Raw genomic sequence first — 72,089 nt, 5'->3', positions numbered from 1 at the left:
GAGCTGTGCATCCATGACTTGCTCGAGCGCAATCCCCGTGTGGTTCCTGACTCCAGGAGGTTCTGTCTCCTCATCTGCTGCTCTGATCGGTCTCTGGCCCTTTATAAACAAGAGGCATGTGAACTGCATGGAAGCCACGCCCGTTTGGCCCCGCCCCACACACCAGCGGTGGGCATCGTCTTCCCGCCCTTTCCCCCCACTATGATGGACAGCTGACTCGAGGAACCCCGGGGCCCGTCGGCGCCGGTAAAGACACACATGGTCACTGTAGACAACTCTTCTGGCCCTTTACGCAGTTGTAGTGTAGGAAAAGCACTATACATTTACCCAAAGAGGTAGCACTTACTGATTAGCCAGTAGAAAGTACTCCAGTTGAGTAGAGGTATTGCACAAAACGGCGGTGGCATCTTCGTGGGTAAATATGCTGGGCAGGATTCATTCTGGCACGATGCTCCTGTCACAAAAATTAAACCTCAACAGGAAGCACTTACAGATATAAATAAAGCAGGTGCCCGAGTTGAAGCTCAAATTCAGTAACGCATTCATCAGCACAATACATTCGGGAGCTAGGTCGAGGCTGGGCAGGTGTGCTGTTCTCCCCATATCTACCGTCAACAATTAGCTGTGATCCTGGATAGAGCTGTGCATCCATGACTTGCTCGAGCGCAATCCCCGTGTGGTTCCTGACACCAGGAGGTTCTGTCTCCTCATCTGCTGCTCCGATCGGTCTCTGGCCCTTTATAAACAAGAGGCATGTGAACTGCGTGGAAGCCACGCCCGTTTGGCCCCGCCCCACACACCAGCGGTGGGCATCGTCTTCCCGCCCTTTCCCCCACTATGATGGACAGCTGACTCGAGGAACCCCGGGGCCCGTCGGCGCCGGTAAAGACACACATGGTCACTGTAGACAACTCTTCTGGCCCTTTACGCAGTTGTAGTGTAGGAAAAGCACTATACATTTACCCAACGAGGTAGCACTTACTGATTAGCCAGTAGAAAGTACTCCAGTTGAGTAGAGGTATTGCACAAAACGGCGGTGGCATCTTTGTGGGTAAATATGCAGGGCAGGATTCATTCTGGCACGATGCTCCTGTCACAAAAATAAAACCTCAACAGGAAGCACTTACAGATATAAATAAAGCAGGTGCCCGAGTTGAAGCTCAAATTCAGTAACGCATTCATCAGCACAATACATTCGGGAGCTAGGTCGAGGCTGGGCAGGTGTGCTGTTCTCCCCATATCTACCGTCAACAATTAGCTGTGATCCTGGATAGAGCTGAGCATCCATGACTTATGACTTGCTCGAGCGCAATCCCCGTGTGGTTCCTGACACCAGGAGGTTCTGTCTCCTCATCTGCTGCTCCGATCGGTCTCTGGCCCTTTATAAACAAGAGGCATGTGAACTGCATGGAAGCCACGCCCGTTTGGCCCCGCCCCACACACCAGCGGTGGGCATCGTCTTCCCGCCCTTTCCCCCACTATGATGGACAGCTGACTCGAGGAACCCCGGGGCCCGTCGGCGCCGGTAAAGACACACATGGTCACTGTAGACAACTCTTCTGGCCCTTTACGCAGTTGTAGTGTAGGAAAAGCACTATACATTTACCCAACGAGGTAGCACTTACTGATTAGCCAGTAGAAAGTACTCCAGTTGAGTAGAGGTATTGCACAAAACGGCGGTGGCATCTTCGTGGGTAAATATGCAGGGCAGGATTCATTCTGGCACGATGCTCCTGTCACAAAAATTAAACCTCAACAGGAAGCACTTACAGATATAAATAAAGCAGGTGCCCGAGTTGAAGCTCAAATTCAGTAACACATTCATCAGCACAATACATTCGGGAGCTAGGTCGAGGCTGGGCAGGTGTGCTGTTCTCCCCATATCTACCGTCAACTATTAGCTGTGATCCTGGATAGAGCTGTGCATCCATGACTTGCTCGAGCGCAATCCCCGTGTGGTTCCTGACTCCAGGAGGTTCTGTCTCCTCATCTGCTGCTCCGATCGGTCTCTGGCCCTTTATAAACAAGAGGCATGTGAACTGCATGGAAGCCACGCCCGTTTGGCCCCGCCCCACACACCAGCGGTGGGCATCGTCTTCCCGCCCTTTCCCCCACTATGATGGACAGCTGACTCGAGGAACCCCGGGGCCCGTCGGCGCCGGTAAAGACACACATGGTCACTGTAGACAACTCTTCTGGCCCTTTACGCAGTTGTAGTGTAGGAAAAGCACTATACATTTACCCAACGAGGTAGCACTTACTGATTAGCCAGTAGAAAGTACTCCAGTTGAGTAGAGGTATTGCACAAAACGGCGGTGGCATCTTCGTGGGTAAATATGCAGGGCAGGATTCATTCTGGCACGATGCTCCTGTCAAAAAAATTAAACCTCAACAGGAAGCACTTACAGATATAAATAAAGCAGGTGCCCGAGTTGAAGCTCAAATTCAGTAACGCATTCATCAGCACAATACATTCGGGAGCTAGGTCGAGGATGGGCAGGTGTGCTGTTCTCCCCATATCTACCGTCAACAATTAGCTGTGATCCTGGATAGAGCTGTGCATCCATGACTTATGACTTGCTCGAGCGCAATCCCCGTGTGGTTCCTGACACCAGGAGGTTCTGTCTCCTCATCTGCTGCTCCGATCGGTCTCTGGCCCTTTATAAACAAGAGGCATGTGAACTGCGTGGAAGCCACGCCCGTTTGGCCCCGCCCCACACACCAGCGGTGGGCATCGTCTTCCCGCCCTTTCCCCCACTATGATGGACAGCTGACTCGAGGAACCCCGGGGCCCGTCGGCGCCGGTAAAGACACACATGGTCACTGTAGACAACTCTTCTGGCCCTTTACGCAGTTGTAGTGTAGGAAAAGCACTATACATTTACCCAACGAGGTAGCACTTACTGATTAGCCAGTAGAAAGTACTCCAGTTGAGTAGAGGTATTGCACAAAACGGCGGTGGCATCTTCGTGGGTAAATATGCAGGGCAGGATTCATTCTGGCACGATGCTCCTGTCACAAAAATTAAACCTCAACAGGAAGCACTTACAGATATAAATAAAGCAGGTGCCCGAGTTGAAGCTCAAATTCAGTAACGCATTCATCAGCACAATACATTCGGGAGCTAGGTCGAGGCTGGGCAGGTGTGCTGTTCTCCCCATATCTACCGTCAACAATTAGCTGTGATCCTGGATAGAGCTGTGCATCCATGACTTGCTCGAGCGCAATCCCCGTGTGGTTCCTGACTCCAGGAGGTTCTGTCTCCTCATCTGCTGCTCCGATCGGTCTCTGGCCCTTTATAAACAAGAGGCATGTGAACTGCATGGAAGCCACGCCCGTTTGGCCCCGCCCCACACACCAGCGGTGGGCATCGTCTTCCCGCCCTTTCCCCCACTATGATGGACAGCTGACTCCAGGAACCCGGGGCCCGTCGGCGCCGGTAAAGACACACATGGTCACTGTAGACAACTCTTCTGGCCCTTTACGCAGTTGTAGTGTAGGAAAAGCACTATACATTTACCCAACGAGGTAGCACTTACTGATTAGCCAGTAGAAAGTACTCCAGTTGAGTAGAGGTATTGCACAAAACGGCGGTGGCATCTTCGTGGGTAAATATGCAGGCCAGGATTCATTCTGGCACGATGCTCCTGTCACAAAAATTAAACCTCAACAGGAAGCACTTACAGATATAAATAAAGCAGGTGCCCGAGTGGAAGCTCAAATTCAGTAACGCATTATGAGCCAAAAAATTCGTGAGCGTGGTGGTGGCTTAGCAGATGCGCCTTCTCCTCATTTCCACCCTGAAATGTTAGCTGTAATACTTGATGGTGGTCTTTGCATCCTTCATTTTTTCGAGCGCAATCCTCGTGTAGAATTCGTGAGCGTGGTTAAGCAGAGGGGCCTTCTCCCCATTTCCACCCTGAAATGTTAGCTGTAATACTTGATGGTGGTCTTTGCATCCTTCATTTTTTCGAGCGCAATCCTCGTGTAGAATTCGTGAGCGTGGTTAAGCAGATGTGCCTTCTCCCGATTTCCACCCTGAAATGATAGCTGCAATCCTTGATGGTGGTCTTTGCATCCTTCATTTTCTCGAGCGCAATCCTCGAGTAGTTCCTGTGCCAAGGCGGTTCCTTCTCCTTGTCTGCCTCAGAGACACTGCTCTGACCCTTTATAAACAAGAGGCATGTGAACTGCATGGAAGCCCCGCCCGTTTGGCCCCGCCCCACACACCAGCGGTGGGCAACGTCTTCCCGCCCTTTCCCCCACTATGATGGACAGCTGACTCGAGGGACCCCGGGGCCGTCGGCGCCGTGGCAACGTTACAGACATACATGGTCACTGTAGACGACTCTTCTGGCCCTATACACAGCTTTAGTGTTGGAAAAGAACTATACATTTACCCAACGAGGTAGCACTTACTGATTAGCCAGTAGAAAGTACTCCAGTTGAGTAGAGGTATTGCACAAAACGGTGGCATCTTCTTGGGTGAATATGCAGGGCAGGATTCATTCTGGCACGATGCTCCTGTCACAAAAATTAAACCTCAACAGGAAGCACTTACAGGTATAAATAAAGCAGGTGCCCGAGTGGAAGCTCAAATTCAGTAACGCATTATGAGCCAAAAAATTCGTGAGCGTGGTGGTGGCTTAGCAGATGCGCCTCCTCCTCATTTCCACCCTGAAATGTTAGCTGTAATACTTGATGGTGGTCTTTGCATCCTTCATTTTTTCGAGCGCAATCCTCGTGTAGAATTCGTGAGCGTGGTTAAGCAGAGGGGCCTTCTCCCCATTTCCACCCTGAAACGTGAGCGTGGTTAAGCAGATGTGCCTTCTCCCGATTTCCACCCTGAAATGATAGCTGCAATCCTTGATGGTGGTCTTTGCATCCTTCATTTTCTCGAGCGCAATCCTCGAGTAGTTCCTGTGCCAAGGCGGTTCCTTCTCCTTGTCTGCCTCAGAGACACTGCTCTGACCCTTTATAAACAAGAGGCATGTGAACTGCATGGAAGCCCCCCCCGTTTGGCCCCGCCCCACACACCAGCGGTGGGCATCGTCTTCCCGCCCTTTCCCCCACTATGATGGACAGCTGACTCGAGGAACCCCGGGGCCCGTCGGCGCCGGTAAAGACACACATGGTCACTGTAGACAACTCTTCTGGCCCTTTACGCAGTTGTAGTGTAGGAAAAGCACTATACATTTACCCAAAGAGGTAGCACTTACTGATTAGCCAGTAGAAAGTACTCCAGTTGAGTAGAGGTATTGCACAAAACGGCGGTGGCATCTTCGTGGGTAAATAAGCAGGGCAGGATTCATTCTGGCACGATGCTCCTGTCACAAAAATTAAACCTCAACAGGAAGCACTTACAGATATAAATAAAGCAGGTGCCCGAGTTGAAGCTCAAATTCAGTAACGCATTCATCAGCACAATACATTCGGGAGCTAGGTCGAGGCTGGGCAGGTGTGCTGTTCTCCCCATATCTACCGTCAACAATTAGCTGTGATCCTGGATAGAGCTGTGCATCCATGACTTGCTCGAGCGCAATCCCCGTGTGGTTCCTGACTCCAGGAGGTTCTGTCTCCTCATCTGCTGCTCTGATCGGTCTCTGGCCCTTTATAAACAAGAGGCATGTGAACTGCATGGAAGCCACGCCCGTTTGGCCCCGCCCCACACACCAGCGGTGGGCATCGTCTTCCCGCCCTTTCCCCCCACTATGATGGACAGCTGACTCGAGGAACCCCGGGGCCCGTCGGCGCCGGTAAAGACACACATGGTCACTGTAGACATCTCTTCTGGCCCTTCACGCAGTTGTAGTGTAGGAAAAGCACTATACATTTACCCAACGAGGTAGCATTTACTGATTAGCCAGTAGAAAGTACTCCAGTTGAGTAGAGGTATTGCACAAAACGGCGGTGGCATCTTCGTGGGTAAATATGCAGGGCAGGATTCATTCTGGCACGATGCTCCTGTCACAAAAATTAAACCTCAACAGGAAGCACTTACAGATATAAATAAAGCAGGTGCCCGAGTTGAAGCTCAAATTCAGTAACGCATTCATCAGCACAATACATTCGGGAGCTAGGTCGAGGCTGGGCAGGTGTGCTGTTCTCCCCATATCTACCGTCAACAATTAGCTGTGATCCTGGATAGAGCTGTGCATCCATGACTTGCTCGAGCGCAATCCCCGTGTGGTTCCTGACTCCAGGAGGTTCTGTCTCCTCATCTGCTGCTCTGATCGGTCTCTGGCCCTTTATAAACAAGAGGCATGTGAACTGCATGGAAGCCACGCCCGTTTGGCCCCGCCCCACACACCAGCGGTGGGCATCGTCTTCCCGCCCTTTCCCCCACTATGATGGAAAGCTGACTCGAGGAACCCCGGGGCCCGTCGGCGCCGGTAAACACACACATGGTCACTGTAGACAACTCTCCGCCACTATGATGGACAGCTGACTCGAGGAACCCCGGGGCCCGTCGGCGCCGGTAAAGACACACATGGTCACTGTAGACATCTCTTCTGGCCCTTCACGCAGTTGTAGTGTAGGAAAAGCACTATACATTTACCCAACGAGGTAGCACTTACTGATTAGCCAGTAGAAAGTACTCCAGTTGAGTAGAGGTATTGCACAAAACGGCGGTGGCATCTTCGTGGGTAAATATGCTGGGCAGGATTCATTCTGGCACGATGCTCCTGTCACAAAAATTAAACCTCAACAGGAAGCACTTACAGATATAAATAAAGCAGGTGCCCGAGTTGAAGCTCAAATTCAGTAACGCATTCATCAGCACAATACATTCGGGAGCTAGGTCGAGGCTGGGAAGGTGTGCTGTTCTCCCCATATCTACCGTCAACAATTAGCTGTGATCCTGGATAGAGCTGTGCATCCATGACTTGCTCGAGCGCAATCCCCGTGTGGTTCCTGACTCCAGGAGGTTCTGTCTCCTCATCTGCTGCTCTGATCGGTCTCTGGCCCTTTATAAACAAGAGGCATGTGAACTGCATGGAAGCCACGCCCGTTTGGCCCCGCCCCACACACCAGCGGTGGGCATCGTCTTCCCGCCCTTTCCCCCCACTATGATGGACAGCTGACTCGAGGAACCCCGGGGCCCGTCAGCGCCGGTAAAGACACACATGGTCACTGTAGACATCTCTTCTGGCCCTTCACGCAGTTGTAGTGTAGGAAAAGCACTATACATTTACCCAACGAGGTAGCACTTACTGATTAGCCAGTAGAAAGTACTCCAGTTGAGTAGAGGTATTGCACAAAACGGCGGTGGCATCTTCGTGGGTAAATATGCAGGGCAGGATTCATTCTGGCACGATGCTCCTGTCACAAAAATTAAACCTCAACAGGAAGCACTTACAGATATAAATAAAGCAGGTGCCCGAGTTGAAGCTCAAATTCAGTAACGCATTCATCAGCACAATACATTCGGGAGCTAGGTCGAGGCTGGGCAGGTGTGCTGTTCTCCCCATATCTACCGTCAACAATTAGCTGTGATCCTGGATAGAGCTGTGCATCCATGACTTGCTCGAGCGCAATCCCCGTGTGGTTCCTGACTCCAGGAGGTTCTGTCTCCTCATCTGCTGCTCTGATCGGTCTCTGGCCCTTTATAAACAAGAGGCATGTGAACTGCATGGAAGCCACGCCCGTTTGGCCCCGCCCCACACACCAGCGGTGGGCATCGTCTTCCCGCCCTTTCCCCCCACTATGATGGACAGCTGACTCGAGGAACCCCGGGGCCCGTCGGCGCAGGTAAAGACACACATGGTCACTGTAGACATCTCTTCTGGCCCTTCACGCAGTTGTAGTGTAGGAAAAGCACTATACATTTACCCAACGAGGAAGCACTTACTGATTAGCCAGTAGAAAGTACTCCAGTTGAGTAGAGGTATTGCACAAAACGGCGGTGGCATCTTCGTGGGTAAATATGCAGGGCAGGATTCATTCTGGCACGATGCTCCTGTCACAAAAATTAAACCTCAACAGGAAGCACTTACAGATATAAATAAAGCAGGTGCCCGAGTTGAAGCTCAAATTCAGTAACGCATTCATCAGCACAATACATTCGGGAGCTAGGTCGAGGCTGGGCAGGTGTGCTGTTCTCCCCATATCTACCGTCAACAATTAGCTGTGATCCTGGATAGAGCTGTGCATCCATGACTTGCTCGAGCGCAATCCCCGTGTGGTTCCTGACTCCAGGAGGTTCTGTCTCCTCATCTGCTGCTCTGATCGGTCTCTGGCCCTTTATAAACAAGAGGCATGTGAACTGCATGGAAGCCACGCCCGTTTGGCCCCGCCCCACACACCAGCGGTGGGCATCGTCTTCCCGCCCTTTCCCCCCACTATGATGGACAGCTGACTCGAGGAACCCCGGGGCCCGTCGGCGCCGGTAAACACACACATGGTCACTGTAGACAACTCTCCGCCACTATGATGGACAGCTGACTCGAGGAACCCCGGGGCCCGTCGGCGCCGGCAAAGACACACATGGTCACTGTAGACAACTCTTCTGGCCCTTTACGCAGTTGTAGTGTAGGAAAAGCACTATACATTTACCCAACGAGGTAGCACTTACTGATTAGCCAGTAGAAAGTACTCCAGTTGAGTAGAGGTATTGCACAAAACGGCGGTGGCATCTTCGTGGGTAAATATGCAGGGCAGGATTCATTCTGGCACGATGCTCCTGTCACAAAAATTAAACCTCAACAGGAAGCACTTACAGATATAAATAAAGCAGGTGCCCGAGTTGAAGCTCAAATTCAGTAACGCATTCATCAGCACAATACATTCGGGAGCTAGGTCGAGGCTGGGCAGGTGTGCTGTTCTCCCCATATCTACCGTCAACAATTAGCTGTGATCCTGGATAGAGCTGTGCATCCATGACTTGCTCGAGCGCAATCCCCGTGTGGTTCCTGACTCCAGGAGGTTCTGTCTCCTCATCTGCTGCTCTGATCGGTCTCTGGCCCTTTATAAACAAGAGGCATGTGAACTGCATGGAAGCCACGCCCGTTTGGCCCCGCCCCACACACCAGCGGTGGGCATCGTCTTCCCGCCCTTTCCCCCCACTATGATGGACAGCTGACTCGAGGAACCCCGGGGCCCGTCGGCGCCGGTAAAGACACACATGGTCACTGTAGACATCTCTTCTGGCCCTTCACGCAGTTGTAGTGTAGGAAAAGCACTATACATTTACCCAACGAGGTAGCACTTACTGATTAGCCAGTAGAAAGTACTCCAGTTGAGTAGAGGTATTGCACAAAACGGCGGTGGCATCTTCGTGGGTAAATATGCAGGGCAGGATTCATTCTGGCACGATGCTCCTGTCACAAAAATTAAACCTCAACAGGAAGCACTTACAGATATAAATAAAGCAGGTGCCCGAGTTGAAGCTCAAATTCAGTAACGCATTCATCAGCACAATACATTCGGGAGCTAGGTCGAGGCTGGGCAGGTGTGCTGTTCTCCCCATATCTACCGTCAACAATTAGCTGTGATCCTGGATAGAGCTGTGCATCCATGACTTATGACTTGCTCGAGCGCAATCCCCGTGTGGTTCCTGACACCAGGAGGTTCTGTCTCCTCATCTGCTGCTCCGATCGGTCTCTGGCCCTTTATAAACAAGAGGCATGTGAACTGCATGGAAGCCACGCCCGTTTGGCCCCGCCCCACACACCAGCGGTGGGCATCGTCTTCCCGCCCTTTCCCCCACTATGATGGACAGCTGACTCGAGGAACCCCGGGGCCCGTCGGCGCCGGTAAAGACACACATGGTCACTGTAGACAACTCTTCTGGCCCTTTACGCAGTTGTAGTGTAGGAAAAGCACTATACATTTACCCAACGAGGTAGCACTTACTGATTAGCCAGTAGAAAGTACTCCAGTTGAGTAGAGGTATTGCACAAAACGGCGGTGGCATCTTCGTGGGTAAATATGCAGGGCAGGATTCATTCTGGCACGATGCTCCTGTCACAAAAATTAAACCTCAACAGGAAGCACTTACAGATATAAATAAAGCAGGTGCCCGAGTTGAAGCTCAAATTCAGTAACACATTCATCAGCACAATACATTCGGGAGCTAGGTCGAGGCTGGGCAGGTGTGCTGTTCTCCCCATATCTACCGTCAACAATTAGCTGTGATCCTGGATAGAGCTGTGCATCCATGACTTGCTCGAGCGCAATCCCCGTGTGGTTCCTGACTCCAGGAGGTTCTGTCTCCTCATCTGCTGCTCCGATCGGTCTCTGGCCCTTTATAAACAAGAGGCATGTGAACTGCATGGAAGCCACGCCCGTTTGGCCCCGCCCCACACACCAGCGGTGGGCATCGTCTTCCCGCCCTTTCCCCCACTATGATGGACAGCTGACTCGAGGAACCCCGGGGCCCGTCGGCGCCGGTAAAGACACACATGGTCACTGTAGACAACTCTTCTGGCCCTTTACGCAGTTGTAGTGTAGGAAAAGCACTATACATTTACCCAACGAGGTAGCACTTACTGATTAGCCAGTAGAAAGTACTCCAGTTGAGTAGAGGTATTGCACAAAACGGCGGTGGCATCTTCGTGGGTAAATATGCAGGGCAGGATTCATTCTGGCACGATGCTCCTGTCACAAAAATTAAACCTCAACAGGAAGCACTTACAGATATAAATAAAGCAGGTGCCCGAGTTGAAGCTAAAATTCAGTAACACATTCATCAGCACAATACATTCGGGAGCTAGGTCGAGGCTGGGCAGGTGTGCTGTTCTCCCCATATCTACCGTCAACAATTAGCTGTGATCCTGGATAGAGCTGTGCATCCATGACTTGCTCGAGCGCAATCCCCGTGTGGTTCCTGACTCCAGGAGGTTCTGTCTCCTCATCTGCTGCTCCGATCGGTCTCTGGCCCTTTATAAACAAGAGGCATGTGAACTGCATGGAAGCCACGCCCGTTTGGCCCCGCCCCACACACCAGCGGTGGGCATCGTCTTCCCGCCCTTTCCCCCACTATGATGGACAGCTGACTCGAGGGACCCCGGGGCCGTCGGCGCCGTGGCAACGTTACAGACATACATGGTCACTGTAGACGACTCTTCTGGCCCTATACACAGCTTTAGTGTTGGAAAAGAACTATACATTTACCCAACGAGGTAGCACTTACTGATTAGCCAGTAGAAAGTACTCCAGTTGAGTAGAGGTATTGCACAAAACGGTGGCATCTTCTTGGGTGAATATGCAGGGCAGGATTCATTCTGGCACGATGCTCCTGTCACAAAAATTAAACCTCAACAGGAAGCACTTACAGGTATAAATAAAGCAGGTGCCCGAGTGGAAGCTCAAATTCAGTAACGCATTATGAGCCAAAAAATTCGTGAGCGTGGTGGTGGCTTAGCAGATGCGCCTCCTCCTCATTTCCACCCTGAAATGTTAGCTGTAATACTTGATGGTGGTCTTTGCATCCTTCATTTTTTCGAGCGCAATCCTCGTGTAGAATTCGTGAGCGTGGTTAAGCAGAGGGGCCTTCTCCCCATTTCCACCCTGAAACGTGAGCGTGGTTAAGCAGATGTGCCTTCTCCCGATTTCCACCCTGAAATGATAGCTGCAATCCTTGATGGTGGTCTTTGCATCCTTCATTTTCTCGAGCGCAATCCTCGAGTAGTTCCTGTGCCAAGGCGGTTCCTTCTCCTTGTCTGCCTCAGAGACACTGCTCTGACCCTTTATAAACAAGAGGCATGTGAACTGCATGGAAGCCCCGCCCGTTTGGCCCCGCCCCACACACCAGCGGTGGGCATCGTCTTCCCGCCCTTTCCCCCACTATGATGGACAGCTGACTCGAGGAACCCCGGGGCCCGTCGGCGCCGGTAAAGACACACATGGTCACTGTAGACAACTCTTCTGGCCCTTTACGCAGTTGTAGTGTAGGAAAAGCACTATACATTTACCCAAAGAGGTAGCACTTACTGATTAGCCAGTAGAAAGTACTCCAGTTGAGTAGAGGTATTGCACAAAACGGCGGTGGCATCTTCGTGGGTAAATAAGCAGGGCAGGATTCATTCTGGCACGATGCTCCTGTCACAAAAATTAAACCTCAACAGGAAGCACTTACAGATATAAATAAAGCAGGTGCCCGAGTTGAAGCTCAAATTCAGTAACGCATTCATCAGCACAATACATTCGGGAGCTAGGTCGAGGCTGGGCAGGTGTGCTGTTCTCCCCATATCTACCGTCAACAATTAGCTGTGATCCTGGATAGAGCTGTGCATCCATGACTTGCTCGAGCGCAATCCCCGTGTGGTTCCTGACTCCAGGAGGTTCTGTCTCCTCATCTGCTGCTCTGATCGGTCTCTGGCCCTTTATAAACAAGAGGCATGTGAACTGCATGGAAGCCACGCCCGTTTGGCCCCGCCCCACACACCAGCGGTGGGCATCGTCTTCCCGCCCTTTCCCCCCACTATGATGGACAGCTGACTCGAGGAACCCCGGGGCCCGTCGGCGCCGGTAAAGACACACATGGTCACTGTAGACAACTCTTCTGGCCCTTTACGCAGTTGTAGTGTAGGAAAAGCACTATACATTTACCCAAAGAGGTAGCACTTACTGATTAGCCAGTAGAAAGTACTCCAGTTGAGTAGAGGTATTGCACAAAACGGCGGTGGCATCTTCGTGGGTAAATATGCTGGGCAGGATTCATTCTGGCACGATGCTCCTGTCACAAAAATTAAACCTCAACAGGAAGCACTTACAGATATAAATAAAGCAGGTGCCCGAGTTGAAGCTCAAATTCAGTAACGCATTCATCAGCACAATACATTCGGGAGCTAGGTCGAGGCTGGGCAGGTGTGCTGTTCTCCCCATATCTACCGTCAACAATTAGCTGTGATCCTGGATAGAGCTGTGCATCCATGACTTGCTCGAGCGCAATCCCCGTGTGGTTCCTGACACCAGGAGGTTCTGTCTCCTCATCTGCTGCTCCGATCGGTCTCTGGCCCTTTATAAACAAGAGGCATGTGAACTGCGTGGAAGCCACGCCCGTTTGGCCCCGCCCCACACACCAGCGGTGGGCATCGTCTTCCCGCCCTTTCCCCCACTATGATGGACAGCTGACTCGAGGAACCCCGGGGCCCGTCGGCGCCGGTAAAGACACACATGGTCACTGTAGACAACTCTTCTGGCCCTTTACGCAGTTGTAGTGTAGGAAAAGCACTATACATTTACCCAACGAGGTAGCACTTACTGATTAGCCAGTAGAAAGTACTCCAGTTGAGTAGAGGTATTGCACAAAACGGCGGTGGCATCTTTGTGGGTAAATATGCAGGGCAGGATTCATTCTGGCACGATGCTCCTGTCACAAAAATAAAACCTCAACAGGAAGCACTTACAGATATAAATAAAGCAGGTGCCCGAGTTGAAGCTCAAATTCAGTAACGCATTCATCAGCACAATACATTCGGGAGCTAGGTCGAGGCTGGGCAGGTGTGCTGTTCTCCCCATATCTACCGTCAACAATTAGCTGTGATCCTGGATAGAGCTGAGCATCCATGACTTATGACTTGCTCGAGCGCAATCCCCGTGTGGTTCCTGACACCAGGAGGTTCTGTCTCCTCATCTGCTGCTCCGATCGGTCTCTGGCCCTTTATAAACAAGAGGCATGTGAACTGCATGGAAGCCACGCCCGTTTGGCCCCGCCCCACACACCAGCGGTGGGCATCGTCTTCCCGCCCTTTCCCCCACTATGATGGACAGCTGACTCGAGGAACCCCGGGGCCCGTCGGCGCCGGTAAAGACACACATGGTCACTGTAGACAACTCTTCTGGCCCTTTACGCAGTTGTAGTGTAGGAAAAGCACTATACATTTACCCAACGAGGTAGCACTTACTGATTAGCCAGTAGAAAGTACTCCAGTTGAGTAGAGGTATTGCACAAAACGGCGGTGGCATCTTCGTGGGTAAATATGCAGGGCAGGATTCATTCTGGCACGATGCTCCTGTCACAAAAATTAAACCTCAACAGGAAGCACTTACAGATATAAATAAAGCAGGTGCCCGAGTTGAAGCTCAAATTCAGTAACACATTCATCAGCACAATACATTCGGGAGCTAGGTCGAGGCTGGGCAGGTGTGCTGTTCTCCCCATATCTACCGTCAACTATTAGCTGTGATCCTGGATAGAGCTGTGCATCCATGACTTGCTCGAGCGCAATCCCCGTGTGGTTCCTGACTCCAGGAGGTTCTGTCTCCTCATCTGCTGCTCCGATCGGTCTCTGGCCCTTTATAAACAAGAGGCATGTGAACTGCATGGAAGCCACGCCCGTTTGGCCCCGCCCCACACACCAGCGGTGGGCATCGTCTTCCCGCCCTTTCCCCCACTATGATGGACAGCTGACTCGAGGAACCCCGGGGCCCGTCGGCGCCGGTAAAGACACACATGGTCACTGTAGACAACTCTTCTGGCCCTTTACGCAGTTGTAGTGTAGGAAAAGCACTATACATTTACCCAACGAGGTAGCACTTACTGATTAGCCAGTAGAAAGTACTCCAGTTGAGTAGAGGTATTGCACAAAACGGCGGTGGCATCTTCGTGGGTAAATATGCAGGGCAGGATTCATTCTGGCACGATGCTCCTGTCAAAAAAATTAAACCTCAACAGGAAGCACTTACAGATATAAATAAAGCAGGTGCCCGAGTTGAAGCTCAAATTCAGTAACGCATTCATCAGCACAATACATTCGGGAGCTAGGTCGAGGATGGGCAGGTGTGCTGTTCTCCCCATATCTACCGTCAACAATTAGCTGTGATCCTGGATAGAGCTGTGCATCCATGACTTATGACTTGCTCGAGCGCAATCCCCGTGTGGTTCCTGACACCAGGAGGTTCTGTCTCCTCATCTGCTGCTCCGATCGGTCTCTGGCCCTTTATAAACAAGAGGCATGTGAACTGCGTGGAAGCCACGCCCGTTTGGCCCCGCCCCACACACCAGCGGTGGGCATCGTCTTCCCGCCCTTTCCCCCACTATGATGGACAGCTGACTCGAGGAACCCCGGGGCCCGTCGGCGCCGGTAAAGACACACATGGTCACTGTAGACAACTCTTCTGGCCCTTTACGCAGTTGTAGTGTAGGAAAAGCACTATACATTTACCCAACGAGGTAGCACTTACTGATTAGCCAGTAGAAAGTACTCCAGTTGAGTAGAGGTATTGCACAAAACGGCGGTGGCATCTTCGTGGGTAAATATGCAGGGCAGGATTCATTCTGGCACGATGCTCCTGTCACAAAAATTAAACCTCAACAGGAAGCACTTACAGATATAAATAAAGCAGGTGCCCGAGTTGAAGCTCAAATTCAGTAACGCATTCATCAGCACAATACATTCGGGAGCTAGGTCGAGGCTGGGCAGGTGTGCTGTTCTCCCCATATCTACCGTCAACAATTAGCTGTGATCCTGGATAGAGCTGTGCATCCATGACTTGCTCGAGCGCAATCCCCGTGTGGTTCCTGACTCCAGGAGGTTCTGTCTCCTCATCTGCTGCTCCGATCGGTCTCTGGCCCTTTATAAACAAGAGGCATGTGAACTGCATGGAAGCCACGCCCGTTTGGCCCCGCCCCACACACCAGCGGTGGGCATCGTCTTCCCGCCCTTTCCCCCACTATGATGGACAGCTGACTCCAGGAACCCGGGGCCCGTCGGCGCCGGTAAAGACACACATGGTCACTGTAGACAACTCTTCTGGCCCTTTACGCAGTTGTAGTGTAGGAAAAGCACTATACATTTACCCAACGAGGTAGCACTTACTGATTAGCCAGTAGAAAGTACTCCAGTTGAGTAGAGGTATTGCACAAAACGGCGGTGGCATCTTCGTGGGTAAATATGCAGGCCAGGATTCATTCTGGCACGATGCTCCTGTCACAAAAATTAAACCTCAACAGGAAGCACTTACAGATATAAATAAAGCAGGTGCCCGAGTGGAAGCTCAAATTCAGTAACGCATTATGAGCCAAAAAATTCGTGAGCGTGGTGGTGGCTTAGCAGATGCGCCTTCTCCTCATTTCCACCCTGAAATGTTAGCTGTAATACTTGATGGTGGTCTTTGCATCCTTCATTTTTTCGAGCGCAATCCTCGTGTAGAATTCGTGAGCGTGGTTAAGCAGAGGGGCCTTCTCCCCATTTCCACCCTGAAATGTTAGCTGTAATACTTGATGGTGGTCTTTGCATCCTTCATTTTTTCGAGCGCAATCCTCGTGTAGAATTCGTGAGCGTGGTTAAGCAGATGTGCCTTCTCCCGATTTCCACCCTGAAATGATAGCTGCAATCCTTGATGGTGGTCTTTGCATCCTTCATTTTCTCGAGCGCAATCCTCGAGTAGTTCCTGTGCCAAGGCGGTTCCTTCTCCTTGTCTGCCTCAGAGACACTGCTCTGACCCTTTATAAACAAGAGGCATGTGAACTGCATGGAAGCCCCGCCCGTTTGGCCCCGCCCCACACACCAGCGGTGGGCAACGTCTTCCCGCCCTTTCCCCCACTATGATGGACAGCTGACTCGAGGGACCCCGGGGCCGTCGGCGCCGTGGCAACGTTACAGACATACATGGTCACTGTAGACGACTCTTCTGGCCCTATACACAGCTTTAGTGTTGGAAAAGAACTATACATTTACCCAACGAGGTAGCACTTACTGATTAGCCAGTAGAAAGTACTCCAGTTGAGTAGAGGTATTGCACAAAACGGTGGCATCTTCTTGGGTGAATATGCAGGGCAGGATTCATTCTGGCACGATGCTCCTGTCACAAAAATTAAACCTCAACAGGAAGCACTTACAGGTATAAATAAAGCAGGTGCCCGAGTGGAAGCTCAAATTCAGTAACGCATTATGAGCCAAAAAATTCGTGAGCGTGGTGGTGGCTTAGCAGATGCGCCTCCTCCTCATTTCCACCCTGAAATGTTAGCTGTAATACTTGATGGTGGTCTTTGCATCCTTCATTTTTTCGAGCGCAATCCTCGTGTAGAATTCGTGAGCGTGGTTAAGCAGAGGGGCCTTCTCCCCATTTCCACCCTGAAACGTGAGCGTGGTTAAGCAGATGTGCCTTCTCCCGATTTCCACCCTGAAATGATAGCTGCAATCCTTGATGGTGGTCTTTGCATCCTTCATTTTCTCGAGCGCAATCCTCGAGTAGTTCCTGTGCCAAGGCGGTTCCTTCTCCTTGTCTGCCTCAGAGACACTGCTCTGACCCTTTATAAACAAGAGGCATGTGAACTGCATGGAAGCCCCCCCCGTTTGGCCCCGCCCCACACACCAGCGGTGGGCATCGTCTTCCCGCCCTTTCCCCCACTATGATGGACAGCTGACTCGAGGAACCCCGGGGCCCGTCGGCGCCGGTAAAGACACACATGGTCACTGTAGACAACTCTTCTGGCCCTTTACGCAGTTGTAGTGTAGGAAAAGCACTATACATTTACCCAAAGAGGTAGCACTTACTGATTAGCCAGTAGAAAGTACTCCAGTTGAGTAGAGGTATTGCACAAAACGGCGGTGGCATCTTCGTGGGTAAATAAGCAGGGCAGGATTCATTCTGGCACGATGCTCCTGTCACAAAAATTAAACCTCAACAGGAAGCACTTACAGATATAAATAAAGCAGGTGCCCGAGTTGAAGCTCAAATTCAATAACGCATTCATCAGCACAATACATTCGGGAGCTAGGTCGAGGCTGGGCAGGTGTGCTGTTCTCCCCATATCTACCGTCAACAATTAGCTGTGATCCTGGATAGAGCTGTGCATCCATGACTTGCTCGAGCGCAATCCCCGTGTGGTTCCTGACTCCAGGAGGTTCTGTCTCCTCATCTGCTGCTCTGATCGGTCTCTGGCCCTTTATAAACAAGAGGCATGTGAACTGCATGGAAGCCACGCCCGTTTGGCCCCGCCCCACACACCAGCGGTGGGCATCGTCTTCCCGCCCTTTCCCCCCACTATGATGGACAGCTGACTCGAGGAACCCCGGGGCCCGTCGGCGCCGGTAAAGACACACATGGTCACTGTAGACATCTCTTCTGGCCCTTCACGCAGTTGTAGTGTAGGAAAAGCACTATACATTTACCCAACGAGGTAGCATTTACTGATTAGCCAGTAGAAAGTACTCCAGTTGAGTAGAGGTATTGCACAAAACGGCGGTGGCATCTTCGTGGGTAAATATGCAGGGCAGGATTCATTCTGGCACGATGCTCCTGTCACAAAAATTAAACCTCAACAGGAAGCACTTACAGATATAAATAAAGCAGGTGCCCGAGTTGAAGCTCAAATTCAGTAACGCATTCATCAGCACAATACATTCGGGAGCTAGGTCGAGGCTGGGCAGGTGTGCTGTTCTCCCCATATCTACCGTCAACAATTAGCTGTGATCCTGGATAGAGCTGTGCATCCATGACTTGCTCGAGCGCAATCCCCGTGTGGTTCCTGACTCCAGGAGGTTCTGTCTCCTCATCTGCTGCTCTGATCGGTCTCTGGCCCTTTATAAACAAGAGGCATGTGAACTGCATGGAAGCCACGCCCGTTTGGCCCCGCCCCACACACCAGCGGTGGGCATCGTCTTCCCGCCCTTTCCCCCACTATGATGGAAAGCTGACTCGAGGAACCCCGGGGCCCGTCGGCGCCGGTAAACACACACATGGTCACTGTAGACAACTCTCCGCCACTATGATGGACAGCTGACTCGAGGAACCCCGGGGCCCGTCGGCGCCGGTAAAGACACACATGGTCACTGTAGACATCTCTTCTGGCCCTTCACGCAGTTGTAGTGTAGGAAAAGCACTATACATTTACCCAACGAGGTAGCACTTACTGATTAGCCAGTAGAAAGTACTCCAGTTGAGTAGAGGTATTGCACAAAACGGCGGTGGCATCTTCGTGGGTAAATATGCTGGGCAGGATTCATTCTGGCACGATGCTCCTGTCACAAAAATTAAACCTCAACAGGAAGCACTTACAGATATAAATAAAGCAGGTGCCCGAGTTGAAGCTCAAATTCAGTAACGCATTCATCAGCACAATACATTCGGGAGCTAGGTCGAGGCTGGGAAGGTGTGCTGTTCTCCCCATATCTACCGTCAACAATTAGCTGTGATCCTGGATAGAGCTGTGCATCCATGACTTGCTCGAGCGCAATCCCCGTGTGGTTCCTGACTCCAGGAGGTTCTGTCTCCTCATCTGCTGCTCTGATCGGTCTCTGGCCCTTTATAAACAAGAGGCATGTGAACTGCATGGAAGCCACGCCCGTTTGGCCCCGCCCCACACACCAGCGGTGGGCATCGTCTTCCCGCCCTTTCCCCCCACTATGATGGACAGCTGACTCGAGGAACCCCGGGGCCCGTCAGCGCCGGTAAAGACACACATGGTCACTGTAGACATCTCTTCTGGCCCTTCACGCAGTTGTAGTGTAGGAAAAGCACTATACATTTACCCAACGAGGTAGCACTTACTGATTAGCCAGTAGAAAGTACTCCAGTTGAGTAGAGGTATTGCACAAAACGGCGGTGGCATCTTCGTGGGTAAATATGCAGGGCAGGATTCATTCTGGCACGATGCTCCTGTCACAAAAATTAAACCTCAACAGGAAGCACTTACAGATATAAATAAAGCAGGTGCCCGAGTTGAAGCTCAAATTCAGTAACGCATTCATCAGCACAATACATTCGGGAGCTAGGTCGAGGCTGGGCAGGTGTGCTGTTCTCCCCATATCTACCGTCAACAATTAGCTGTGATCCTGGATAGAGCTGTGCATCCATGACTTGCTCGAGCGCAATCCCCGTGTGGTTCCTGACTCCAGGAGGTTCTGTCTCCTCATCTGCTGCTCTGATCGGTCTCTGGCCCTTTATAAACAAGAGGCATGTGAACTGCATGGAAGCCACGCCCGTTTGGCCCCGCCCCACACACCAGCGGTGGGCATCGTCTTCCCGCCCTTTCCCCCCACTATGATGGACAGCTGACTCGAGGAACCCCGGGGCCCGTCGGCGCAGGTAAAGACACACATGGTCACTGTAGACATCTCTTCTGGCCCTTCACGCAGTTGTAGTGTAGGAAAAGCACTATACATTTACCCAACGAGGAAGCACTTACTGATTAGCCAGTAGAAAGTACTCCAGTTGAGTAGAGGTATTGCACAAAACGGCGGTGGCATCTTCGTGGGTAAATATGCAGGGCAGGATTCATTCTGGCACGATGCTCCTGTCACAAAAATTAAACCTCAACAGGAAGCACTTACAGATATAAATAAAGCAGGTGCCCGAGTTGAAGCTCAAATTCAGTAACGCATTCATCAGCACAATACATTCGGGAGCTAGGTCGAGGCTGGGCAGGTGTGCTGTTCTCCCCATATCTACCGTCAACAATTAGCTGTGATCCTGGATAGAGCTGTGCATCCATGACTTGCTCGAGCGCAATCCCCGTGTGGTTCCTGACTCCAGGAGGTTCTGTCTCCTCATCTGCTGCTCTGATCGGTCTCTGGCCCTTTATAAACAAGAGGCATGTGAACTGCATGGAAGCCACGCCCGTTTGGCCCCGCCCCACACACCAGCGGTGGGCATCGTCTTCCCGCCCTTTCCCCCCACTATGATGGACAGCTGACTCGAGGAACCCCGGGGCCCGTCGGCGCCGGTAAACACACACATGGTCACTGTAGACAACTCTCCGCCACTATGATGGACAGCTGACTCGAGGAACCCCGGGGCCCGTCGGCGCCGGCAAAGACACACATGGTCACTGTAGACAACTCTTCTGGCCCTTTACGCAGTTGTAGTGTAGGAAAAGCACTATACATTTACCCAACGAGGTAGCACTTACTGATTAGCCAGTAGAAAGTACTCCAGTTGAGTAGAGGTATTGCACAAAACGGCGGTGGCATCTTCGTGGGTAAATATGCAGGGCAGGATTCATTCTGGCACGATGCTCCTGTCACAAAAATTAAACCTCAACAGGAAGCACTTACAGATATAAATAAAGCAGGTGCCCGAGTTGAAGCTCAAATTCAGTAACGCATTCATCAGCACAATACATTCGGGAGCTAGGTCGAGGCTGGGCAGGTGTGCTGTTCTCCCCATATCTACCGTCAACAATTAGCTGTGATCCTGGATAGAGCTGTGCATCCATGACTTGCTCGAGCGCAATCCCCGTGTGGTTCCTGACTCCAGGAGGTTCTGTCTCCTCATCTGCTGCTCTGATCGGTCTCTGGCCCTTTATAAACAAGAGGCATGTGAACTGCATGGAAGCCACGCCCGTTTGGCCCCGCCCCACACACCAGCGGTGGGCATCGTCTTCCCGCCCTTTCCCCCCACTATGATGGACAGCTGACTCGAGGAACCCCGGGGCCCGTCGGCGCCGGTAAAGACACACATGGTCACTGTAGACATCTCTTCTGGCCCTTCACGCAGTTGTAGTGTAGGAAAAGCACTATACATTTACCCAACGAGGTAGCACTTACTGATTAGCCAGTAGAAAGTACTCCAGTTGAGTAGAGGTATTGCACAAAACGGCGGTGGCATCTTCGTGGGTAAATATGCAGGGCAGGATTCATTCTGGCACGATGCTCCTGTCACAAAAATTAAACCTCAACAGGAAGCACTTACAGATATAAATAAAGCAGGTGCCCGAGTTGAAGCTCAAATTCAGTAACGCATTCATCAGCACAATACATTCGGGAGCTAGGTCGAGGCTGGGCAGGTGTGCTGTTCTCCCCATATCTACCGTCAACAATTAGCTGTGATCCTGGATAGAGCTGTGCATCCATGACTTGCTCGAGCGCAATCCCCGTGTGGTTCCTGACTCCAGGAGGTTCTGTCTCCTCATCTGCTGCTCTGATCGGTCTCTGGCCCTTTATAAACAAGAGGCATGTGAACTGCATGGAAGCCACGCCCGTTTGGCCCCGCCCCACACACCAGCGGTGGGCATCGTCTTCCCGCCCTTTCCCCCCACTATGATGGACAGCTGACTCGAGGAACCCCGGGGCCCGTCGGCGCCGGTAAAGACACACATGGTCACTGTAGACATCTCTTCTGGCCCTTCACGCAGTTGTAGTGTAGGAAAAGCACTATACATTTACCCAACGAGGTAGCACTTACTGATTAGCCAGTAGAAAGTACTCCAGTTGAGTAGAGGTATTGCACAAAACGGCGGTGGCATCTTCGTGGGTAAATATGCAGGGCAGGATTCATTCTGGCACGATGCTCCTGTCACAAAAATTAAACCTCAACAGGAAGCACTTACAGATATAAATAAAGCAGGTGCCTGAGTTGAAGCTCAAATTCAGTAACGCATTCATCAGCACAATACATTCGGGAGCTAGGTCGAGGCTGGGCAGGTGTGCTGTTCTCCCCATATCTACCGTCAACAATTAGCTGTGATCCTGGATAGAGCTGTGCATCCATGACTTGCTCGAGCGCAATCCCCGTGTGGTTCCTGACTCCAGGAGGTTCTGTCTCCTCATCTGCTGCTCTGATCGGTCTCTGGCCCTTTATAAACAAGAGGCATGTGAACTGCATGGAAGCCACGCCCGTTTGGCCCCGCCCCACACACCAGCGGTGGGCATCGTCTTCCCGCCCTTTCCCCCCACTATGATGGACAGCTGACTCGAGGAACCCCGGGGCCCGTCGGCGCCGGTAAAGACACACATGGTCACTGTAGACATCTCTTCTGGCCCTTCACGCAGTTGTAGTGTAGGAAAAGCACTATACATTTACCCAACGAGGTAGCACTTACTGATTAGCCAGTAGAAAGTACTCCAGTTGAGTAGAGGTATTGCACAAAACGGCAGTGGCATCTTCGTGGGTAAATATGCAGGGCAGGATTCATTCTGGCACGATGCTCCTGTCACAAAAATTAAACCTCAACAGGAAGCACTTACAGATATAAATAAAGCAGGTGCCCGAGTTGAAGCTCAAATTCAGTAACGCATTCATCAGCACAATACATTCGGGAGCTAGGTCGAGGCTGGGCAGGTGTGCTGTTCTCCCCATATCTACCGTCAACAATTAGCTGTGATCCTGGATAGAGCTGTGCATCCATGACTTGCTCGAGCGCAATCCCCGTGTGGTTCCTGACTCCAGGAGGTTCTGTCTCCTCATCTGCTGCTCTGATCGGTCTCTGGCCCTTTATAAACAAGAGGCATGTGAACTGCATGGAAGCCACGCCCGTTTGGCCCCGCCCCACACACCAGCGGTGGGCATCGTCTTCCCGCCCTTTCCCCCCACTATGATGGACAGCTGACTCGAGGAACCCCGGGGCCCGTCGGCGCCGGTAAAGACACACATGGTCACTGTAGACATCTCTTCTGGCCCTTCACGCAGTTGTAGTGTAGGAAAAGCACTATACATTTACCCAACGAGGTAGCACTTACTGATTAGCCAGTAGAAAGTACTCCAGTTGAGTAGAGGTATTGCACAAAACGGCGGTGGCATCTTCGTGGGTAAATATGCAGGGCAGGATTCATTCTGGCACGATGCTCCTGTCACAAAAATTAAACCTCAACAGGAAGCACTTACAGATATAAATAAAGCAGGTGCCCGAGTTGAAGCTCAAATTCAGTAACGCATTCATCAGCACAATACATTCGGGAGCTAGGTCGAGGCTGGGAAGGTGTGCTGTTCTCCCCATATCTACCGTCAACAATTAGCTGTGATCCTGGATAGAGCTGTGCATCCATGACTTGCTCGAGCGCAATCCCCGTGTGGTTCCTGACTCCAGGAGGTTCTGTCTCCTCATCTGCTGCTCTGATCGGTCTCTGGCCCTTTATAAACAAGAGGCATGTGAACTGCATGGAAGCCACGCCCGTTTGGCCCCGCCCCACACACCAGCGGTGGGCATCGTCTTCCCGCCCTTTCCCCCCACTATGATGGACAGCTGACTCGAGGAACCCCGGGGCCCGTCGGCGCCGGTAAAGACACACATGGTCACTGTAGACATCTCTTCTGGCCCTTCACGCAGTTGTAGTGTAGGAAAAGCACTATACATTTACCCAACGAGGTAGCACTTACTGATTAGCCAGTAGAAAGTACTCCAGTTGAGTAGAGGTATTGCACAAAACGGCGGTGGCATCTTCGTGGGTAAATATGCAGGGCAGGATTCATTCTGGCACGATGCTCCTGTCACAAAAATTAAACCTCAACAGGAAGCACTTACAGATATAAATAAAGCAGGTGCCCGAGTTGAAGCTCAAATTCAGTAACGCATTCATCAGCACAATACATTCGGGAGCTAGGTCGAGGCTGGGCAGGTGTGCTGTTCTCCCCATATCTACCGTCAACAATTAGCTGTGATCCTGGATAGAGCTGTGCATCCATGACTTGCTCGAGCGCAATCCCCGTGTGGTTCCTGACTCCAGGAGGTTCTGTCTCCTCATCTGCTGCTCTGATCGGTCTCTGGCCCTTTATAAACAAGAGGCATGTGAACTGCATGGAAGCCACGCCCGTTTGGCCCCGCCCCACACACCAGCGGTGGGCATCGTCTTCCCGCCCTTTCCCCCCACTATGATGGACAGCTGACTCGAGGAACCCCGGGGCCCGTCGGCGCAGGTAAAGACACACATGGTCACTGTAGACATCTCTTCTGGCCCTTCACGCAGTTGTAGTGTAGGAAAAGCACTATACATTTACCCAACGAGGTAGCACTTACTGATTAGCCAGTAGAAAGTACTCCAGTTGAGTAGAGGTATTGCACAAAACGGCGGTGGCATCTTCGTGGGTAAATATGCAGGGCAGGATTCATTCTGGCACGATGCTCCTGTCACAAAAATTAAACCTCAACAGGAAGCACTTACAGATATAAATAAAGCAGGTGCCCGAGTTGAAGCTCAAATTCAGTAACGCATTCATCAGCACAATACATTCGGGAGCTAGGTCGAGGCTGGGCAGGTGTGCTGTTCTCCCCATATCTACCGTCAACAATTAGCTGTGATCCTGGATAGAGCTGTGCATCCATGACTTGCTCGAGCGCAATCCCCGTGTGGTTCCTGACTCCAGGAGGTTCTGTCTCCTCATCTGCTGCTCTGATCGGTCTCTGGCCCTTTATAAACAAGAGGCATGTGAACTGCATGGAAGCCACGCCCGTTTGGCCCCGCCCCACACACCAGCGGTGGGCATCGTCTTCCCGCCCTTTCCCCCCACTATGATGGACAGCTGACTCGAGGAACCCGGGGCCCGTCGGCGCCGGTAAACACACACATGGTCACTGTAGACAACTCTCCGCCACTATGATGGACAGCTGACTCGAGGAACCCCGGGGCCCGTCGGCGCCGGTAAAGACACACATGGTCACTGTAGACAACTCTTCTGGCCCTTTACGCAGTTGTAGTGTAGGAAAAGCACTATACATTTACCCAACGAGGTAGCACTTACTGATTAGCCAGTAGAAAGTACTCCAGTTGAGTAGAGGTATTGCACAAAACGGCGGTGGCATCTTCGTGGGTAAATATGCAGGGCAGGATTCATTCTGGCACGATGCTCCTGTCACAAAAATTAAACCTCAACAGGAAGCACTTACAGATATAAATAAAGCAGGTGCCCGAGTTGAAGCTCAAATTCAGTAACGCATTCATCAGCACAATACATTCGGGAGCTAGGTCGAGGCTGGGCAGGTGTGCTGTTCTCCCCATATCTACCGTCAACAATTAGCTGTGATCCTGGATAGAGCTGTGCATCCATGACTTGCTCGAGCGCAATCCCCGTGTGGTTCCTGACTCCAGGAGGTTCTGTCTCCTCATCTGCTGCTCTGATCGGTCTCTGGCCCTTTATAAACAAGAGGCATGTGAACTGCATGGAAGCCACGCCCGTTTGGCCCCGCCCCACACACCAGCGGTGGGCATCGTCTTCCCGCCCTTTCCCCCCACTATGATGGACAGCTGACTCGAGGAACCCCGGGGCCCGTCGGCGCCGGTAAAGACACACATGGTCACTGTAGACATCTCTTCTGGCCCTTCACGCAGTTGTAGTGTAGGAAAAGCACTATACATTTACCCAACGAGGTAGCACTTACTGATTAGCCAGTAGAAAGTACTCCAGTTGAGTAGAGGTATTGCACAAAACGGCGGTGGCATCTTCGTGGGTAAATATGCAGGGCAGGATTCATTCTGGCACGATGCTCCTGTCACAAAAATTAAACCTCAACAGGAAGCACTTACAGATATAAATAAAGCAGGTGCCCGAGTTGAAGCTCAAATTCAGTAACGCATTCATCAGCACAATACATTCGGGAGCTAGGTCGAGGCTGGGCAGGTGTGCTGTTCTCCCCATATCTACCGTCAACAATTAGCTGTGATCCTGGATAGAGCTGTGCATCCATGACTTGCTCGAGCGCAATCCCCGTGTGGTTCCTGACTCCAGGAGGTTCTGTCTCCTCATCTGCTGCTCTGATCGGTCTCTGGCCCTTTATAAACAAGAGGCATGTGAACTGCATGGAAGCCACGCCCGTTTGGCCCCGCCCCACACACCAGCGGTGGGCATCGTCTTCCCGCCCTTTCCCCCCACTATGATGGACAGCTGACTCGAGGAACCCCGGGGCCCGTCGGCGCCGGTAAAGACACACATGGTCACTGTAGACATCTCTTCTGGCCCTTCACGCAGTTGTAGTGTAGGAAAAGCACTATACATTTACCCAACGAGGTAGCACTTACTGATTAGCCAGTAGAAAGTACTCCAGTTGAGTAGAGGTATTGCACAAAACGGCGGTGGCATCTTCGTGGGTAAATATGCAGGGCAGGATTCATTCTGGCACGATGCTCCTGTCACAAAAATTAAACCTCAACAGGAAGCACTTACAGATATAAATAAAGCAGGTGCCCGAGTTGAAGCTCAAATTCAGTAACGCATTCATCAGCACAATACATTCGGGAGCTAGGTCGAGGCTGGGCAGGTGTGCTGTTCTCCCCATATCTACCGTCAACAATTAGCTGTGATCCTGGATAGAGCTGTGCATCCATGACTTGCTCGAGCGCAATCCCCGTGTGGTTCCTGACTCCAGGAGGTTCTGTCTCCTCATCTGCTGCTCTGATCGGTCTCTGGCCCTTTATAAACAAGAGGCATGTGAACTGCATGGAAGCCACGCCCGTTTGGCCCCGCCCCACACACCAGCGGTGGGCATCGTCTTCCCGCCCTTTCCCCCACTATGATGGACAGCTGACTCGAGGAACCCCGGGGCCCGTCGGCGCCGGTAAACACACACATGGTCACTGTAGACAACTCTCCGCCACTATGATGGACAGCTGACTCGAGGAACCCCGGGGCCCGTCGGCGCCGGTAAAGACACACATGGTCACTGTAGACAACTCTTCTGGCCCTTTACGCAGTTGTAGTGTAGGAAAAGCACTATACATTTACCCAACGAGGTAGCACTTACTGATTAGCCAGTAGAAAGTACTCCAGTTGAGTAGAGGTATTGCACAAAACGGCGGTGGCATCTTCGTGGGTAAATATGCAGGGCAGGATTCATTCTGGCACGATGCTCCTGTCACAAAAATTAAACCTCAACAGGAAGCACTTACAGATATAAATAAAGCAGGTGCCCGAGTTGAAGCTCAAATTCAGTAACGCATTCATCAGCACAATACATTCGGGAGCTAGGTCGAGGCTGGGCAGGTGTGCTGTTCTCCCCATATCTACCGTCAACAATTAGCTGTGATCCTGGATAGAGCTGTGCATCCATGACTTGCTCGAGCGCAATCCCCGTGTGGTTCCTGACTCCAGGAGGTTCTGTCTCCTCATCTGCTGCTCTGATCGGTCTCTGGCCCTTTATAAACAAGAGGCATGTGAACTGCATGGAAGCCATGCCCGTTTGGCCCCGCCCCACACACCAGCGGTGGGCATCGTCTTCCCGCCCTTTCCCCCCACTATGATGGACAGCTGACTCGAGGAACCCCGGGGCCCGTCGGCGCCGGTAAAGACACACATGGTCACTGTAGACATCTCTTCTGGCCCTTCACGCAGTTGTAGTGTAGGAAAAGCACTATACATTTACCCAACGAGGTAGCACTTACTGATTAGCCAGTAGAAAGTACTCCAGTTGAGTAGAGGTATTGCACAAAACGGCGGTGGCATCTTCGTGGGTAAATATGCAGGGCAGGATTCATTCTGGCACGATGCTCCTGTCACAAAAATTAAACCTCAACAGGAAGCACTTACAGATATAAATAAAGCAGGTGCCCGAGTTGAAGCTCAAATTCAGTAACGCATTCATCAGCACAATACATTCGGGAGCTAGGTCGAGGCTGGGCAGGTGTGCTGTTCTCCCCATATCTACCGTCAACAATTAGCTGTGATCCTGGATAGAGCTGTGCATCCATGACTTGCTCGAGCGCAATCCCCGTGTGGTTCCTGACTCCAGGAGGTTCTGTCTCCTCATCTGCTGCTCTGATCGGTCTCTGGCCCTTTATAAACAAGAGGCATGTGAACTGCATGGAAGCCACGCCCGTTTGGCCCCGCCCCACACACCAGCGGTGGGCATCGTCTTCCCGCCCTTTCCCCCCACTATGATGGACAGCTGACTCGAGGAACCCCGGGGCCCGTCGGCGCCGGTAAAGACACACATGGTCACTGTAGACATCTCTTCTGGCCCTTCACGCAGTTGTAGTGTAGGAAAAGCACTATACATTTACCCAACGAGGTAGCACTTACTGATTAGCCAGTAGAAAGTACTCCAGTTGAGTAGAGGTATTGCACAAAACGGCGGTGGCATCTTCGTGGGTAAATATGCAGGGCAGGATTCATTCTGGCACGATGCTCCTGTCACAAAAATTAAACCTCAACAGGAAGCACTTACAGATATAAATAAAGCAGGTGCCCGAGTTGAAGCTCAAATTCAGTAACGCATTCATCAGCACAATACATTCGGGAGCTAGGTCGAGGCTGGGCAGGTGTGCTGTTCTCCCCATATCTACCGTCAACAATTAGCTGTGATCCTGGATAGAGCTGTGCATCCATGACTTGCTCGAGCGCAATCCCCGTGTGGTTCCTGACTCCAGGAGGTTCTGTCTCCTCATCTGCTGCTCTGATCGGTCTCTGGCCCTTTATAAACAAGAGGCATGTGAACTGCATGGAAGCCACGCCCGTTTGGCCCCGCCCCACACACCAGCGGTGGGCATCGTCTTCCCGCCCTTTCCCCCCACTATGATGGACAGCTGACTCGAGGAACCCCGGGGCCCGTCGGCGCCGGTAAAGACACACATGGTCACTGTAGACATCTCTTCTGGCCCTTCACGCAGTTGTAGTGTAGGAAAAGCACTATACATTTACCCAACGAGGTAGCACTTACTGATTAGCCAGTAGAAAGTACTCCAGTTGAGTAGAGGTATTGCACAAAACGGCGGTGGCATCTTCGTGGGTAAATATGCAGGGCAGGATTCATTCTGGCACGATGCTCCTGTCACAAAAATTAAACCTCAACAGGAAGCACTTACAGATATAAATAAAGCAGGTGCCCGAGTTGAAGCTCAAATTCAGTAACGCATTCATCAGCACAATACATTCGGGAGCTAGGTCGAGGCTGGGCAGGTGTGCTGTTCTCCCCATATCTACCGTCAACAATTAGCTGTGATCCTGGATAGAGCTGTGCATCCATGACTTGCTCGAGCGCAATCCCCGTGTGGTTCCTGACTCCAGGAGGTTCTGTCTCCTCATCTGCTGCTCTGATCGGTCTCTGGCCCTTTATAAACAAGAGGCATGTGAACTGCATGGAAGCCACGCCCGTTTGGCCCCGCCCCACACACCAGCGGTGGGCATCGTCTTCCCGCCCTTTCCCCCACTATGATGGACAGCTGACTCGAGGATCCCCGGGGCCCGTCGGCGCCGGTAAACACACACATGGTCACTGTAGACAACTCTCCGCCACTATGATGGACAGCTGACTCGAGGAACCCCGGGGCCCGTCGGCGCCGGTAAAGACACACATGGTCACTGTAGACATCTCTTCTGGCCCTTCACGCAGTTGTAGTGTAGGAAAAGCACTATACATTTACCCAACGAGGTAGCACTTACTGATTAGCCAGTAGAAAGTACTCCAGTTGAGTAGAGGTATTGCACAAAACGGCGGTGGCATCTTCGTGGGTAAATATGCTGGGCAGGATTCATTCTGGCACGATGCTCCTGTCACAAAAATTAAACCTCAACAGGAAGCACTTACAGATATAAATAAAGCAGGTGCCCGAGTTGAAGCTCAAATTCAGTAACGCATTCATCAGCACAATACATTCGGGAGCTAGGTCGAGGCTGGGCAGGTGTGCTGTTCTCCCCATATCTACCGTCAACAATTAGCTGTGATCCTGGATAGAGCTGTGCATCCATGACTTGCTCGAGCGCAATCCCCGTGTGGTTCCTGACTCCAGGAGGTTCTGTCTCCTCATCTGCTGCTCTGATCGGTCTCTGGCCCTTTATAAACAAGAGGCATGTGAACTGCATGGAAGCCACGCCCGTTTGGCCCCGCCCCACACACCAGCGGTGGGCATCGTCTTCCCGCCCTTTCCCCCCACTATGATGGACAGCTGACTCGAGGAACCCCGGGGCCCGTCGGCGCCGGTAAAGACACACATGGTCACTGTAGACATCTCTTCTGGCCCTTCACGCAGTTGTAGTGTAGGAAAAGCACTATACATTTACCCAACGAGGTAGCACTTACTGATTAGCCAGTAGAAAGTACTCCAGTTGAGTAGAGGTATTGCACAAAACGGCGGTGGCATCTTCGTGGGTAAATATGCAGGGCAGGATTCATTCTGGCACGATGCTCCTGTCACAAAAATTAATCCTCAACAGGAAGCACTTACAGATATAAATAAAGCAGGTGCCCGAGTTGAAGCTCAAATTCAGTAACGCATTCATCAGCACAATACATTCGGGAGCTAGGTCGAGGCTGGGCAGGTGTGCTGTTCTCCCCATATCTACCGTCAACAATTAGCTGTGATCCTGGATAGAGCTGTGCATCCATGACTTGCTCGAGCGCAATCCCCGTGTGGTTCCTGACTCCAGGAGGTTCTGTCTCCTCATCTGCTGCTCTGATCGGTCTCTGGCCCTTTATAAACAAGAGGCATGTGAACTGCATGGAAGCCACGCCCGTTTGGCCCCGCCCCACACACCAGCGGTGGGCATCGTCTTCCCGCCCTTTCCCCCCACTATGATGGACAGCTGACTCGAGGAACCCCGGGGCCCGTCGGCGCCGGTAAAGACACACATGGTCACTGTAGACATCTCTTCTGGCCCTTCACGCAGTTGTAGTGTAGGAAAAGCACTATACATTTACCCAACGAGGTAGCACTTACTGATTAGCCAGTAGAAAGTACTCCAGTTGAGTAGAGGTATTGCACAAAACGGCGGTGGCATCTTCGTGGGTAAATATGCAGGGCAGGATTCATTCTGGCACGATGCTCCTGTCACAAAAATTAAACCTCAACAGGAAGCACTTACAGATATAAATAAAGCAGGTGCCCGAGTTGAAGCTCAAATTCAGTAACGCATTCATCAGCACAATACATTCGGGAGCTAGGTCGAGGCTGGGCAGGTGTGCTGTTCTCCCCATATCTACCGTCAACAATTAGCTGTGATCCTGGATAGAGCTGTGCATCCATGACTTGCTCGAGCGCAATCCCCGTGTGGTTCCTGACTCCAGGAGGTTCTGTCTCCTCATCTGCTGCTCTGATCGGTCTCTGGCCCTTTATAAACAAGAGGCATGTGAACTGCATGGAAGCCACGCCCGTTTGGCCCCGTCCCACACACCAGCGGTGGGCATCGTCTTCCCGCCCTTTCCCCCCACTATGATGGACAGCTGACTCGAGGAACCCCGGGGCCCGTCGGCGCCGGTAAAGACACACATGGTCACTGTAGACATCTCTTCTGGCCCTTCACGCAGTTGTAGTGTAGGAAAAGCACTATACATTTACCCAACGAGGTAGCACTTACTGATTAGCCAGTAGAAAGTACTCCAGTTGAGTAGAGGTATTGCACAAAACGGCGGTGGCATCTTCGTGGGTAAATATGCAGGGCAGGATTCATTCTGGCACGATGCTCCTGTCACAAAAATTAAACCTCAACAGGAAGCACTTACAGATATAAATAAAGCAGGTGCCCGAGTTGAAGCTCAAATTCAGTAACGCATTCATCAGCACAATACATTCGGGAGCTAGGTCGAGGCTGGGCAGGTGTGCTGTTCTCCCCATATCTACCGTCAACAATTAGCTGTGATCCTGGATAGAGCTGTGCATCCATGACTTGCTCGAGCGCAATCCCCGTGTGGTTCCTGACTCCAGGAGGTTCTGTCTCCTCATCTGCTGCTCTGATCGGTCTCTGGCCCTTTATAAACAAGAGGCATGTGAACTGCATGGAAGCCACGCCCGTTTGGCCCCGCCCCACACACCAGCGGTGGGCATCGTCTTCCCGCCCTTTCCCTCACTATGATGGACAGCTGACTCGAGGAACCCCGGGGCCCGTCGGCGCCGGTAAACACACACATGGTCACTGTAGACAACTCTCCGCCACTATGATGGACAGCTGACTCGAGGAACCCCGGGGCCCGTCGGCGCCGGTAAAGACACACTTGGTCACTGTAGACAACTCTTCTGGCCCTTTACGCAGTTGTAGTGTAGGAAAAGCACTATACATTTACCCAACGAGGTAGCACTTACTGATTAGCCAGTAGAAAGTACTCCAGTTGAGTAGAGGTATTGCACAAAACGGCGGTGGCATCTTCGTGGGTAAATATGCTGGGCAGGATTCATTCTGGCACGATGCTCCTGTCACAAAAATTAAACCTCAACAGGAAGCACTTACAGATATAAATAAAGCAGGTGCCCGAGTTGAAGCTCAAATTCAGTAACGCATTCACCAGCACAATACATTCGGGAGCTAGGTCGAGGCTGGGCAGGTGTGCTGTTCTCCCCATATCTACCGTCAACAATTAGCTGTGATCCTGGATAGAGCTGTGCATCCATGACTTGCTCGAGCGCAATCCCCGTGTGGTTCCTGACTCCAGGAGGTTCTGTCTCCTCATCTGCTGCTCTGATCGGTCTCTGGCCCTTTATAAACAAGAGGCATGTGAACTGCATGGAAGCCACGCCCGTTTGGCCCCGCCCCACACACCAGCGGTGGGCATCGTCTTCCCGCCCTTTCCCCCCACTATGATGGACAGCTGACTCGAGGAACCCCGGGGCCCGTCGGCGCCGGTAAAGACACACATGGTCACTGTAGACATCTCTTCTGGCCCTTCACGCAGTTGTAGTGTAGGAAAAGCACTATACATTTACCCAACGAGGTAGCACTTACTGATTAGCCAGTAGAAAGTACTCCAGTTGAGTAGAGGTATTGCACAAAACGGCGGTGGCATCTTCGTGGGTAAATATGCAGGGCAGGATTCATTCTGGCACGATGCTCCTGTCACAAAAATTAAACCTCAACAGGAAGCACTTACAGATATAAATAAAGCAGGTGCCCGAGTTGAAGCTCAAATTCAGTAACGCATTCATCAGCACAATACATTCGGGAGCTAGGTCGAGGCTGGGCAGGTGTGCTGTTCTCCCCATATCTACCGTCAACAATTAGCTGTGATCCTGGATAGAGCTGTGCATCCATGACTTGCTCGAGCGCAATCCCCGTGTGGTTCCTGACTCCAGGAGGTCTGTCTCCTCATCTGCTGCTCTGATCGGTCTCTGGCCCTTTATAAACAAGAGGCATGTGAACTGCATGGAAGCCACGCCCGTTTGGCCCCGCCCCACACACCAGCGGTGGGCATCGTCTTCCCGCCCTTTCCCCCCACTATGATGGACAGCTGACTCGAGGAACCCCGGGGCCCGTCGGCGCCGGTAAAGACACACATGGTCACTGTAGACATCTCTTCTGGCCCTTCACGCAGTTGTAGTGTAGGAAAAGCACTATACATTTACCCAACGAGGTAGCACTTACTGATTAGCCAGTAGAAAGTACTCCAGTTGAGTAGAGGTATTGCACAAAACGGCGGTGGCATCTTCGTGGGTAAATATGCAGGGCAGGATTCATTCTGGCACGATGCTCCTGTCACAAAAATTAAACCTCAACAGGAAGCACTTACAGATATAAATAAAGCAGGTGCCCGAGTTGAAGCTCAAATTCAGTAACGCATTCATCAGCACAATACATTCGGGAGCTAGGTCGAGGCTGGGCAGGTGTGCTGTTCTCCCCATATCTACCGTCAACAATTAGCTGTGATCCTGGATAGAGCTGTGCATCCATGACTTGCTCGAGCGCAATCCCCGTGTGGTTCCTGACTCCAGGAGGTTCTGTCTCCTCATCTGCTGCTCTGATCGGTCTCTGGCCCTTTATAAACAAGAGGCATGTGAACTGCATGGAAGCCACGCCCGTTTGGCCCCGCCCCACACACCAGCGGTGGGCATCGTCTTCCCGCCCTTTCCCCCCACTATGATGGACAGCTGACTCGAGGAACCCCGGGGCCCGTCGGCGCAGGTAAAGACACACATGGTCACTGTAGACATCTCTTCTGGCCCTTCACGCAGTTGTAGTGTAGGAAAAGCACTATACATTTACCCAACGAGGTAGCACTTACTGATTAGCCAGTAGAAAGTACTCCAGTTGAGTAGAGGTATTGCACAAAACGGCGGTGGCATCTTCGTGGGTAAATATGCAGGGCAGGATTCATTCTGGCACGATGCTCCTGTCACAAAAATTAAACCTCAACAGGAAGCACTTACAGATATAAATAAAGCAGGTGCCCGAGTTGAAGCTCAAATTCAGTAACGCATTCATCAGCACAATACATTCGGGAGCTAGGTCGAGGCTGGGCAGGTGTGCTGTTCTCCCCATATCTACCGTCAACAATTAGCTGTGATCCTGGATAGAGCTGTGCATCCATGACTTGCTCGAGCGCAATCCCCGTGTGGTTCCTGACTCCAGGAGGTTCTGTCTCCTCATCTGCTGCTCTGATCGGTCTCTGGCCCTTTATAAACAAGAGGCATGTGAACTGCATGGAAGCCACGCCCGTTTGGCCCCGCCCCACACACCAGCGGTGGGCATCGTCTTCCCGCCCTTTCCCCCCACTATGATGGACAGCTGACTCGAGGAACCCCGGGGCCCGTCGGCGCCGGTAAACACACACATGGTCACTGTAGACAACTCTCCGCCACTATGATGGACAGCTGACTCGTGGAACCCCGGGGCCCGTCGGCGCCGGTAAAGACACACATGGTCACTGTAGACAACTCTTCTGGCCCTTTACGCAGTTGTAGTGTAGGAAAAGCACTATACATTTACCCAACGAGGTAGCACTTACTGATTAGCCAGTAGAAAGTACTCCAGTTGAGTAGAGGTATTGCACAAAACGGCGGTGGCATCTTCGTGGGTAAATATGCAGGGCAGGATTCATTCTGGCACGATGCTCCTGTCACAAAAATTAAACCTCAACAGGAAGCACTTACAGATATAAATAAAGCAGGTGCCCGAGTTGAAGCTCAAATTCAGTAACGCATTCATCAGCACAATACATTCGGGAGCTAGGTCGAGGCTGGGCAGGTGTGCTGTTCTCCCCATATCTACCGTCAACAATTAGCTGTGATCCTGGATAGAGCTGTGCATCCATGACTTGCTCGAGCGCAATCCCCGTGTGGTTCCTGACTCCAGGAGGTTCTGTCTCCTCATCTGCTGCTCTGATCGGTCTCTGGCCCTTTATAAACAAGAGGCATGTGAACTGCATGGAAGCCACGCCCGTTTGGCCCCGCCCCACACACCAGCGGTGGGCATCGTCTTCCCGCCCTTTCCCCCCACTATGATGGACAGCTGACTCGAGGAACCCCGGGGCCCGTCGGCGCCGGTAAAGACACACATGGTCACTGTAGACATCTCTTCTGGCCCTTCACGCAGTTGTAGTGTAGGAAAAGCACTATACATTTACCCAACGAGGTAGCACTTACTGATTAGCCAGTAGAAAGTACTCCAGTTGAGTAGAGGTATTGCACAAAACGGCGGTGGCATCTTCGTGGGTAAATATGCAGGGCAGGATTCATTCTGGCACGATGCTCCTGTCACAAAAATTAAACCTCAACAGGAAGCACTTACAGATATAAATAAAGCAGGTGCCCGAGTTGAAGCTCAAATTCAGTAACGCATTCATCAGCACAATACATTCGGGAGCTAGGTCGAGGCTGGGCAGGTGTGCTGTTCTCCCCATATCTACCGTCAACAATTAGCTGTGATCCTGGATAGAGCTGTGCATCCATGACTTGCTCGAGCGCAATCCCCGTGTGGTTCCTGACTCCAGGAGGTTCTGTCTCCTCATCTGCTGCTCTGATCGGTCTCTGGCCCTTTATAAACAAGAGGCATGTGAACTGCATGGAAGCCACGCCCGTTTGGCCCCGCCCCACACACCAGCGGTGGGCATCGTCTTCCCGCCCTTTCCCCCACTATGATGGACAGCTGACTCGAGGAACCCCGGGGCCCGTCGGCGCCGGTAAACACACACATGGTCACTGTAGACAACTCTCCGCCACTATGATGGACAGCTGACTCGAGGAACCCCGGGGCCCGTCGGCGCCGGTAAAGACACACATGGTCACTGTAGACAACTCTTCTGGCCCTTTACGCAGTTGTAGTGTAGGAAAAGCACTATACATTTACCCAACGAGGTAGCACTTACTGATTAGCCAGTAGAAAGTACTCCAGTTGAGTAGAGGTATTGCACAAAACGGCGGTGGCATCTTCGTGGGTAAATATGCAGGGCAGGATTCATTCTGGCACGATGCTCCTGTCACAAAAATTAAACCTCAACAGGAAGCACTTACAGATATAAATAAAGCAGGTGCCCGAGTTGAAGCTCAAATTCAGTAACGCATTCATCAGCACAATACATTCGGGAGCTAGGTCGAGGCTGGGCAGGTGTGCTGTTCTCCCCATATCTACCGTCAACAATTAGCTGTGATCCTGGATAGAGCTGTGCATCCATGACTTGCTCGAGCGCAATCCCCGTGTGGTTCCTGACTCCAGGAGGTTCTGTCTCCTCATCTGCTGCTCTGATCGGTCTCTGGCCCTTTATAAACAAGAGGCATGTGAACTGCATGGAAGCCATGCCCGTTTGGCCCCGCCCCACACACCAGCGGTGGGCATCGTCTTCCCGCCCTTTCCCCCCACTATGATGGACAGCTGACTCGAGGAACCCCGGGGCCCGTCGGCGCCGGTAAAGACACACATGGTCACTGTAGACATCTCTTCTGGCCCTTCACGCAGTTGTAGTGTAGGAAAAGCACTATACATTTACCCAACGAGGTAGCACTTACTGATTAGCCAGTAGAAAGTACTCCAGTTGAGTAGAGGTATTGCACAAAACGGCGGTGGCATCTTCGTGGGTAAATATGCAGGGCAGGATTCATTCTGGCACGATGCTCCTGTCACAAAAATTAAACCTCAACAGGAAGCACTTACAGATATAAATAAAGCAGGTGCCCGAGTTGAAGCTCAAATTCAGTAACGCATTCATCAGCACAATACATTCGGGAGCTAGGTCGAGGCTGGGCAGGTGTGCTGTTCTCCCCATATCTACCGTCAACAATTAGCTGTGATCCTGGATAGAGCTGTGCATCCATGACTTGCTCGAGCGCAATCCCCGTGTGGTTCCTGACTCCAGGAGGTTCTGTCTCCTCATCTGCTGCTCTGATCGGTCTCTGGCCCTTTATAAACAAGAGGCATGTGAACTGCATGGAAGCCACGCCCGTTTGGCCCCGCCCCACACACCAGCGGTGGGCATCGTCTTCCCGCCCTTTCCCCCCACTATGATGGACAGCTGACTCGAGGAACCCCGGGGCCCGTCGGCGCCGGTAAAGACACACATGGTCACTGTAGACATCTCTTCTGGCCCTTCACGCAGTTGTAGTGTAGGAAAAGCACTATACATTTACCCAACGAGGTAGCACTTACTGATTAGCCAGTAGAAAGTACTCCAGTTGAGTAGAGGTATTGCACAAAACGGCGGTGGCATCTTCGTGGGTAAATATGCAGGGCAGGATTCATTCTGGCACGATGCTCCTGTCACAAAAATTAAACCTCAACAGGAAGCACTTACAGATATAAATAAAGGAGGTGCCCGAGTTGAAGCTCAAATTCAGTAACGCATTCATCAGCACAATACATTCGGGAGCTAGGTCGAGGCTGGGCAGGTGTGCTGTTCTCCCCATATCTACCGTCAACAATTAGCTGTGATCCTGGATAGAGCTGTGCATCCATGACTTGCTCGAGCGCAATCCCCGTGTGGTTCCTGACTCCAGGAGGTTCTGTCTCCTCATCTGCTGCTCTGATCGGTCTCTGGCCCTTTATAAACAAGAGGCATGTGAACTGCATGGAAGCCACGCCCGTTTGGCCCCGCCCCACACACCAGCGGTGGGCATCGTCTTCCCGCCCTTTCCCCCCACTATGATGGACAGCTGACTCGAGGAACCCCGGGGCCCGTCGGCGCCGGTAAAGACACACATGGTCACTGTAGACATCTCTTCTGGCCCTTCACGCAGTTGTAGTGTAGGAAAAGCACTATACATTTACCCAACGAGGTAGCACTTACTGATTAGCCAGTAGAAAGTACTCCAGTTGAGTAGAGGTATTGCACAAAACGGCGGTGGCATCTTCGTGGGTAAATATGCAGGGCAGGATTCATTCTGGCACGATGCTCCTGTCACAAAAATTAAACCTCAACAGGAAGCACTTACAGATATAAATAAAGCAGGTGCCCGAGTTGAAGCTCAAATTCAGTAACGCATTCATCAGCACAATACATTCGGGAGCTAGGTCGAGGCTGGGCAGGTGTGCTGTTCTCCCCATATCTACCGTCAACAATTAGCTGTGATCCTGGATAGAGCTGTGCATCCATGACTTGCTCGAGCGCAATCCCCGTGTGGTTCCTGACTCCAGGAGGTTCTGTCTCCTCATCTGCTGCTCTGATCGGTCTCTGGCCCTTTATAAACAAGAGGCATGTGAACTGCATGGAAGCCACGCCCGTTTGGCCCCGCCCCACACACCAGCGGTGGGCATCGTCTTCCCGCCCTTTCCCCCACTATGATGGACAGCTGACTCGAGGATCCCCGGGGCCCGTCGGCGCCGGTAAACACACACATGGTCACTGTAGACAACTCTCCGCCACTATGATGGACAGCTGACTCGAGGAACCCCGGGGCCCGTCGGCGCCGGTAAAGACACACATGGTCACTGTAGACATCTCTTCTGGCCCTTCACGCAGTTGTAGTGTAGGAAAAGCACTATACATTTACCCAACGAGGTAGCACTTACTGATTAGCCAGTAGAAAGTACTCCAGTTGAGTAGAGGTATTGCACAAAACGGCGGTGGCATCTTCGTGGGTAAATATGCTGGGCAGGATTCATTCTGGCACGATGCTCCTGTCACAAAAATTAAACCTCAACAGGAAGCACTTACAGATATAAATAAAGCAGGTGCCCGAGTTGAAGCTCAAATTCAGTAACGCATTCATCAGCACAATACATTCGGGAGCTAGGTCGAGGCTGGGCAGGTGTGCTGTTCTCCCCATATCTACCGTCAACAATTAGCTGTGATCCTGGATAGAGCTGTGCATCCATGACTTGCTCGAGCGCAATCCCCGTGTGGTTCCTGACTCCAGGAGGTTCTGTCTCCTCATCTGCTGCTCTGATCGGTCTCTGGCCCTTTATAAACAAGAGGCATGTGAACTGCATGGAAGCCACGCCCGTTTGGCCCCGCCCCACACACCAGCGGTGGGCATCGTCTTCCCGCCCTTTCCCCCCACTATGATGGACAGCTGACTCGAGGAACCCCGGGGCCCGTCGGCGCCGGTAAAGACACACATGGTCACTGTAGACATCTCTTCTGGCCCTTCACGCAGTTGTAGTGTAGGAAAAGCACTATACATTTACCCAACGAGGTAGCACTTACTGATTAGCCAGTAGAAAGTACTCCAGTTGAGTAGAGGTATTGCACAAAACGGCGGTGGCATCTTCGTGGGTAAATATGCAGGGCAGGATTCATTCTGGCACGATGCTCCTGTCACAAAAATTAAACCTCAACAGGAAGCACTTACAGATATAAATAAAGCAGGTGCCCGAGTTGAAGCTCAAATTCAGTAACGCATTCATCAGCACAATACATTCGGGAGCTAGGTCGAGGCTGGGCAGGTGTGCTGTTCTCCCCATATCTACCGTCAACAATTAGCTGTGATCCTGGATAGAGCTGTGCATCCATGACTTGCTCGAGCGCAATCCCCGTGTGGTTCCTGACTCCAGGAGGTTCTGTCTCCTCATCTGCTGCTCTGATCGGTCTCTGGCCCTTTATAAACAAGAGGCATGTGAACTGCATGGAAGCCACGCCCGTTTGGCCCCGTCCCACACACCAGCGGTGGGCATCGTCTTCCCGCCCTTTCCCCCCACTATGATGGACAGCTGACTCGAGGAACCCCGGGGCCCGTCGGCGCCGGTAAAGACACACATGGTCACTGTAGACATCTCTTCTGGCCCTTCACGCAGTTGTAGTGTAGGAAAAGCACTATACATTTACCCAACGAGGTAGCACTTACTGATTAGCCAGTAGAAAGTACTCCAGTTGAGTAGAGGTATTGCACAAAACGGCGGTGGCATTTTCGTGGGTAAATATGCAGGGCAGGATTCATTCTGGCACGATGCTCCTGTCACAAAAATTAAACCTCAACAGGAAGCACTTACAGATATAAATAAAGCAGGTGCCCGAGTTGAAGCTCAAATTCAGTAACGCATTCATCAGCACAATACATTCGGGAGCTAGGTCGAGGCTGGGCAGGTGTGCTGTTCTCCCCATATCTACCGTCAACAATTAGCTGTGATCCTGGATAGAGCTGTGCATCCATGACTTGCTCGAGCGCAATCCCCGTGTGGTTCCTGACTCCAGGAGGTTCTGTCTCCTCATCTGCTGCTCTGATCGGTCTCTGGCCCTTTATAAACAAGAGGCATGTGAACTGCATGGAAGCCACGCCCGTTTGGCCCCGCCCCACACACCAGCGGTGGGCATCGTCTTCCCGCCCTTTCCCCCACTATGATGGACAGCTGACTCGAGGAACCCCGGGGCCCGTCGGCGCCGGTAAACACACACATGGTCACTGTAGACAACTCTCCGCCACTATGATGGACAGCTGACTCGAGGAACCCCGGGGCCCGTCGGCGCCGGTAAAGACACACTTGGTCACTGTAGACAACTCTTCTGGCCCTTTACGCAGTTGTAGTGTAGGAAAAGCACTATACATTTACCCAACGAGGTAGCACTTACTGATTAGCCAGTAGAAAGTACTCCAGTTGAGTAGAGGTATTGCACAAAACGGCGGTGACATCTTCGTGGGTAAATATGCTGGGCAGGATTCATTCTGGCACGATGCTCCTGTCACAAAAATTAAACCTCAACAGGAAGCACTTACAGATATAAATAAAGCAGGTGCCCGAGTTGAAGCTCAAATTCAGTAACGCATTCACCAGCACAATACATTCGGGAGCTAGGTCGAGGCTGGGCAGGTGTGCTGTTCTCCCCATATCTACCGTCAACAATTAGCTGTGATCCTGGATAGAGCTGTGCATCCATGACTTGCTCGAGCGCAATCCCCGTGTGGTTCCTGACTCCAGGAGGTTCTGTCTCCTCATCTGCTGCTCTGATCGGTCTCTGGCCCTTTATAAACAAGAGGCATGTGAACTGCATGGAAGCCACGCCCGTTTGGCCCCGCCCCACACACCAGCGGTGGGCATCGTCTTCCCGCCCTTTCCCCCCACTATGATGGACAGCTGACTCGAGGAACCCCGGGGCCCGTCGGCGCCGGTAAAGACACACATGGTCACTGTAGACATCTCTTCTGGCCCTTCACGCAGTTGTAGTGTAGGAAAAGCACTATACATTTACCCAACGAGGTAGCACTTACTGATTAGCCAGTAGAAAGTACTCCAGTTGAGTAGAGGTATTGCACAAAACGGCGGTGGCATCTTCGTGGGTAAATATGCAGGGCAGGATTCATTCTGGCACGATGCTCCTGTCACAAAAATTAAACCTCAACAGGAAGCACTTACAGATATAAATAAAGCAGGTGCCCGAGTTGAAGCTCAAATTCAGTAACGCATTCATCAGCACAATACATTCGGGAGCTAGGTCGAGGCTGGGCAGGTGTGCTGTTCTCCCCATATCTACCGTCAACAATTAGCTGTGATCCTGGATAGAGCTGTGCATCCATGACTTGCTCGAGCGCAATCCCCGTGTGGTTCCTGACTCCAGGAGGTTCTGTCTCCTCATCTGCTGCTCTGATCGGTCTCTGGCCCTTTATAAACAAGAGGCATGTGAACTGCATGGAAGCCACGCCCGTTTGGCCCCGCCCCACACACCAGCGGTGGGCATCGTCTTCCCGCCCTTTCCCCCCACTATGATGGACAGCTGACTCGAGGAACCCCGGGGCCCGTCGGCGCCGGTAAAGACACACATGGTCACTGTAGACATCTCTTCTGGCCCTTCACGCAGTTGTAGTGTAGGAAAAGCACTATACATTTACCCAACGAGGTAGCACTTACTGATTAGCCAGTAGAAAGTACTCCAGTTGAGTAGAGGTATTGCACAAAACGGCGGTGGCATCTTCGTGGGTAAATATGCAGGGCAGGATTCATTCTGGCACGATGCTCCTGTCACAAAAATTAAACCTCAACAGGAAGCACTTACAGATATAAATAAAGCAGGTGCCCGAGTTGAAGCTCAAATTCAGTAACGCATTCATCAGCACAATACATTCGGGAGCTAGGTCGAGGCTGGGCAGGTGTGCTGTTCTCCCCATATCTACCGTCAACAATTAGCTGTGATCCTGGATAGAGCTGTGCATCCATGACTTGCTCGAGCGCAATCCCCGTGTGGTTCCTGACTCCAGGAGGTTCTGTCTCCTCATCTGCTGCTCTGATCGGTCTCTGGCCCTTTATAAACAAGAGGCATGTGAACTGCATGGAAGCCACGCCCGTTTGGCCCCGCCCCACACACCAGCGGTGGGCATCGTCTTCCCGCCCTTTCCCCCACTATGATGGACAGCTGACTCGAGGAACCCCGGGGCCCGTCGGCGCCGGTAAACACACACATGGTCACTGTAGACAACTCTCCGCCACTATGATGGACAGCTGACTCGAGGAACCCCGGGGCCCGTCGGCGCCGGTAAAGACACACATGGTCACTGTAGACAACTCTTCTGGCCCTTTACGCAGTTGTAGTGTAGGAAAAGCACTATACATTTACCCAACGAGGTAGCACTTACTGATTAGCCAGTAGAAAGTACTCCAGTTGAGTAGAGGTATTGCACAAAACGGCGGTGGCATCTTCGTGGGTAAATATGCAGGGCAGGATTCATTCTGGCACGATGCTCCTGTCACAAAAATTAAACCTCAACAGGAAGCACTTACAGATATAAATAAAGCAGGTGCCCGAGTTGAAGCTCAAATTCAGTAACGCATTCATCAGCACAATACATTCGGGAGCTAGGTCGAGGCTGGGCAGGTGTGCTGTTCTCCCCATATCTACCGTCAACAATTAGCTGTGATCCTGGATAGAGCTGTGCATCCATGACTTGCTCGAGCGCAATCCCCGTGTGGTTCCTGACTCCAGGAGGTTCTGTCTCCTCATCTGCTGCTCTGATCGGTCTCTGGCCCTTTATAAACAAGAGGCATGTGAACTGCATGGAAGCCACGCCCGTTTGGCCCCGCCCCACACACCAGCGGTGGGCATCGTCTTCCCGCCCTTTCCCCCACTATGATGGACAGCTGACTCGAGGAACCCCGGGGCCCGTCGGCGCCGGTAAACACACATGGTCACTGTAGACAACTCTCCGCCACTATGATGGACAGCTGACTCGAGGAACCCCGGGGCCCGTCGGCGCCGGTAAAGACACACATGGTCACTGTAGACAACTCTTCTGGCCCTTTACGCAGTTGTAGTGTAGGAAAAGCACTATACATTTACCCAACGAGGTAGCACTTACTGATTAGCCAGTAGAAAGTACTCCAGTTGAGTAGAGGTATTGCACAAAACGGCGGTGGCATCTTCGTGGGTAAATATGCAGGGCAGGATTCATTCTGGCACGATGCTCCTGTCACAAAAATTAAACCTCAACAGGAAGCACTTACAGATATAAATAAAGCAGGTGCCCGAGTTGAAGCTCAAATTCAGTAACGCATTCATCAGCACAATACATTCGGGAGCTAGGTCGAGGCTGGGCAGGTGTGCTGTTCTCCCCATATCTACCGTCAACAATTAGCTGTGATCCTGGATAGAGCTGTGCATCCATGACTTGCTCGAGCGCAATCCCCGTGTGGTTCCTGACTCCAGGAGGTTCTGTCTCCTCATCTGCTGCTCTGATCGGTCTCTGGCCCTTTATAAACAAGAGGCATGTGAACTGCATGGAAGCCACGCCCGTTTGGCCCCGCCCCACACACCAGCGGTGGGCATCGTCTTCCCGCCGTTTCCCCCACTATGATGGACAGCTGACTCGAGGAACCCCGGGGCCCGTCGGCGCCGGTAAAGACACACATGGTCACTGTAGACATCTCTTCTGGCCCTTCACGCAGTTGTAGTGTAGGAAAAGCACTATACATTTACCCAACGAGGTAGCACTTACTGATTAGCCAGTAGAAAGTACTCCAGTTGAGTAGAGGTATTGCACAAAACGGCGGTGGCATCTTCGTGGGTAAATATGCAGGGCAGGATTCATTCTGGCACGATGCTCCTGTCACAAAAATTAAACCTCAACAGGAAGCACTTACAGATATAAATAAAGCAGGTGCCCGAGTTGAAGCTCAAATTCAGTAACGCATTCATCAGCACAATACATTCGGGAGCTAGGTCGAGGCTGGGCAGGTGTGCTGTTCTCCCCATATCTACCGTCAACAATTAGCTGTGATCCTGGATAGAGCTGTGCATCCATGACTTGCTCGAGCGCAATCCCCGTGTGGTTCCTGACTCCAGGAGGTTCTGTCTCCTCATCTGCTGCTCTGATCGGTCTCTGGCCCTTTACAAACAAGAGGCAAGTGAACTGCATGGAAGCCACGCCCGTTTGGCCCCGCCCCACACACCAGCGGTGGGCATCGTCTTCCCGCCCTTTCCCCCCACTATGATGGACAGCTGACTCGAGGAACCCCGGGGCCCGTCGGCGCCGGTAAACACACACATGGTCACTGTAGACAACTCTCGGCCACTATGATGGACAGCTGACTCGAGGAACCCCGGGGCCCGTCGGCGCCGGTAAAGACACACATGGTCACTGTAGACAACTCTTCTGGCCCTTTACGCAGTTGTAGTGTAGGAAAAGCACTATACATTTACCCAACGAGGTAGCACTTACTGATTAGCCAGTAGAAAGTACTCCAGTTGAGTAGAGGTATTGCACAAAACGGCGGTGGCATCTTCGTGGGTAAATATGCAGGGCAGGATTCATTCTGGCACGATGCTCCTGTCACAAAAATTAAACCTCAACAGGAAGCACTTACAGATATAAATAAAGCAGGTGCCCGAGTTGAAGCTCAAATTCAGTAACGCATTCATCAGCACAATACATTCGGGAGCTAGGTCGAGGCTGGGCAGGTGTGCTGTTCTCCCCATATCTACCATCAACAATTAGCTGTGATCCTGGATAGAGCTGTGCATCCATGACTTGCTCGAGCGCAATCCCCGTGTGGTTCCTGACTCCAGGAGGTTCTGTCTCCTCATCTGCTGCTCTGATCGGTCTCTGGCCCTTTATAAACAAGAGGCATGTGAACTGCATGGAAGCCACGCCCGTTTGGCCCCGCCCCACACACCAGCGGTGGGCATCGTCTTCCCGCCCTTTCCCCCCACTATGATGGACAGCTGACTCGAGGAACCCCGGGGCCCGTCGGCGCCGGTAAAGACACACATGGTCACTGTAGACATCTCTTCTGGCCCTTCACGCAGTTGTAGTGTAGGAAAAGCACTATACATTTACCCAACGAGGTAGCACTTACTGATTAGCCAGTAGAAAGTACTCCAGTTGAGTAGAGGTATTGCACAAAACGGCGGTGGCATCTTCGTGGGTAAATATGCAGGGCAGGATTCATTCTGGCACGATGCTCCTGTCACAAAAATTAAACCTCAACAGGAAGCACTTACAGATATAAATAAAGCAGGTGCCCGAGTTGAAGCTCAAATTCAGTAACGCATTCATCAGCACAATACATTCGGGAGCTAGGTCGAGGCTGGGCAGGTGTGCTGTTCTCCCCATATCTACCGTCAACAATTAGCTGTGATCCTGGATAGAGCTGTGCATCCATGACTTGCTCGAGCGCAATCCCCGTGTGGTTCCTGACTCCAGGAGGTTCTGTCTCCTCATCTGCTGCTCTGATCGGTCTCTGGCCCTTTATAAACAAGAGGCATGTGAACTGCATGGAAGCCACGCCCGTTTGGCCCCGCCCCACACACCAGCGGTGGGCATCGTCTTCCCACCCTTTCCCCCCACTATGATGGACAGCTGACTCGAGGAACCCCGGGGCCCGTCGGCGCCGGTAAAGACACACATGGTCACTGTAGACATCTCTTCTGGCCCTTCACGCAGTTGTAGTGTAGGAAAAGCACTATACATTTACCCAACGAGGTAGCACTTACTGATTAGCCAGTAGAAAGTACTCCAGTTGAGTAGAGGTATTGCACAAAACGGCGGTGGCATCTTCGTGGGTAAATATGCAGGGCAGGATTCATTCTGGCACGATGCTCCTGTCACAAAAATTAAACCTCAACAGGAAGCACTTACAGATATAAATAAAGCAGGTGCCCGAGTTGAAGCTCAAATTCAGTAACGCATTCACCAGCACAATACATTCGGGAGCTAGGTCGAGGCTGGGCAGGTGTGCTGTTCTCCCCATATCTACCGTCAACAATTAGCTGTGATCCTGGATAGAGCTGTGCATCCATGACTTGCTCGAGCGCAATCCCCGTGTGGTTCCTGACTCCAGGAGGTTCTGTCTCCTCATCTGCTGCTCTGATCGGTCTCTGGCCCTTTATAAACAAGAGGCATGTGAACTGCATGGAAGCCACGCCCGTTTGGCCCCGCCCCACACACCAGCGGTGGGCATCGTCTTCCCGCCCTTTCCCCCCACTATGATGGACAGCTGACTCGAGGAACCCCGGGGCCCGTCGGCGCCGGTAAAGACACACATGGTCACTGTAGACATCTCTTCTGGCCCTTCACGCAGTTGTAGTGTAGGAAAAGCACTATACATTTACCCAACGAGGTAGCACTTACTGATTAGCCAGTAGAAAGTACTCCAGTTGAGTAGAGGTATTGCACAAAACGGCGGTGGCATCTTCGTGGGTAAATATGCAGGGCAGGATTCATTCTGGCACGATGCTCCTGTCACAAAAATTAAACCTCAACAGGAAGCACTTACAGATATAAATAAAGCAGGTGCCCGAGTTGAAGCTCAAATTCAGTAACGCATTCATCAGCACAATACATTCGGGAGCTAGGTCGAGGCTGGGCAGGTGTGCTGTTCTCCCCATATCTACCGTCAACAATTAGCTGTGATCCTGGATAGAGCTGTGCATCCATGACTTGCTCGAGCGCAATCCCCGTGTGGTTCCTGACTCCAGGAGGTTCTGTCTCCTCATCTGCTGCTCTGATCGGTCTCTGGCCCTTTATAAACAAGAGGCATGTGAACTGCATGGAAGCCACGCCCGTTTGGCCCCGCCCCACACACCAGCGGTGGGCATCGTCTTCCCGCCCTTTCCCCCCACTATGATGGACAGCTGACTCGAGGAACCCCGGGGCCCGTCGGCGCCGGTAAAGACACACATGGTCACTGTAGACATCTCTTCTGGCCCTTCACGCAGTTGTAGTGTAGGAAAAGCACTATACATTTACCCAACGAGGTAGCACTTACTGATTAGCCAGTAGAAAGTACTCCAGTTGAGTAGAGGTATTGCACAAAACGGCGGTGGCATCTTCGTGGGTAAATATGCTGGGCAGGATTCATTCTGGCACGATGCTCCTGTCACAAAAATTAAACCTCAACAGGAAGCACTTACAGATATAAATAAAGCAGGTGCCCGAGTTGAAGCTCAAATTCAGTAACGCATTCATCAGCACAATACATTCGGGAGCTAGGTCGAGGCTGGACAGGTGTGCTGTTCTCCCCATATCTACCGTCAACAATTAGCTGTGATCCTGGATAGAGCTGTGCATCCATGACTTGCTCGAGCGCAATCCCCGTGTGGTTCCTGACTCCAGGAGGTTCTGTCTCCTCATCTGCTGCTCTGATCGGTCTCTGGCCCTTTATAAACAAGAGGCATGTGAACTGCATGGAAGCCACGCCCGTTTGGCCCCGCCCCACACACCAGCGGTGGGCATCGTCTTCCCGCCCTTTCCCCCCACTATGATGGACAGCTGACTCGAGGAACCCCGGGGCCCGTCGGCGCCGGTAAAGACACACATGGTCACTGTAGACATCTCTTCTGGCCCTTCACGCAGTTGTAGTGTAGGAAAAGCACTATACATTTACCCAACGAGGTAGCACTTACTGATTAGCCAGTAGAAAGTACTCCAGTTGAGTAGAGGTATTGCACAAAACGGCGGTGGCATCTTCGTGGGTAAATATGCAGGGCAGGATTCATTCTGGCACGATGCTCCTGTCACAAAAATTAAACCTCAACAGGAAGCACTTACAGATATAAATAAAGCAGGTGCCCGAGTTGAAGCTCAAATTCAGTAACGCATTCATCAGCACAATACATTCGGGAGCTAGGTCGAGGCTGGGCAGGTGTGCTGTTCTCCCCATATCTACCGTCAACAATTAGCTGTGATCCTGGATAGAGCTGTGCATCCATGACTTGCTCGAGCGCAATCCCCGTGTGGTTCCTGACTCCAGGAGGTTCTGTCTCCTCATCTGCTGCTCTGATCGGTCTCTGGCCCTTTATAAACAAGAGGCATGTGAACTGCATGGAAGCCACGCCCGTTTGGCCCCGTCCCACACACCAGCGGTGGGCATCGTCTTCCCGCCCTTTCCCCCCACTATGATGGACAGCTGACTCGAGGAACCCCGGGGCCCGTCGGCGCCGGTAAAGACACACATGGTCACTGTAGACATCTCTTCTGGCCCTTCACGCAGTTGTAGTGTAGGAAAAGCACTATACATTTACCCAACGAGGTAGCACTTACTGATTAGCCAGTAGAAAGTACTCCAGTTGAGTAGAGGTATTGCACAAAACGGCGGTGGCATCTTCGTGGGTAAATATGCAGGGCAGGATTCATTCTGGCACGATGCTCCTGTCACAAAAATTAAACCTCAACAGGAAGCACTTACAGATATAAATAAAGCAGGTGCCCGAGTTGAAGCTCAAATTCAGTAACGCATTCATCAGCACAATACATTCGGGAGCTAGGTCGAGGCTGGGCAGGTGTGCTGTTCTCCCCTGTCTCCTCATCTGCTGCTCTGATCGGTCTCTGGCCCTTTATAAACAAGAGGCATGTGAACTGCATGGAAGCCACGCCCGTTTGGCCCCGCCCCACACACCAGCGGTGGGCATCGTCTTCCCGCCCTTTCCCCCCACTATGATGGACAGCTGACTCGAGGAACCCCGGGGCCCGTCGGCGCCGGTAAACACACACATGGTCACTGTAGACAACTCTCCGCCACTATGATGGACAGCTGACTCGAGGAACCCCGGGGCCCGTCGGCGCCGGTAAAGACACACATGGTCACTGTAGACAACTCTTCTGGCCCTTTACGCAGTTGTAGTGTAGGAAAAGCACTATACATTTACCCAACGAGGTAGCACTTACTGATTAGCCAGTAGAAAGTACTCCAGTTGAGTAGAGGTATTGCACAAAACGGCGGTGGCATCTTCGTGGGTAAATATGCAGGGCAGGATTCATTCTGGCACGATGCTCCTGTCACAAAAATTAAACCTCAACAGGAAGCACTTACAGATATAAATAAAGCAGGTGCCCGAGTTGAAGCTCAAATTCAGTAACGCATTCATCAGCACAATACATTCGGGAGCTAGGTCGAGGCTGGGCAGGTGTGCTGTTCTCCCCATATCTACCGTCAACAATTAGCTGTGATCCTGGATAGAGCTGTGCATCCATGACTTGCTCGAGCGCAATCCCCGTGTGGTTCCTGACTCCAGGAGGTTCTGTCTCCTCATCTGCTGCTCTGATCGGTCTCTGGCCCTTTATAAACAAGAGGCATGTGAACTGCATGGAAGCCACGCCCGTTTGGCCCCGCCCCACACACCAGCGGTGGGCATCGTCTTCCCGCCCTTTCCCCCACTATGATGGACAGCTGACTCGAGGAACCCCGGGGCCCGTCGGCGCCGGTAAACACACATGGTCACTGTAGACAACTCTCCGCCACTATGATGGACAGCTGACTCGAGGAACCCCGGGGCCCGTCGGCGCCGGTAAAGACACACATGGTCACTGTAGACAACTCTTCTGGCCCTTTACGCAGTTGTAGTGTAGGAAAAGCACTATACATTTTCCCAACGAGGTAGCACTTACTGATTAGCCAGTAGAAAGTACTCCAGTTGAGTAGAGGTATTGCACAAAACGGCGGTGGCATCTTCGTGGGTAAATATGCAGGGCAGGATTCATTCTGGCACGATGCTCCTGTCACAAAAATTAAACCTCAACAGGAAGCACTTACAGATATAAATAAAGCAGGTGCCCGAGTTGAAGCTCAAATTCAGTAACGCATTCATCAGCACAATACATTCGGGAGCTAGGTCGAGGCTGGGCAGGTGTGCTGTTCTCCCCATATCTACCGTCAACAATTAGCTGTGATCCTGGATAGAGCTGTGCATCCATGACTTGCTCGAGCGCAATCCCCGTGTGGTTCCTGACTCCAGGAGGTTCTGTCTCCTCATCTGCTGCTCTGATCGGTCTCTGGCCCTTTATAAACAAGAGGCATGTGAACTGCATGGAAGCCACGCCCGTTTGGCCCCGCCCCACACACCAGCGGTGGGCATCGTCTTCCCGCCGTTTCCCCCACTATGATGGACAGCTGACTCGAGGAACCCCGGGGCCCGTCGGCGCCGGTAAAGACACACATGGTCACTGTAGACATCTCTTCTGGCCCTTCACGCAGTTGTAGTGTAGGAAAAGCACTATACATTTACCCAACGAGGTAGCACTTACTGATTAGCCAGTAGAAAGTACTCCAGTTGAGTAGAGGTATTGCACAAAACGGCGGTGGCATCTTCGTGGGTAAATATGCAGGGCAGGATTCATTCTGGCACGATGCTCCTGTCACAAAAATTAAACCTCAACAGGAAGCACTTACAGATATAAATAAAGCAGGTGCCCGAGTTGAAGCTCAAATTCAGTAACGCATTCATCAGCACAATACATTCGGGAGCTAGGTCGAGGCTGGGCAGGTGTGCTGTTCTCCCCATATCTACCGTCAACAATTAGCTGTGATCCTGGATAGAGCTGTGCATCCATGACTTGCTCGAGCGCAATCCCCGTGTGGTTCCTGACTCCAGGAGGTTCTGTCTCCTCATCTGCTGCTCTGATCGGTCTCTGGCCCTTTACAAACAAGAGGCAAGTGAACTGCATGGAAGCCACGCCCGTTTGGCCCCGCCCCACACACCAGCGGTGGGCATCGTCTTCCCGCCCTTTCCCCCCACTATGATGGACAGCTGACTCGAGGAACCCCGGGGCCCGTCGGCGCCGGTAAACACACACATGGTCACTGTAGACAACTCTCGGCCACTATGATGGACAGCTGACTCGAGGAACCCCGGGGCCCGTCGGCGCCGGTAAAGACACACATGGTCACTGTAGACAACTCTTCTGGCCCTTTACGCAGTTGTAGTGTAGGAAAAGCACTATACATTTACCCAACGAGGTAGCACTTACTGATTAGCCAGTAGAAAGTACTCCAGTTGAGTAGAGGTATTGCACAAAACGGCGGTGGCATCTTCGTGGGTAAATATGCAGGGCAGGATTCATTCTGGCACGATGCTCCTGTCACAAAAATTAAACCTCAACAGGAAGCACTTACAGATATAAATAAAGCAGGTGCCCGAGTTGAAGCTCAAATTCAGTAACGCATTCATCAGCACAATACATTCGGGAGCTAGGTCGAGGCTGGGCAGGTGTGCTGTTCTCCCCATATCTACCATCAACAATTAGCTGTGATCCTGGATAGAGCTGTGCATCCATGACTTGCTCGAGCGCAATCCCCGTGTGGTTCCTGACTCCAGGAGGTTCTGTCTCCTCATCTGCTGCTCTGATCGGTCTCTGGCCCTTTATAAACAAGAGGCATGTGAACTGCATGGAAGCCACGCCCGTTTGGCCCCGCCCCACACACCAGCGGTGGGCATCGTCTTCCCGCCCTTTCCCCCCACTATGATGGACAGCTGACTCGAGGAACCCCGGGGCCCGTCGGCGCCGGTAAAGACACACATGGTCACTGTAGACATCTCTTCTGGCCCTTCACGCAGTTGTAGTGTAGGAAAAGCACTATACATTTACCCAACGAGGTAGCACTTACTGATTAGCCAGTAGAAAGTACTCCAGTTGAGTAGAGGTATTGCACAAAACGGCGGTGGCATCTTCGTGGGTAAATATGCAGGGCAGGATTCATTCTGGCACGATGCTCCTGTCACAAAAATTAAACCTCAACAGGAAGCACTTACAGATATAAATAAAGCAGGTGCCCGAGTTGAAGCTCAAATTCAGTAACGCATTCATCAGCACAATACATTCGGGAGCTAGGTCGAGGCTGGGCAGGTGTGCTGTTCTCCCCATATCTACCGTCAACAATTAGCTGTGATCCTGGATAGAGCTGTGCATCCATGACTTGCTCGAGCGCAATCCCCGTGTGGTTCCTGACTCCAGGAGGTTCTGTCTCCTCATCTGCTGCTCTGATCGGTCTCTGGCCCTTTATAAACAAGAGGCATGTGAACTGCATGGAAGCCACGCCCGTTTGGCCCCGCCCCACACACCAGCGGTGGGCATCGTCTTCCCACCCTTTCCCCCCACTATGATGGACAGCTGACTCGAGGAACCCCGGGGCCCGTCGGCGCCGGTAAAGACACACATGGTCACTGTAGACATCTCTTCTGGCCCTTCACGCAGTTGTAGTGTAGGAAAAGCACTATACATTTACCCAACGAGGTAGCACTTACTGATTAGCCAGTAGAAAGTACTCCAGTTGAGTAGAGGTATTGCACAAAACGGCGGTGGCATCTTCGTGGGTAAATATGCAGGGCAGGATTCATTCTGGCACGATGCTCCTGTCACAAAAATTAAACCTCAACAGGAAGCACTTACAGATATAAATAAAGCAGGTGCCCGAGTTGAAGCTCAAATTCAGTAACGCATTCACCAGCACAATACATTCGGGAGCTAGGTCGAGGCTGGGCAGGTGTGCTGTTCTCCCCATATCTACCGTCAACAATTAGCTGTGATCCTGGATAGAGCTGTGCATCCATGACTTGCTCGAGCGCAATCCCCGTGTGGTTCCTGACTCCAGGAGGTTCTGTCTCCTCATCTGCTGCTCTGATCGGTCTCTGGCCCTTTATAAACAAGAGGCATGTGAACTGCATGGAAGCCACGCCCGTTTGGCCCCGCCCCACACACCAGCGGTGGGCATCGTCTTCCCGCCCTTTCCCCCCACTATGATGGACAGCTGACTCGAGGAACCCCGGGGCCCGTCGGCGCCGGTAAAGACACACATGGTCACTGTAGACATCTCTTCTGGCCCTTCACGCAGTTGTAGTGTAGGAAAAGCACTATACATTTACCCAACGAGGTAGCACTTACTGATTAGCCAGTAGAAAGTACTCCAGTTGAGTAGAGGTATTGCACAAAACGGCGGTGGCATCTTCGTGGGTAAATATGCAGGGCAGGATTCATTCTGGCACGATGCTCCTGTCACAAAAATTAAACCTCAACAGGAAGCACTTACAGATATAAATAAAGCAGGTGCCCGAGTTGAAGCTCAAATTCAGTAACGCATTCATCAGCACAATACATTCGGGAGCTAGGTCGAGGCTGGGCAGGTGTGCTGTTCTCCCCATATCTACCGTCAACAATTAGCTGTGATCCTGGATAGAGCTGTGCATCCATGACTTGCTCGAGCGCAATCCCCGTGTGGTTCCTGACTCCAGGAGGTTCTGTCTCCTCATCTGCTGCTCTGATCGGTCTCTGGCCCTTTATAAACAAGAGGCATGTGAACTGCATGGAAGCCACGCCCGTTTGGCCCCGCCCCACACACCAGCGGTGGGCATCGTCTTCCCGCCCTTTCCCCCCACTATGATGGACAGCTGACTCGAGGAACCCCGGGGCCCGTCGGCGCCGGTAAAGACACACATGGTCACTGTAGACATCTCTTCTGGCCCTTCACGCAGTTGTAGTGTAGGAAAAGCACTATACATTTACCCAACGAGGTAGCACTTACTGATTAGCCAGTAGAAAGTACTCCAGTTGAGTAGAGGTATTGCACAAAACGGCGGTGGCATCTTCGTGGGTAAATATGCTGGGCAGGATTCATTCTGGCACGATGCTCCTGTCACAAAAATTAAACCTCAACAGGAAGCACTTACAGATATAAATAAAGCAGGTGCCCGAGTTGAAGCTCAAATTCAGTAACGCATTCATCAGCACAATACATTCGGGAGCTAGGTCGAGGCTGGACAGGTGTGCTGTTCTCCCCATATCTACCGTCAACAATTAGCTGTGATCCTGGATAGAGCTGTGCATCCATGACTTGCTCGAGCGCAATCCCCGTGTGGTTCCTGACTCCAGGAGGTTCTGTCTCCTCATCTGCTGCTCTGATCGGTCTCTGGCCCTTTATAAACAAGAGGCATGTGAACTGCATGGAAGCCACGCCCGTTTGGCCCCGCCCCACACACCAGCGGTGGGCATCGTCTTCCCGCCCTTTCCCCCCACTATGATGGACAGCTGACTCGAGGAACCCCGGGGCCCGTCGGCGCCGGTAAAGACACACATGGTCACTGTAGACATCTCTTCTGGCCCTTCACGCAGTTGTAGTGTAGGAAAAGCACTATACATTTACCCAACGAGGTAGCACTTACTGATTAGCCAGTAGAAAGTACTCCAGTTGAGTAGAGGTATTGCACAAAACGGCGGTGGCATCTTCGTGGGTAAATATGCAGGGCAGGATTCATTCTGGCACGATGCTCCTGTCACAAAAATTAAACCTCAACAGGAAGCACTTACAGATATAAATAAAGCAGGTGCCCGAGTTGAAGCTCAAATTCAGTAACGCATTCATCAGCACAATACATTCGGGAGCTAGGTCGAGGCTGGGCAGGTGTGCTGTTCTCCCCATATCTACCGTCAACAATTAGCTGTGATCCTGGATAGAGCTGTGCATCCATGACTTGCTCGAGCGCAATCCCCGTGTGGTTCCTGACTCCAGGAGGTTCTGTCTCCTCATCTGCTGCTCTGATCGGTCTCTGGCCCTTTATAAACAAGAGGCATGTGAACTGCATGGAAGCCACGCCCGTTTGGCCCCGTCCCACACACCAGCGGTGGGCATCGTCTTCCCGCCCTTTCCCCCCACTATGATGGACAGCTGACTCGAGGAACCCCGGGGCCCGTCGGCGCCGGTAAAGACACACATGGTCACTGTAGACATCTCTTCTGGCCCTTCACGCAGTTGTAGTGTAGGAAAAGCACTATACATTTACCCAACGAGGTAGCACTTACTGATTAGCCAGTAGAAAGTACTCCAGTTGAGTAGAGGTATTGCACAAAACGGCGGTGGCATCTTCGTGGGTAAATATGCAGGGCAGGATTCATTCTGGCACGATGCTCCTGTCACAAAAATTAAACCTCAACAGGAAGCACTTACAGATATAAATAAAGCAGGTGCCCGAGTTGAAGCTCAAATTCAGTAACGCATTCATCAGCACAATACATTCGGGAGCTAGGTCGAGGCTGGGCAGGTGTGCTGTTCTCCCCATATCTACCGTCAACAATTAGCTGTGATCCTGGATAGAGCTGTGCATCCATGACTTGCTCGAGCGCAATCCCCGTGTGGTTCCTGACTCCAGGAGGTTCTGTCTCCTCATCTGCTGCTCTGATCGGTCTCTGGCCCTTTATAAACAAGAGGCATGTGAACTGCATGGAAGCCACGCCCGTTTGGCCCCGCCCCACACACCAGCGGTGGGCATCGTCTTCCCGCCCTTTCCCCCACTATGATGGACAGCTGACTCGAGGAACCCCGGGGCCCGTCGGCGCCGGTAAACACACACATGGTCACTGTAGACAACTCTCCGCCACTATGATGGACAGCTGACTCGAGGAACCCCGGGGCCCGTCGGCGCCGGTAAAGACACACTTGGTCACTGTAGACAACTCTTCTGGCCCTTTACGCAGTTGTAGTGTAGGAAAAGCACTATACATTTACCCAACGAGGTAGCACTTACTGATTAGCCAGTAGAAAGTACTCCAGTTGAGTAGAGGTATTGCACAAAACGGCGGTGACATCTTCGTGGGTAAATATGCTGGGCAGGATTCATTCTGGCACGATGCTCCTGTCACAAAAATTAAACCTCAACAGGAAGCACTTACAGATATAAATAAAGCAGGTGCCCGAGTTGAAGCTCAAATTCAGTAACGCATTCACCAGCACAATACATTCGGGAGCTAGGTCGAGGCTGGGCAGGTGTGCTGTTCTCCCCATATCTACCGTCAACAATTAGCTGTGATCCTGGATAGAGCTGTGCATCCATGACTTGCTCGAGCGCAATCCCCGTGTGGTTCCTGACTCCAGGAGGTTCTGTCTCCTCATCTGCTGCTCTGATCGGTCTCTGGCCCTTTATAAACAAGAGGCATGTGAACTGCATGGAAGCCACGCCCGTTTGGCCCCGCCCCACACACCAGCGGTGGGCATCGTCTTCCCGCCCTTTCCCCCCACTATGATGGACAGCTGACTCGAGGAACCCCGGGGCCCGTCGGCGCCGGTAAAGACACACATGGTCACTGTAGACATCTCTTCTGGCCCTTCACGCAGTTGTAGTGTAGGAAAAGCACTATACATTTACCCAACGAGGTAGCACTTACTGATTAGCCAGTAGAAAGTACTCCAGTTGAGTAGAGGTATTGCACAAAACGGCGGTGGCATCTTCGTGGGTAAATATGCAGGGCAGGATTCATTCTGGCACGATGCTCCTGTCACAAAAATTAAACCTCAACAGGAAGCACTTACAGATATAAATAAAGCAGGTGCCCGAGTTGAAGCTCAAATTCAGTAACGCATTCATCAGCACAATACATTCGGGAGCTAGGTCGAGGCTGGGCAGGTGTGCTGTTCTCCCCATATCTACCGTCAACAATTAGCTGTGATCCTGGATAGAGCTGTGCATCCATGACTTGCTCGAGCGCAATCCCCGTGTGGTTCCTGACTCCAGGAGGTTCTGTCTCCTCATCTGCTGCTCTGATCGGTCTCTGGCCCTTTATAAACAAGAGGCATGTGAACTGCATGGAAGCCACGCCCGTTTGGCCCCGCCCCACACACCAGCGGTGGGCATCGTCTTCCCGCCCTTTCCCCCCACTATGATGGACAGCTGACTCGAGGAACCCCGGGGCCCGTCGGCGCCGGTAAAGACACACATGGTCACTGTAGACATCTCTTCTGGCCCTTCACGCAGTTGTAGTGTAGGAAAAGCACTATACATTTACCCAACGAGGTAGCACTTACTGATTAGCCAGTAGAAAGTACTCCAGTTGAGTAGAGGTATTGCACAAAACGGCGGTGGCATCTTCGTGGGTAAATATGCAGGGCAGGATTCATTCTGGCACGATGCTCCTGTCACAAAAATTAAACCTCAACAGGAAGCACTTACAGATATAAATAAAGCAGGTGCCCGAGTTGAAGCTCAAATTCAGTAACGCATTCATCAGCACAATACATTCGGGAGCTAGGTCGAGGCTGGGCAGGTGTGCTGTTCTCCCCATATCTACCGTCAACAATTAGCTGTGATCCTGGATAGAGCTGTGCATCCATGACTTGCTCGAGCGCAATCCCCGTGTGGTTCCTGACTCCAGGAGGTTCTGTCTCCTCATCTGCTGCTCTGATCGGTCTCTGGCCCTTTATAAACAAGAGGCATGTGAACTGCATGGAAGCCACGCCCGTTTGGCCCCGCCCCACACACCAGCGGTGGGCATCGTCTTCCCGCCCTTTCCCCCACTATGATGGACAGCTGACTCGAGGAACCCCGGGGCCCGTCGGCGCCGGTAAACACACACATGGTCACTGTAGACAACTCTCCGCCACTATGATGGACAGCTGACTCGAGGAACCCCGGGGCCCGTCGGCGCCGGTAAAGACACACATGGTCACTGTAGACAACTCTTCTGGCCCTTTACGCAGTTGTAGTGTAGGAAAAGCACTATACATTTACCCAACGAGGTAGCACTTACTGATTAGCCAGTAGAAAGTACTCCAGTTGAGTAGAGGTATTGCACAAAACGGCGGTGGCATCTTCGTGGGTAAATATGCAGGGCAGGATTCATTCTGGCACGATGCTCCTGTCACAAAAATTAAACCTCAACAGGAAGCACTTACAGATATAAATAAAGCAGGTGCCCGAGTTGAAGCTCAAATTCAGTAACGCATTCATCAGCACAATACATTCGGGAGCTAGGTCGAGGCTGGGCAGGTGTGCTGTTCTCCCCATATCTACCGTCAACAATTAGCTGTGATCCTGGATAGAGCTGTGCATCCATGACTTGCTCGAGCGCAATCCCCGTGTGGTTCCTGACTCCAGGAGGTTCTGTCTCCTCATCTGCTGCTCTGATCGGTCTCTGGCCCTTTATAAACAAGAGGCATGTGAACTGCATGGAAGCCACGCCCGTTTGGCCCCGCCCCACACACCAGCGGTGGGCATCGTCTTCCCGCCCTTTCCCCCACTATGATGGACAGCTGACTCGAGGAACCCCGGGGCCCGTCGGCGCCGGTAAACACACATGGTCACTGTAGACAACTCTCCGCCACTATGATGGACAGCTGACTCGAGGAACCCCGGGGCCCGTCGGCGCCGGTAAAGACACACATGGTCACTGTAGACAACTCTTCTGGCCCTTTACGCAGTTGTAGTGTAGGAAAAGCACTATACATTTACCCAACGAGGTAGCACTTACTGATTAGCCAGTAGAAAGTACTCCAGTTGAGTAGAGGTATTGCACAAAACGGCGGTGGCATCTTCGTGGGTAAATATGCAGGGCAGGATTCATTCTGGCACGATGCTCCTGTCACAAAAATTAAACCTCAACAGGAAGCACTTACAGATATAAATAAAGCAGGTGCCCGAGTTGAAGCTCAAATTCAGTAACGCATTCATCAGCACAATACATTCGGGAGCTAGGTCGAGGCTGGGCAGGTGTGCTGTTCTCCCCATATCTACCGTCAACAATTAGCTGTGATCCTGGATAGAGCTGTGCATCCATGACTTGCTCGAGCGCAATCCCCGTGTGGTTCCTGACTCCAGGAGGTTCTGTCTCCTCATCTGCTGCTCTGATCGGTCTCTGGCCCTTTATAAACAAGAGGCATGTGAACTGCATGGAAGCCACGCCCGTTTGGCCCCGCCCCACACACCAGCGGTGGGCATCGTCTTCCCGCCGTTTCCCCCACTATGATGGACAGCTGACTCGAGGAACCCCGGGGCCCGTCGGCGCCGGTAAAGACACACATGGTCACTGTAGACATCTCTTCTGGCCCTTCACGCAGTTGTAGTGTAGGAAAAGCACTATACATTTACCCAACGAGGTAGCACTTACTGATTAGCCAGTAGAAAGTACTCCAGTTGAGTAGAGGTATTGCACAAAACGGCGGTGGCATCTTCGTGGGTAAATATGCAGGGCAGGATTCATTCTGGCACGATGCTCCTGTCACAAAAATTAAACCTCAACAGGAAGCACTTACAGATATAAATAAAGCAGGTGCCCGAGTTGAAGCTCAAATTCAGTAACGCATTCATCAGCACAATACATTCGGGAGCTAGGTCGAGGCTGGGCAGGTGTGCTGTTCTCCCCATATCTACCGTCAACAATTAGCTGTGATCCTGGATAGAGCTGTGCATCCATGACTTGCTCGAGCGCAATCCCCGTGTGGTTCCTGACTCCAGGAGGTTCTGTCTCCTCATCTGCTGCTCTGATCGGTCTCTGGCCCTTTACAAACAAGAGGCAAGTGAACTGCATGGAAGCCACGCCCGTTTGGCCCCGCCCCACACACCAGCGGTGGGCATCGTCTTCCCGCCCTTTCCCCCCACTATGATGGACAGCTGACTCGAGGAACCCCGGGGCCCGTCGGCGCCGGTAAACACACACATGGTCACTGTAGACAACTCTCGGCCACTATGATGGACAGCTGACTCGAGGAACCCCGGGGCCCGTCGGCGCCGGTAAAGACACACATGGTCACTGTAGACAACTCTTCTGGCCCTTTACGCAGTTGTAGTGTAGGAAAAGCACTATACATTTACCCAACGAGGTAGCACTTACTGATTAGCCAGTAGAAAGTACTCCAGTTGAGTAGAGGTATTGCACAAAACGGCGGTGGCATCTTCGTGGGTAAATATGCAGGGCAGGATTCATTCTGGCACGATGCTCCTGTCACAAAAATTAAACCTCAACAGGAAGCACTTACAGATATAAATAAAGCAGGTGCCCGAGTTGAAGCTCAAATTCAGTAACGCATTCATCAGCACAATACATTCGGGAGCTAGGTCGAGGCTGGGCAGGTGTGCTGTTCTCCCCATATCTACCATCAACAATTAGCTGTGATCCTGGATAGAGCTGTGCATCCATGACTTGCTCGAGCGCAATCCCCGTGTGGTTCCTGACTCCAGGAGGTTCTGTCTCCTCATCTGCTGCTCTGATCGGTCTCTGGCCCTTTATAAACAAGAGGCATGTGAACTGCATGGAAGCCACGCCCGTTTGGCCCCGCCCCACACACCAGCGGTGGGCATCGTCTTCCCGCCCTTTCCCCCCACTATGATGGACAGCTGACTCGAGGAACCCCGGGGCCCGTCGGCGCCGGTAAAGACACACATGGTCACTGTAGACATCTCTTCTGGCCCTTCACGCAGTTGTAGTGTAGGAAAAGCACTATACATTTACCCAACGAGGTAGCACTTACTGATTAGCCAGTAGAAAGTACTCCAGTTGAGTAGAGGTATTGCACAAAACGGCGGTGGCATCTTCGTGGGTAAATATGCAGGGCAGGATTCATTCTGGCACGATGCTCCTGTCACAAAAATTAAACCTCAACAGGAAGCACTTACAGATATAAATAAAGCAGGTGCCCGAGTTGAAGCTCAAATTCAGTAACGCATTCATCAGCACAATACATTCGGGAGCTAGGTCGAGGCTGGGCAGGTGTGCTGTTCTCCCCATATCTACCGTCAACAATTAGCTGTGATCCTGGATAGAGCTGTGCATCCATGACTTGCTCGAGCGCAATCCCCGTGTGGTTCCTGACTCCAGGAGGTTCTGTCTCCTCATCTGCTGCTCTGATCGGTCTCTGGCCTTTTATAAACAAGAGGCATGTGAACTGCATGGAAGCCACGCCCGTTTGGCCCCGCCCCACACACCAGCGGTGGGCATCGTCTTCCCACCCTTTCCCCCCACTATGATGGACAGCTGACTCGAGGAACCCCGGGGCCCGTCGGCGCCGGTAAAGACACACATGGTCACTGTAGACATCTCTTCTGGCCCTTCACGCAGTTGTAGTGTAGGAAAAGCACTATACATTTACCCAACGAGGTAGCACTTACTGATTAGCCAGTAGAAAGTACTCCAGTTGAGTAGAGGTATTGCACAAAACGGCGGTGGCATCTTCGTGGGTAAATATGCAGGGCAGGATTCATTCTGGCACGATGCTCCTGTCACAAAAATTAAACCTCAACAGGAAGCACTTACAGATATAAATAAAGCAGGTGCCCGAGTTGAAGCTCAAATTCAGTAACGCATTCACCAGCACAATACATTCGGGAGCTAGGTCGAGGCTGGGCAGGTGTGCTGTTCTCCCCATATCTACCGTCAACAATTAGCTGTGATCCTGGATAGAGCTGTGCATCCATGACTTGCTCGAGCGCAATCCCCGTGTGGTTCCTGACTCCAGGAGGTTCTGTCTCCTCATCTGCTGCTCTGATCGGTCTCTGGCCCTTTATAAACAAGAGGCATGTGAACTGCATGGAAGCCACGCCCGTTTGGCCCCGCCCCACACACCAGCGGTGGGCATCGTCTTCCCGCCCTTTCCCCCCACTATGATGGACAGCTGACTCGAGGAACCCCGGGGCCCGTCGGCGCCGGTAAAGACACACATGGTCACTGTAGACATCTCTTCTGGCCCTTCACGCAGTTGTAGTGTAGGAAAAGCACTATACATTTACCCAACGAGGTAGCACTTACTGATTAGCCAGTAGAAAGTACTCCAGTTGAGTAGAGGTATTGCACAAAACGGCGGTGGCATCTTCGTGGGTAAATATGCAGGGCAGGATTCATTCTGGCACGATGCTCCTGTCACAAAAATTAAACCTCAACAGGAAGCACTTACAGATATAAATAAAGCAGGTGCCCGAGTTGAAGCTCAAATTCAGTAACGCATTCATCAGCACAATACATTCGGGAGCTAGGTCGAGGCTGGGCAGGTGTGCTGTTCTCCCCATATCTACCGTCAACAATTAGCTGTGATCCTGGATAGAGCTGTGCATCCATGACTTGCTCGAGCGCAATCCCCGTGTGGTTCCTGACTCCAGGAGGTTCTGTCTCCTCATCTGCTGCTCTGATCGGTCTCTGGCCCTTTATAAACAAGAGGCATGTGAACTGCATGGAAGCCACGCCCGTTTGGCCCCGCCCCACACACCAGCGGTGGGCATCGTCTTCCCGCCCTTTCCCCCCACTATGATGGACAGCTGACTCGAGGAACCCCGGGGCCCGTCGGCGCCGGTAAAGACACACATGGTCACTGTAGACATCTCTTCTGGCCCTTCACGCAGTTGTAGTGTAGGAAAAGCACTATACATTTACCCAACGAGGTAGCACTTACTGATTAGCCAGTAGAAAGTACTCCAGTTGAGTAGAGGTATTGCACAAAACGGCGGTGGCATCTTCGTGGGTAAATATGCAGGGCAGGATTCATTCTGGCACGATGCTCCTGTCACAAAAATTAAACCTCAACAGGAAGCACTTACAGATATAAATAAAGCAGGTGCCCGAGTTGAAGCTCAAATTCAGTAACGCATTCATCAGCACAATACATTCGGGAGCTAGGTCGAGGCTGGGCAGGTGTGCTGTTCTCCCCATATCTACCGTCAACAATTAGCTGTGATCCTGGATAGAGCTGTGCATCCATGACTTGCTCGAGCGCAATCCCCGTGTGGTTCCTGACTCCAGGAGGTTCTGTCTCCTCATCTGCTGCTCTGATCGGTCTCTGGCCCTTTATAAACAAGAGGCATGTGAACTGCATGGAAGCCACGCCCGTTTGGCCCCGCCCCACACACCAGCGGTGGGCATCGTCTTCCCGCCCTTTCCCCCCACTATGATGGACAGCTGAATCGAGGAACCCCGGGGCCCGTCGGCGCCGGTAAAGACACACATGGTCACTGTAGACATCTCTTCTGGCCCTTCACGCAGTTGTAGTGTAGGAAAAGCACTATACATTTACCCAACGAGGTAGCACTTACTGATTAGCCAGTAGAAAGTACTCCAGTTGAGTAGAGGTATTGCACAAAACGGCGGTGGCATCTTCGTGGGTTAATATGCAGGGCAGGATTCATTCTGGCACGATGCTCCTGTCACAAAAATTAAACCTCAACAGGAAGCACTTACAGATATAAATAAAGCAGGTGCCCGAGTTGAAGCTCAAATTCAGTAACGCATTCACCAGCACAATACATTCGGGAGCTAGGTCGAGGCTGGGCAGGTGTGCTGTTCTCCCCATATCTACCGTCAACAATTAGCTGTGATCCTGGATAGAGCTGTGCATCCATGACTTGCTCGAGCGCAATCCCCGTGTGGTTCCTGACTCCAGGAGGTTCTGTCTCCTCATCTGCTGCTCTGATCGGTCTCTGGCCCTTTATAAACAAGAGGCATGTGAACTGCATGGAAGCCACGCCCGTTTGGCCCCGCCCCACACACCAGCGGTGGGCATCGTCTTCCCGCCCTTTCCCCCCACTATGATGGACAGCTGACTCGAGGAACCCCGGGGCCCGTCGGCGCCGGTAAAGACACACATGGTCACTGTAGACATCTCTTCTGGCCCTTCACGCAGTTGTAGTGTAGGAAAAGCACTATACATTTACCCAACGAGGTAGCACTTACTGATTAGCCAGTAGAAAGTACTCCAGTTGAGTAGAGGTATTGCACAAAACGGCGGTGGCATCTTCGTGGGTAAATATGCAGGGCAGGATTCATTCTGGCACGATGCTCCTGTCACAAAAATTAAACCTCAACAGGAAGCACTTACAGATATAAATAAAGCAGGTGCCCGAGTTGAAGCTCAAATTCAGTAACGCATTCATCAGCACAATACATTCGGGAGCTAGGTCGAGGCTGGGCAGGTGTGCTGTTCTCCCCATATCTACCGTCAACAATTAGCTGTGATCCTGGATAGAGCTGTGCATCCATGACTTGCTCGAGCGCAATCCCCGTGTGGTTCCTGACTCCAGGAGGTTCTGTCTCCTCATCTGCTGCTCTGATCGGTCTCTGGCCCTTTATAAACAAGAGGCATGTGAACTGCATGGAAGCCACGCCCGTTTGGCCCCGCCCCACACACCAGCGGTGGGCATCGTCTTCCCGCCCTTTCCCCCCACTATGATGGACAGCTGACTCGAGGAACCCCGGGGCCCGTCGGCGCCGGTAAAGACACACATGGTCACTGTAGACATCTCTTCTGGCCCTTCACGCAGTTGTAGTGTAGGAAAAGCACTATACATTTACCCAACGAGGTAGCACTTACTGATTAGCCAGTAGAAAGTACTCCAGTTGAGTAGAGGTATTGCACAAAACGGCGGTGGCATCTTCGTGGGTAAATATGCAGGGCAGGATTCATTCTGGCACGATGCTCCTGTCACAAAAATTAAACCTCAACAGGAAGCACTTACAGATATAAATAAAGCAGGTGCCCGAGTTGAAGCTCAAATTCAGTGACGCATTCATCAGCACAATACATTCGGGAGCTAGGTCGAGGCTGGGCAGGTGTGCTGTTCTCCCCATATCTACCGTCAACAATTAGCTGTGATCCTGGATAGAGCTGTGCATCCATGACTTGCTCGAGCGCAATCCCCGTGTGGTTCCTGACTCCAGGAGGTTCTGTCTCCTCATCTGCTGCTCTGATCGGTCTCTGGCCCTTTATAAACAAGAGGCATGTGAACTGCATGGAAGCCACGCCCGTTTGGCCCCGCCCCACACACCAGCGGTGGGCATCGTCTTCCCGCCCTTTCCCCCACTATGATGGACAGCTGACTCGAGGAACCCCGGGGCCCGTCGGCGCCGGTAAACACACACATGGTCACTGTAGACAACTCTCCGCCACTATGATGGACAGCTGACTCGAGGAACCCCGGGGCCCGTCGGCGCCGGTAAAGACACACATGGTCACTGTAGACAACTCTTCTGGCCCTTTACGCAGTTGTAGTGTAGGAAAAGCACTATACATTTACCCAACGAGGTAGCACTTACTGATTAGCCAGTAGAAAGTACTCCAGTTGAGTAGAGGTATTGCACAAAACGGCGGTGGCATCTTCGTGGGTAAATATGCAGGGCAGGATTCATTCTGGCACGATGCTCCTGTCACAAAAATTAAACCTCAACAGGAAGCACTTACAGATATAAATAAAGCAGGTGCCCGAGTTGAAGCTCAAATTCAGTAACGCATTCATCAGCACAATACATTCGGGAGCTAGGTCGAGGCTGGGCAGGTGTGCTGTTCTCCCCATATCTACCGTCAACAATTAGCTGTGATCCTGGATAGAGCTGTGCATCCATGACTTGCTCGAGCGCAATCCCCGTGTGGTTCCTGACTCCAGGAGGTTCTGTCTCCTCATCTGCTGCTCTGATCGGTCTCTGGCCCTTTATAAACAAGAGGCATGTGAACTGCATGGAAGCCACGCCCGTTTGGCCCCGCCCCACACACCAGCGGTGGGCATCGTCTTCCCGCCCTTTCCCCCCACTATGATGGACAGCTGACTCGAGGAACCCCGGGGCCCGTCGGCGCCGGTAAACACACATGGTCACTGTAGACAACTCTCCGCCACTATGATGGACAGCTGACTCGAGGAACCCCGGGGCCCGTCGGCGCCGGTAAAGACACACATGGTCACTGTAGACAACTCTTCTGGCCCTTTACGCAGTTGTAGTGTAGGAAAAGCACTATACATTTACCCAACGAGGTAGCACTTACTGATTAGCCAGTAGAAAGTACTCCAGTTGAGTAGAGGTATTGCACAAAACGGCGGTGGCATCTTCGTGGGTAAATATGCAGGGCAGGATTCATTCTGGCACGATGCTCCTGTCACAAAAATTAAACCTCAACAGGAAGCACTTACAGATATAAATAAAGCAGGTGCCCGAGTTGAAGCTCAAATTCAGTAACGCATTCATCAGCACAATACATTCGGGAGCTAGGTCGAGGCTGGGCAGGTGTGCTGTTCTCCCCATATCTACCGTCAACAATTAGCTGTGATCCTGGATAGAGCTGTGCATCCATGACTTGCTCGAGCGCAATCCCCGTGTGGTTCCTGACTCCAGGAGGTTCTGTCTCCTCATCTGCTGCTCTGATCGGTCTCTGGCCCTTTATAAACAAGAGGCATGTGAACTGCATGGAAGCCACGCCCGTTTGGCCCCGCCCCACACACCAGCGGTGGGCATCGTCTTCCCGCCGTTTCCCCCACTATGATGGACAGCTGACTCGAGGAACCCCGGGGCCCGTCGGCGCCGGTAAAGACACACATGGTCACTGTAGACATCTCTTCTGGCCCTTCACGCAGTTGTAGTGTAGGAAAAGCACTATACATTTACCCAACGAGGTAGCACTTACTGATTAGCCAGTAGAAAGTACTCCAGTTGAGTAGAGGTATTGCACAAAACGGCGGTGGCATCTTCGTGGGTAAATATGCAGGGCAGGATTCATTCTGGCACGATGCTCCTGTCACAAAAATTAAACCTCAACAGGAAGCACTTACAGATATAAATAAAGCAGGTGCCCGAGTTGAAGCTCAAATTCAGTAACGCATTCATCAGCACAATACATTCGGGAGCTAGGTCGAGGCTGGGCAGGTGTGCTGTTCTCCCCATATCTACCGTCAACAATTAGCTGTGATCCTGGATAGAGCTGTGCATCCATGACTTGCTCGAGCGCAATCCCCGTGTGGTTCCTGACTCCAGGAGGTTCTGTCTCCTCATCTGCTGCTCTGATCGGTCTCTGGCCCTTTACAAACAAGAGGCAAGTGAACTGCATGGAAGCCACGCCCGTTTGGCCCCGCCCCACACACCAGCGGTGGGCATCGTCTTCCCGCCCTTTCCCCCCACTATGATGGACAGCTGACTCGAGGAACCCCGGGGCCCGTCGGCGCCGGTAAACACACACATGGTCACTGTAGACAACTCTCGGCCACTATGATGGACAGCTGACTCGAGGAACCCCGGGGCCCGTCGGCGCCGGTAAAGACACACATGGTCACTGTAGACAACTCTTCTGGCCCTTTACGCAGTTGTAGTGTAGGAAAAGCACTATACATTTACCCAACGAGGTAGCACTTACTGATTAGCCAGTAGAAAGTACTCCAGTTGAGTAGAGGTATTGCACAAAACGGCGGTGGCATCTTCGTGGGTAAATATGCAGGGCAGGATTCATTCTGGCACGATGCTCCTGTCACAAAAATTAAACCTCAACAGGAAGCACTTACAGATATAAATAAAGCAGGTGCCCGAGTTGAAGCTCAAATTCAGTAACGCATTCATCAGCACAATACATTCGGGAGCTAGGTCGAGGCTGGGCAGGTGTGCTGTTCTCCCCATATCTACCATCAACAATTAGCTGTGATCCTGGATAGAGCTGTGCATCCATGACTTGCTCGAGCGCAATCCCCGTGTGGTTCCTGACTCCAGGAGGTTCTGTCTCCTCATCTGCTGCTCTGATCGGTCTCTGGCCCTTTATAAACAAGAGGCATGTGAACTGCATGGAAGCCACGCCCGTTTGGCCCCGCCCCACACACCAGCGGTGGGCATCGTCTTCCCGCCCTTTCCCCCCACTATGATGGACAGCTGACTCGAGGAACCCCGGGGCCCGTCGGCGCCGGTAAAGACACACATGGTCACTGTAGACATCTCTTCTGGCCCTTCACGCAGTTGTAGTGTAGGAAAAGCACTATACATTTACCCAACGAGGTAGCACTTACTGATTAGCCAGTAGAAAGTACTCCAGTTGAGTAGAGGTATTGCACAAAACGGCGGTGGCATCTTCGTGGGTAAATATGCAGGGCAGGATTCATTCTGGCACGATGCTCCTGTCACAAAAATTAAACCTCAACAGGAAGCACTTACAGATATAAATAAAGCAGGTGCCCGAGTTGAAGCTCAAATTCAGTAACGCATTCATCAGCACAATACATTCGGGAGCTAGGTCGAGGCTGGGCAGGTGTGCTGTTCTCCCCATATCTACCGTCAACAATTAGCTGTGATCCTGGATAGAGCTGTGCATCCATGACTTGCTCGAGCGCAATCCCCGTGTGGTTCCTGACTCCAGGAGGTTCTGTCTCCTCATCTGCTGCTCTGATCGGTCTCTGGCCCTTTATAAACAAGAGGCATGTGAACTGCATGGAAGCCACGCCCGTTTGGCCCCGCCCCACACACCAGCGGTGGGCATCGTCTTCCCGCCCTTTCCCCCCACTATGATGGACAGCTGACTCGAGGAACCCCGGGGCCCGTCGGCGCCGGTAAAGACACACATGGTCACTGTAGACATCTCTTCTGGCCCTTCACGCAGTTGTAGTGTAGGAAAAGCACTATACATTTACCCAACGAGGTAGCACTTACTGATTAGCCAGTAGAAAGTACTCCAGTTGAGTAGAGGTATTGCACAAAACGGCGGTGGCATCTTCGTGGGTAAATATGCAGGGCAGGATTCATTCTGGCACGATGCTCCTGTCACAAAAATTAAACCTCAACAGGAAGCACTTACAGATATAAATAAAGCAGGTGCCCGAGTTGAAGCTCAAATTCAGTAACGCATTCATCAGCACAATACATTCGGGAGCTAGGTCGAGGCTGGGCAGGTGTGCTGTTCTCCCCATATCTACCGTCAACAATTAGCTGTGATCCTGGATAGAGCTGTGCATCCATGACTTGCTCGAGCGCAATCCCCGTGTGGTTCCTGACTCCAGGAGGTTCTGTCTCCTCATCTGCTGCTCTGATCGGTCTCTGGCCCTTTATAAACAAGAGGCATGTGAACTGCATGGAAGCCACGCCCGTTTGGCCCCGCCCCACACACCAGCGGTGGGCATCGTCTTCCCGCCCTTTCCCCCCACTATGATGGACAGCTGACTCGAGGAACCCCGGGGCCCGTCGGCGCCGGTAAAGACACACATGGTCACTGTAGACATCTCTTCTGGCCCTTCACGCAGTTGTAGTGTAGGAAAAGCACTATACATTTACCCAACGAGGTAGCACTTACTGATTAGCCAGTAGAAAGTACTCCAGTTGAGTAGAGGTATTGCACAAAACGGCGGTGGCATCTTCGTGGGTAAATATGCAGGGCAGGATTCATTCTGGCACGATGCTCCTGTCACAAAAATTAAACCTCAACAGGAAGCACTTACAGATATAAATAAAGCAGGTGCCCGAGTTGAAGCTCAAATTCAGTAACGCATTCATCAGCACAATACATTCGGGAGCTAGGTCGAGGCTGGGCAGGTGTGCTGTTCTCCCCATATCTACCGTCAACAATTAGCTGTGATCCTGGATAGAGCTGTGCATCCATGACTTGCTCGAGCGCAATCCCCGTGTGGTTCCTGACTCCAGGAGGTTCTGTCTCCTCATCTGCTGCTCTGATCGGTCTCTGGCCCTTTATAAACAAGAGGCATGTGAACTGCATGGAAGCCACGCCCGTTTGGCCCCGCCCCACACACCAGCGGTGGGCATCGTCTTCCCGCCCTTTCCCCCCACTATGATGGACAGCTGAATCGAGGAACCCCGGGGCCCGTCGGCGCCGGTAAAGACACACATGGTCACTGTAGACATCTCTTCTGGCCCTTCACGCAGTTGTAGTGTAGGAAAAGCACTATACATTTACCCAACGAGGTAGCACTTACTGATTAGCCAGTAGAAAGTACTCCAGTTGAGTAGAGGTATTGCACAAAACGGCGGTGGCATCTTCGTGGGTTAATATGCAGGGCAGGATTCATTCTGGCACGATGCTCCTGTCACAAAAATTAAACCTCAACAGGAAGCACTTACAGATATAAATAAAGCAGGTGCCCGAGTTGAAGCTCAAATTCAGTAACGCATTCACCAGCACAATACATTCGGGAGCTAGGTCGAGGCTGGGCAGGTGTGCTGTTCTCCCCATATCTACCGTCAACAATTAGCTGTGATCCTGGATAGAGCTGTGCATCCATGACTTGCTCGAGCGCAATCCCCGTGTGGTTCCTGACTCCAGGAGGTTCTGTCTCCTCATCTGCTGCTCTGATCGGTCTCTGGCCCTTTATAAACAAGAGGCATGTGAACTGCATGGAAGCCACGCCCGTTTGGCCCCGCCCCACACACCAGCGGTGGGCATCGTCTTCCCGCCCTTTCCCCCCACTATGATGGACAGCTGACTCGAGGAACCCCGGGGCCCGTCGGCGCCGGTAAAGACACACATGGTCACTGTAGACATCTCTTCTGGCCCTTCACGCAGTTGTAGTGTAGGAAAAGCACTATACATTTACCCAACGAGGTAGCACTTACTGATTAGCCAGTAGAAAGTACTCCAGTTGAGTAGAGGTATTGCACAAAACGGCGGTGGCATCTTCGTGGGTAAATATGCAGGGCAGGATTCATTCTGGCACGATGCTCCTGTCACAAAAATTAAACCTCAACAGGAAGCACTTACAGATATAAATAAAGCAGGTGCCCGAGTTGAAGCTCAAATTCAGTAACGCATTCATCAGCACAATACATTCGGGAGCTAGGTCGAGGCTGGGCAGGTGTGCTGTTCTCCCCATATCTACCGTCAACAATTAGCTGTGATCCTGGATAGAGCTGTGCATCCATGACTTGCTCGAGCGCAATCCCCGTGTGGTTCCTGACTCCAGGAGGTTCTGTCTCCTCATCTGCTGCTCTGATCGGTCTCTGGCCCTTTATAAACAAGAGGCATGTGAACTGCATGGAAGCCACGCCCGTTTGGCCCCGCCCCACACACCAGCGGTGGGCATCGTCTTCCCGCCCTTTCCCCCCACTATGATGGACAGCTGACTCGAGGAACCCCGGGGCCCGTCGGCGCCGGTAAAGACACACATGGTCACTGTAGACATCTCTTCTGGCCCTTCACGCAGTTGTAGTGTAGGAAAAGCACTATACATTTACCCAACGAGGTAGCACTTACTGATTAGCCAGTAGAAAGTACTCCAGTTGAGTAGAGGTATTGCACAAAACGGCGGTGGCATCTTCGTGGGTAAATATGCAGGGCAGGATTCATTCTGGCACGATGCTCCTGTCACAAAAATTAAACCTCAACAGGAAGCACTTACAGATATAAATAAAGCAGGTGCCCGAGTTGAAGCTCAAATTCAGTGACGCATTCATCAGCACAATACATTCGGGAGCTAGGTCGAGGCTGGGCAGGTGTGCTGTTCTCCCCATATCTACCGTCAACAATTAGCTGTGATCCTGGATAGAGCTGTGCATCCATGACTTGCTCGAGCGCAATCCCCGTGTGGTTCCTGACTCCAGGAGGTTCTGTCTCCTCATCTGCTGCTCTGATCGGTCTCTGGCCCTTTATAAACAAGAGGCATGTGAACTGCATGGAAGCCACGCCCGTTTGGCCCCGCCCCACACACCAGCGGTGGGCATCGTCTTCCCGCCCTTTCCCCCACTATGATGGACAGCTGACTCGAGGAACCCCGGGGCCCGTCGGCGCCGGTAAACACACACATGGTCACTGTA

Source organism: Triturus cristatus, chromosome 8, assembly GCF_964204655.1.
Source record: "Triturus cristatus chromosome 8, aTriCri1.1, whole genome shotgun sequence".
NCBI lineage: Eukaryota > Metazoa > Chordata > Amphibia > Caudata > Salamandridae > Triturus > Triturus cristatus.
Note: the sequence above shows the minus strand (reverse complement) of the source record.